The sequence below is a fragment of the Meriones unguiculatus genome, chromosome 6, assembly GCF_030254825.1.
Source record: "Meriones unguiculatus strain TT.TT164.6M chromosome 6, Bangor_MerUng_6.1, whole genome shotgun sequence".
Taxonomy (NCBI): Eukaryota; Metazoa; Chordata; class Mammalia; order Rodentia; family Muridae; genus Meriones; species Meriones unguiculatus.
Genome location: NC_083354.1, coordinates 51081072 through 51151472, shown reverse-complemented (window position 1 = coordinate 51151472; position 70401 = coordinate 51081072). Strand labels below are relative to the sequence as shown.

The 70401-nt window shown below is 45.8% G+C and overlaps 2 protein-coding genes and 1 long non-coding RNA gene across 6 annotated transcripts; 2 read left to right on the top strand and 1 right to left on the bottom strand.

Annotated features, from left to right (window-relative positions):
• The first annotated feature begins 16865 nt into the window (after nt 1–16865).
• Nucleotides 16866–23945, top strand: A4gnt (alpha-1,4-N-acetylglucosaminyltransferase). Its single transcript, XM_021660133.2, has 2 exons — nt 16866–17322; nt 23292–23945. Exons 1-2 carry the CDS (start codon nt 16912–16914, stop codon nt 23904–23906), a joined length of 1026 nt encoding a protein of 341 aa, XP_021515808.1. The 5' UTR covers nt 16866–16911; the 3' UTR covers nt 23907–23945.
• Nucleotides 23946–24457: 512 nt separating this feature from the next.
• Nucleotides 24458–28209, bottom strand: LOC132654676 (uncharacterized). Its single transcript, XR_009592348.1, has 3 exons — nt 28098–28209; nt 27036–27148; nt 24458–25072 (listed from the first exon to the last, which is right to left on the bottom strand). It is a non-coding gene; the product is annotated as an uncharacterized LOC132654676 (long non-coding RNA).
• A 49-nt stretch (nt 28210–28258) lies between these two features.
• On the top strand, nt 28259–63244 carry Dzip1l (DAZ interacting zinc finger protein 1 like). Of its 4 annotated transcripts, none has more exons than XM_021660137.2 (17): nt 28259–28349; nt 31934–32045; nt 38262–38837; nt 40267–40351; nt 41444–41562; nt 42269–42430; nt 45103–45231; nt 47754–47816; nt 49427–49567; nt 50981–51011; nt 51692–51745; nt 54082–54215; nt 55346–55538; nt 57684–57900; nt 58199–58389; nt 60289–60428; nt 61995–63244. In XM_021660137.2, the coding sequence occupies exons 3-17, from the start codon at nt 38337–38339 to the stop codon at nt 62157–62159; spliced, it is 2325 nt and encodes a 774-aa protein (XP_021515812.1). In that variant the 5' UTR covers nt 28259–28349; nt 31934–32045; nt 38262–38336; the 3' UTR covers nt 62160–63244. The 4 variants fall into 4 exon arrangements, with proteins under 4 accessions (XP_021515812.1, XP_021515810.1, XP_021515811.1 ...); XM_021660135.2 differs by lacking the exon at nt 28259–28349 and adding an exon at nt 28720–28851; XM_021660136.2 differs by lacking the exon at nt 28259–28349 and adding an exon at nt 29046–29138.
• The last annotated feature ends 7157 nt before the right edge of the window (nt 63245–70401 follow it).

Here is a 70401-nt window from a genome sequence, read left to right as displayed (position 1 = left end):
CATACCACGGAGGATCTTTCTCTTCCTGCTCCTCTTCCTCCCTCTCTTTTTCCTGTTTTCTTCATCCAGTTCTATTTTTTAACATCTTGAGGAACATCTACACTGTTTTCCACAATAACTGTACTAATTTACATCCCAACCAACAGAAAGAGGGCCTGTCTGTTCTCTCCACCTCTACCTAAGGTTGTTGTCTTTGTTTATATGTTTTTTTTTAAAAACAGGATCTCACTTTGTTTCCTAGGCTGGCCTTGAGCTCATGGCAATCCTTCTGTCTCAGTCTCTGGAGAGTTGGGATTACAGGCATAAACCTTAGGCCTGGCATTTTATGAATATCTTTTTTTAAAATAATTGCTGTTGTTACAGGAGTTCTGATTACAATTACAAGGATTTACATATCTTTTAGCCATTTGTCCTCTCAGAAAATCATATCGCTGTCCAAGAGAAAAGCAGCATATGCATTTCCCCAGTGTAGCCATCCTTCTGGCCCCTCGGGCACTTTTAATGAGCCCTCCTGTGACACTGGTTGCGTTCATATATTTAAAACTATTTGGAGTGACTTCTTTATCTTGGGATACCTATTGATAACTTTTACCTGAAATCCTACTAGGTTACACTTTAATTTCTTTTTTTGTTTTGTTTTGTTTTTTTGAGACAGTTTCTGTGTGTAGCCTTGGCTCTTCTGGACTCACTTTGTAGACCAGGCTGGCCTCCAACTCAAAGAGCTCCTCCTGCCTCTACCTCCTCAAGTGCTGGGATACAGGCTTGTGCCTTCATGCCAGGCTCACTTCTTATTGATTTGTGGGAAGTTTTCTATAATAAGAGATTTATAATTTTGCCTTTTGATCATCTTACGTTTTTTTTAATTGATACAATGTTGGGATATTTCATTAAAATTAAATCTATTTTTTAAACAATATAAAGAAATACTTTATAGAACACATGAAACTGAAAAAAAGTAAAAAACATTGTTTTTTGATAGCTCGGTAGAGTTCCTTTCGTGTGTGAATTATTATTGTAAGGAACTTGTAATCACTGGGACTTTGGGCTGTTTTGTAAAAGAAAAATTGTATGATGAAATAATAATGCACAATTAAATTATCTCCAAGACTGACTACATGGCTTAATGAACTATTGTCATTAATACTCAGGCCACCCCGAACATCTGGAAGCCTATCATTCATTCATGCCATGCGCCAGCTCCTCATCTCAACATCTTCCTTTCCTCCTAAACGATCCTCCACCCCTCCTGAGCAACAACCACTTCCTTGTGTTTCTTTCTTGTTTCTCTCCCTTGTGCAACCCTAGATACAATAGACTCATCAGCTGAACTATTGTCATGCCTTTCAAATAGCTTTCAACCTTCAGGATTCCCTTCTTGTTACTGTTGATTTGTTTTTGTTTGTGTAAAAGCAATTTTTTTTTTTTTTTTCAGATAAAGATTCTAGGACCTCTTTATTTCCTACAAACTGCCCTTGGGATCCAAAGCTTCCTTAGATTTGAAAGGTAGATTCCCTTTGAAAAGACCAATAGTGGTACCACGGTACCACGCCCCTCCACCAGGAGGCACAAAGCACCTGGTTTCTGTTTTGTGTGTGGGTGATGATAGCAGCTGTTATACCCCGGTGTTCAAATTTACTGCTTTGTTGGAAGTTCCAAAGCAGTGATATTCTAATTCAACCATTTGTTTTTTTCCATTTGTTATTTGGAATACACTGCAATATTTTATATCAATATTACTTTATATCAATAACCAATGCTATAATTTTATATTGGAGATTAATATTTGGTTTCGACTGTTTTTAAGGCGGTTATTTCTCTCCCTGTACAACTCAAAACTAGTCAACTAATTTTAAAAAACTATCCTTGTATTGGGAGTGGTGGCACATGCCTTTAATCCCAGCACTTAGGAGGCAGAAGCAGGCAGATCTCTGTGAGTTTGAGGCCAGCCTGGTCTACATAGTGTGTTCCAGCCAACAGTCAAGGCTACATAGTGAGACCCTGTCTCAAAAGAAAACAAAACAAAAATCCTTGTTTATATTTAAAGAGCTTCATTCAATTGTGATTATTATGCCTTTTTAAACAGTGTGCCTTGCTTTGCTTAAGTGATTCCTGGGTCGTTAGATTACTCACTTTTTCTGTAACAGACTGGAAAGAACCGTTTCCTGCCAACGGCCTTTGCTTCTCTTAGACTTGATAGCTCAAGATCTGTCTGTTTCAGTATGGTGATGGCTACTTGCTTCTGGGTTGGCATTGTTTCTGTGCTCATTCAATGGACAGGGCTGTGGAAATGTGCATATATCAAAGTGCACAGTAGTATTTTCCTTTGGAAGGGGCAGGTTGTTTTGAGACAGGGTTTTGTTATGCAGCCCTGGCTGTCCTGGAGTTCAATATGTAGTCCAGGTTGGCTTTGAACTCACAATTATCTTCCTACTTTGGCCTGCTGAGTGCTAGGATCACAGGTATGCATCACGGTGCCTGGCCTGATAACTTCCTGTTTGAATTCAGGACTACAGTGGTTTTCTTACCTCAAAATCTTAGTCTTCCAAACTACCAATCCTGATTTTCACGGTCCTGGGGGATGACAAAAGTAGAACATCCCACGAACACTCATGTACTTTAGCCCACATTACTCACAGAGAAATCTCAGGATAATATAACTACCGATAGCACAAACTTTCCTTTACTCTCTATTTTGGAATTTTGCTTATTGATACAAATGCTTTTTTTTTTTTTGAACATTCTTCATATGTGTGTTTGCTATGTGTGGAGGGTGTGAGTATGTAATATAACCCCCTAATTTCTTTCATAACTGTCATTTTCCTTTTCTTTCTTTTCTAGTGATTTTTTTTTTGAATAAGGAAAAATTTATTATTCATTCTCCTCAACCTTTTCTGGCTATGAGCTCTTTGCATGATTTTAGTGGATTCTTTGGGGATTACAGTGTACCTTGTCAAATTATAATCATGTGGTTTCTTTTCAGGTAATAATACCTCTCACACAGTGCAAAAATGCTTACAGTAGTGTATCTCCAATGTTACCCCGTGGGACCTTATTTAGCTTAATTATACTTTTTTTTTTCTTTGACTCAGCGTCTTGCTGTGTAACCCAGGTTGGCCTCAGATTCCCAATGTGTGTGCTTCTGGCTCCCCAGTGCTGAGATTACAGGCATGCACCATTTCACCGAGCATGCTTTACTTTCATATGTGTTATAAACGCTACATTATACTGTCTTTATTATATTTAAGTAGCAAATTATATAGTAGCATGTAGAGGCTTTAAACACTATATGTATTTGCTCAAGCAGTTAATGATTCTGCTGTTTGCATTCCTCTGTCCACTTCCATATTTCCTGAGTCAATTATTCCTTGGCTCAAAGACCATAACCTATAACATTTCTTATAGTCAAGGTATATTGGTGATAAACTTAGCATTTGTAGATCTAAAGATACCTTTTATTTGTTTTTTTATTTTAAAAGGTTTGTTTTTTAAACAAGTGATACAGTTTTATGTTGATTATAGTTGGCATCTAATACCTTAAAATGTTATTTTATTAATATTCTCTTTTTTGTATCAAGTTTTTTGAGGTAAGAAATTTCCTGCTCTTTGTATCTTTGTTCCTTTGTATGTGATACACATTTTCACCTCTGGCTGCAGTTTAAAAAAATTCATGCTATTTATTTATTTTAGGATTTTGCATAGCCTCGCTGTCTTGGAACTCACTCTATAGACCAGGCTGACCTCAAACTCAGAGGGATCCACCTGTCTCTGCCTACCAAGTGCTGGGATTAAAGGTGTATGCCACCACACCTGGCCAATTACTTTTTTTTTCTTTCTTTTTTAAATAAAAGAAACTTTGATAATGTTAGGATCACAGTAAAATTGAGAGGAAAGCACAAAGATTTTCCATGTGCGCATGCATAGCTTTCCTCATATCACACTCCTCCAAGACTCAAGGAAACATCGGGGAAGATAGAATAAGAAGATTATAAAACAGAAACAGACTGGGGTAAAACAGTGGTTTCTGGACATGACAGGATTCAGCAACTCATCGCAGCTGTGGTTTCCTGCACAAGACCTGTAGGAGATTAAGCCAGTCAAACATTCCAGAGTGACTTGGAGAGGGACTCATAAGGGTCCCACCTCTACCTGAGGAGAGCATTGACAGTTTATAGCTGTTGGGAGAGGGAGAGCAAGTTTTCTTTAAGGGTGTGGTCCCCGGCAAGTTCACCATGCTCCAGACGATGCCCCCTACATCCACAGGCAACACTAATTGAACTCAGTATTGAAAAACGAACCAAAACAAGATCGGCAGCGCCGTTCATTGCATGGCTGAAGAGACTGTATGACAAGGCTCCAGGTCTTGGCATGGGTGGATACAGCTCCAGTTTTTGCTCTAGCTTATGCTACTTGAAGGATAAAATCATCTAGACAGTGGTCTTTAGTTCTATTGACTTGTCTTTGTTTGCCTTCAAAGCACTGGTGGTCCAGGGTGGTCTAGGGAAAGAAAATGGGATGAAAGACTTAATTCAAAGAAAGTTTGGTACATTTGAAAGTTAAAAGATTACCATTAATAATAATGAAACCACTGAGCAGGATGTCCTGATTTGCTCTCTGGAGGTTGGGACAGAGGCCAAGACTGTGTATGTTAAAAAAAAAAAAACAAAAACCAAAAAACAAAACAAAACAAAACAAAAAAACCAAACCAAAACAAAACAAAAAAACCTGCAAATAAACCTGGGAACATTCCCTGCCTATCCTGTACTGATATCATCAGTCAGAGCAAATCAAAAGAAAGAAATAAAATGAGATTTTAGAAAACAAAAAATCAAGGAGGCAGGATACAATCCTACTTAAGACATTGAGTTAATCATTACAAGTCTTGCTGCTGGAAAATATTATAATAAAGACAGGGGTATTGTAGAAGCTAGAATTTGATATAGAATAAAGAGACAGTCTTTACAGACTGTCTGGCTAACCTCACAGAGATTAGCCAGATAAGGTCCTTTATAAAACTGTAGAACAGCTAGAGAGAAATTGATTCTAGGAAAATACATGCAGAGGGGACTCTTAGAAGACATAAGGTGTTTTTCTTAGACACAGTATTGGCGTTGCTATGAAGAGCATATGGACAGACAAATTTAAGAGTTAGAAGAGAAAAATAGAAAATAATAAAAAGGAGTTTTAGGTAAGTTGTGATTCAGCCTGTTAAGTTTTTTTCTTTGCTTATTAAAATTATGTAAAGGTTAAACTTTTCTCAGATTTTAAAACTTTCTGCTCCTGTAACCACAAGGCTCTGTCTGGGGTGGAGGAGGGGGGGAGATCACAGCCTCTCCTTCCGGGCTTAACTAAACTTTGTCTGGTTGGTACAGGATTTGTGGCCACTGAACTTTATAACCATTCAAGGATGTCCTGTTTCGTTGTTCTTGAACAGGTATCAGAAGTTCTTTGAAATGCAAATAATGTAATAATGTAATCACTGCTTGTAAGAAACACAAATAGACCCTGTGGCCCTGAAAGCAATCAGTCTCTTCTGCAACCTGCCTCCCCAGTGCACGTGTAGATAATATATTCTCAGAGGCTCAGAGAAGTGTTCAAATTCTGTCCGGTGTAACTTTGTCACATCACTTGCTACAGGCACTCTTCTCAGGCTCTGTCCTCTGCTGAGGCTGGTCTCCAGCACAGGAAGTTGGGAAGTGGATGTATGTGGAAAGAAAGTTGGAGGGAGCAGCAGAGGGTTAATAGGATCAAAATCTGTGCATTTTGTGCAAGTGTGAAAATCTCTATTAATGAAAAAAACGGATACAGAAAAATGATCCCTTCCCAGAGTGGTACATGTATGCCCCATGATCACCTGTCTGTATTAGGGTTTACACCTTACTGTATGTGCTGGGGATTCAGATGAATGTATGGTGATCCGTATCCAACAGTATAGAAGCTACTGACCTCTTCACTCCCTCTGTAGCCGGCTTTCCCGAACGCCATGTCATTAAAACTATACAGTGTGCAAAAACCCACATTCAAGTTTTTATGTTGACATAAACATTCAGCTCCCAAGGGTGTACATCAAGGGCCATGCTCGCCAGATGATGAGTAACTGCCAGCTGCCTTCCAAAATGGCTGTTCCATTGCAGACCCAGCAACATGCTCAGTCGCCTTCCATGTCGTCAGTGTTCTGGGATTTGGCTATTGTAATTGGCATGCAGTGGCTCAGATTATTGTTCTTTAGATTTTATTTATTTGTGTGGAGACGGTATCGACACTGACTTCCCGAGACTCCTCCACACTTTCTCATGGTCTGAAGCTTTGCGCCTCTCCCTCTTCAGGGTCTGCTCTCATGTCTCTGCTTTCCCGAGATGGGCTGAGAGCTGGGAGTTCTTGGGGGCTGTTGGTAGTTTGTCATCCTCCGCTGGTATTGAAAGAATCAGACTAACTTTGTAACCTATGTTTCTTTTAATTGCCTTATAACTTATATTTGCAAGTTTTAGGTCCATGTTAATTAAAGCCTCTTAGTGCTTCTCCAGAGAACCGAGGAATGTAAAAGTTCCTGACATTAGCCATCTGTGAGGGCAGAGATAAGAAAGAAAACAAGCAGAGATCTCTACTAAATGGAGAAAAAAATCACCGGCTGGCGCCGGTGAGATGGGCTTTGTTTGGAAACTGGGGCAAATGGCCCCAATCCTTCTCCTGACCTTTGATCCAAAGCCTGTAACCCCCACTCCTCAGAACAGACATTGGATGAGTTAATCACCCCCCCCCCACATTTAACTGTGGATGGCAGGAAATTCCAAACTGACTTAAAGATCAGATATTTACGACAGGGTTGACTAGACCTAAGGGTGACCAGAACTAACCAATTATTTTAAAAGTTAGACATTTCATCCAATCCTAACTTGCCAAGAAGTCAACCCCAGGAGATTCCCGCCTTGTGTCTTTTAAAAACCTAAGGTCTTTGTCTCCCGGTGCCACTCCTAGCTGACCAGCAGGGGTGACCCCATTGTACAATGGTTAAAAAGAGTCTCTTGCGTTTTTGCATCGATGGATGATTAGTTTCCTGAGTTCTCTCCATACCTTCTTATATTTAGGCTCTTGCTGGGCCTAACAGTATCTGGGATCTAGAGACCACTAGTCACCTTAAGTTTTTTTTTTTTTTTTTTTTTCAAATATTGCTAGTGGCAGTTTGGTTTTGCATTCTAGTTGTTCTTAGATGTTGATTTAGACAGACTAAAAATATCCTTTTGGGATCTTTCAAGTGAAATATGAAGGTGTGTTGTATCCTGTACTTATTTTGGACCAATCCCTTTCTACTAACAGTGTGTGGGCTTTGCTCCCGTACTTTTTCATCCTTTCCTTTCTGAAATCTTCTGCTTCTGCTGATTATTTCCCTTTCTCATTCTCTCCTTTCTCCCTCACCGCTTTGTTGTTGAATATTCATGTGTACTATTGATTTATCTTTTAGTTAAGCAGTGGTTATTCCTAAACCAGCTGTATACCCAAACAGAGACTAGGATTATTTAATTAACCTGGAGCACAATGCTGGGCAACAGTCTCCCTGTCCTAAACCTCCAGGCCCGCATAGTCTCCTACCATTCAGATTTCACACATTATACTTGCTTTTAGTCCTATCTTATGTCCGGTTCATGTCTCCTCATGGTTCAAACTCCCCTCATGCTGATCTCTCTCTCCTACTACTTCCACTGATTTCCTTCTCCTCACCTCTGTTCCAGGATGTCCCACCCTATACTCTCCATTGCACAACACTGGCTGGTTGTTTAATTGACAATTACAGAGAACAAATAGTGGCATGTTTACACAAACCTGAAACAGGTGATGCTTAGAATAAGCATCACAATGCAATGTCCAGATTGAGACCAGATAGTGGGGTAGAGAAATCAGCATTTGAATGAACAGGGTAAATTGTATACATTCCATAAGAACATTATACCAATACCACTTTTCTTCTTTTTCCTTTCTTTAAATTTCTGCCAAGAATATGATCCATCTAGACACAGTTTTTAAAACCAGTTTCCTAACTCTTATTCATTTCTCTTTATTCTAAGGATACTTCAGTATTGCTTCTGCCTTCGTAGCCATCACCACCAGGAACTGTTGTGATAAACAAAATGAACGGAATAGCTATCGTGGCAAATACTGAGACCAGGTATGAATTCAACAGCCTAAAAGCTAACTCCGACTAAGTGCAGTCTCACTTCTTCTGCTTCTGACTGTCCAACTTGTCAGAGACAGAGACCAACACTAAGTCCTTGAAATGAAAATAGTTATTGAGGAAACTAAATGCTTACTTAAGAGTCAAGGTTGGTTAAGTACTTTAGGTGTCTTTTCTTAGTTATTTGTTCTCCAGAGAAATAGGTCCAATGGTTGATAGACATGTGGGTAGATAGGTAATGGAAGGTTGGTAGATAGATAGATAGATAGATAGATAGATAGATAGATAGATGAATAGAAAGATAGACAGATGAATAGATAGACAGACAGACAGACAGACAGACAGACAGACAGATAGATAGATAGATAGATAGACAGATAGAGAGATAGAGAGATAGATAGATAGGCAGATAGATAGAGAGATAGATAGGCAGATAGAGGAGAGAACATTTTCTAGACACACAAAGAAATTAAGAAGTCCCACAAAACTGCTGTCTGCAAGCTAGAAAGCAAAGAATGCCTGTATGAAATTCAGTATAAGTAAAAGGACCCAAGAATTATGGGTGGGGGAGACTACCCATAAGCTGGAATTTCTGAGTCTGAGAGTCCAAGAACCAGAAGTTTTGATGTCCAGTGGCAGAAGAGTATGGATGTCTTACATCAAGGAGGAAGGGAGGTCAGGTTTACTCTTCAGCCTGTTGTTTCTCTCAGGCTTTCAGCAAATCGGATGGTGCCTTCACACTGGTAAGGGCAGATCTTCACTCAGTCTACGGATTCAAATGCTAATTTCTTGGAACCCCCCCCCCCCCCCAGGAGCACGCATAAATGATGCTTACCAGTTCTCCAAGCACCTCTTAGCCTACGTACATAAGATAAACCATCATGCACTAGAAAAGCAAATGGCTTGTCCTCAGAAGAATGAAAACGTTCAGGTCTGTGTTTGCTCCCCCCGCCTGCAAAGCCTCAAAAGGATCATTGTATGGAGCTTGTGGAATGCTTGGTTCATAAAAGCATGGAATCTCACTGGGAGCAACATTTCCTTATGTTGCAACATTTTACCTTATGGTGAAGGAATTACAGGAGTGGACCTGGGACAATGGGATCCATTGGTTTTTATAGCAAATTACACCCAACAGAGGCAACTTCAGGAAACAGTCCAACAGCTGCCATGCTGGCTTGGAGAAAAACACTGGAAGACTGGGATGTCATGATTCAGGAAGCAGTACATTAATGCCAATGCCGAGATCTGTATATGACACGCTGTTATTATTATAATAGGAAGGATCCGGCAAGTACAGAGTTCTAAGTAGAACTGCCCTGCAGACTGTCACTCCTAAGGACCTAGTGGGAACTTTGTGCCTGTTGTCACTGAAACTCTGAGTTCATTTGTGTTAGGGATGCTAGTCCCAAACAGAGAGGCGTTCTGCCAAGTGACCCTGCAAGGGTCCCACTGATTCACAGATACCTGCAGGACATATTGGACATCTTGGGTTCAGGGACCAGAGTGTGAAAAGAGCTGTTACACCGGTGGGGGTTACCAATCTCCATCAGTGGGTGGAAGTGAGGCTGTTTTACATAGTAGTGGCACCAAGGGATGTGAATATAATCCAGGAAATCAAATTTAGTGCCTCCTGGGGTAGACAGACAGGTGGTAAACCTAAACCGAGAAAGGCATGGCTTTCAAGCATTCAGCCACCTCAGAAAGACAAGCTACCCATCAGGTAAGCTCCCAGAACACATGCATGGCAGAAAAGAGATAATGGGTTTCAGGCTTGCAATGCCTACATGATGAGGGTGGGCTACAATCCATCTTGCTAAACCCTATCCTGATTGTTTCCCCTCAGGAAGAAACAGAATCACAGAAACAGTGTTCCATGAACCCAGGGAAGGAAGCGGATGTGCACAGCTCCAGGGGTGTCACGTGGTGGTCACAAGAATGCCTTCTCACAGACCTCTCACTGTAGAGTGTAACTTAGGCAGGGTGGGGTGGGGTGGGAGGTAGGGATGGGCGTGGACGATGGGAGCGGGGTACTGGGGGAAGAATGGTGGGAGACCCTGCAGTTTGTTTGCTGTGAGGCTCCTCCTGCAGACTACGCCCAGACAACAACTGTGACAAAGATCTTGAAGTCTACCTATTCCACCTATTCCCTGGAGACACAAGATTCTTCTTCTTCGTCGTCTTCTTCTTCTTCTTCTTCTTCTTCTTCTTCTTCTTCTTCTTCTTCTTCTTCTTCTTTTTCCTCCTCCTCCTCCTCCACTTCCTCCTCCTCTTCTTCCTCTTTTGTTTGTTTGTTTTGCTTTGTTGAGACAGGGTTCTCTGTGTAGCCTGGGCTATCCTGGACTCACTTTGTAGACCAGCCTTGCCTGTCTCTGCCTCCCTGAGTGCCGGGAGTACAGATGTGCACCACCACGCCCAGCTGACACAAGATTATTCTAATGTCAGACGTCGGCTTGAGGACTCCCTTGTGACTTTGCTGAGGCTGCCTTAGTTGAGGACAGCCTCAGCTGTCTGCCCTATTTCCCACCAGGGTTCTCCCGGGTCCTCACTGTGAGTCGATGGCTGTCTCAGCCATACAAAGTAAAGTGAAAACCCACATAGTTAGTGTCATAGTAAAGTGTGCGCACAGTCAACATTGTCTTAGCATCAGCTTTGAGGAGAACTTGTGTTTTGCACACACAGCCTATACTCCAGGAAGAAGGGGAGTTGACAATGGCTCTGTGGCTTCCAACTTGGGGGTTTGTGTGTATACTGACTGTGAAAAAGGAGAAGGGAACTCCATCTAGGAAAAAAAAAAAAAAAAGACATGACCATAAACCAGAAAGAGTGGAGACAGGTGGGATAGAAGACCTCGTGCTGTGGGGACCGGTTGTGAATGCAGATCACTCCTTGCCCACCGAGGCCTGGTCCTAATTCTTTGAGGTGTCCATTTTCTGTTTCTGCCCTGTGGATTGCCAGGACTGAACTCAGATCGTCAGGGTTGAAGCCAGCGCCCTACCCCTGAGCTACCTCACTGGTCCCTGGTTCTAATTCTTAGGGGCAGTTTTATCATTCTTTATAACTAAAAAACAAACAAACAAACAAACAAACAAAAAACAGATTTTTATGAAACATGGGGAAGCTTACCATGCGTTTCTGCTACAACAAAATACCCCACACTGGGTGGTTTAAACAGAAGATGTTTGTTTCTTACCATTTTGGAAGCTGAGACGAGAGCGGGGGCAGGTGGAGACACAGACAGAGACAGAGAGAAAGACAGAGAGAGACACACACAGAAGATACACACACACACACACACACAGATAGACAGAGAGATTGGTCTCCTTCTAAAGGTATTAATCTGGCCCATACCCTGCACTCCTGTGCCTGCTCTTATCATCAACAGTGTATGGCTCCTTTAATCCGTGTAATTATTTTACTCCAAATAAAGTTATTTTGCTACCTTTGCCAAAAAAAAAAGAGGTGTATTTTATCTGAATCGAATTACCTCCCCCAAATTTGACCTCCAAACACATCACATTGAGGTAGGTTTGTGGTAGGGGTGTGTGACATACAGTAGCCTATAACAGTTTCTGTCAGCTGTATTGAGAGGCACTTGGTCCCTCAGATAGCCCTGTGCCAGGTGGGCAGTGTGGGTAGGTCTAAGATGATCCCACTTCCCTTGTGGAAGATGGAATCCAACTCTGAATCAGATAACTTGGGCCGCAAAGCCTTCCAAAGTGGTGTGAGTGTGAGTGAGTGGCTCACAGAGAAGACTTGTTTTACCCTATCTCCCGGCAGCTGTCTTATCAGCAAATAAATGTTAACTGTAGGGGGCATTATTAGACTAACTTCTAAAACAAACCAAGAAACACTCTTGATAGCTGTGAAAGGTTTTGTGCACAGGGGAATGTTTGATTTAGGTATAAAGAATAAAGAAGAATGAAATCAGAAGCACAAGGCTAGGGCCATTTGACTGGGAGTCTAAGATGGTTTAAAATACAATGTGAGTGAGGTATGGTGATATGAAGTCATTGAGGATTTCCCTCAGGGCTTAATGATGTCATAACTCTTAAGCTTATATCATTTCTTTCATTATTTCTTCATGGGTTCCCAAGCACCACATTATCTGGTTGTTTCCCACTCTGTTTAGCTATCTCCCCATCTATTCCTATCCAGCCAGACAGAACCCTCACTGGATTTTGTTTTCGAAAGGAAAGTAATTGGCCTTGTGGACAAGCTATCGTCTCGGATAATTTGTTTTGCGCTGTCAGTAGTTAAATGTTTTAACAAGTTTATCGGTCCTGCTTGCTTAACAAATGTTAAAAACCGGAACCGTGGTTCTAAAGGCCAAAGCAAATAGGATGAGTGCCGCTGACTTAAACATTTCCTTCTCACAATAAACCCGAGTTCAAAGAAGCTACAGAAAGGCAAGGCGTACTTTTTAGGTGTAATTCAAGTCAATAAACATTGGCTGTTAACACTCCTTTTAACACCCCTGGCCTAATACAGTAGGTTCTTTATTCAAGAGGGCATTTAGCTCCAAATTCTGAATTATTTATAATTGATGTTATCAAAGAGTATGCGTAGAGATAACAAATTGAAAAAGTTTTCTTCTGGTTCCATGGTTTCCTTCTCTGCTTTGCCCCTTCCCCTCAAAACAGGAAAAAAAAAAACAAAAAACAAAACAAAACAAAAAAAAACAAAACTAGACCCAGTAGCCAATAAACAGCTTCATAAGTGAAAAATAGAAATAACACTGGATTCAGAGATTTTTTTTTGTATCTGTTTCATTTATTTGGGGGCATACCAGTCAATATTTCCTGAGACCTTGCCCACCAAGGCTGTTACCCAGGCTGCACAGTCTGTGATTGACTGGATCTGGCTTGCACTCTAACGGAGAGAGAATTCTTTTGCATTAAGCAGAAGCTTTTAGGAAAGCAGGTAGCACCTAAACAGATATGCACCCCTCACTGGGGTATTCCAGCGTATCTGCTGCTAAAAGTGCATTAGCTCTCTGGACAGATGCTCATACTGAGGTTTCTAGGGATTGCTTGTGGAGCCTGAGAAAGCCCAAGCTCTTGTAATGAAACAAGCAAGCAAGCAAACAAACAAACAACAACAACAACAAAAAAAAACAGAAGACATTTTGAAAACAGTGTCTGGGGTCAGAGAGCTTGGGGTCAAGAACAACAACTTTTTTTTTTTTTTTTTTTCTTTTGAAAGTGGTTAAGTAGGAAAGTCTTTGTCAATGACATCAGGTTTGATGCAAATATAGCTCCATGAGTGGTTTCTTGAAACCCATCTCTGCGGATGCTAGCGGTCCATGAGGGAATCCATGAATTCTGAGTTAAGAGCCTCTGTTCTGGCCTCGGCCTGAATAGACAGAAGCCGGGTGTGTATTGGCTAGATGTGGCAGAAAGGAGGGCAAGCAGGAAGGGAGGGAGTCTTGTTGGTCCCTTCAGAAAGCATGTCCATACACCTTTTATGTGGAGTGACTAAAATGGCAGGAGGCCTTCTCAGGAAGGTCCGGAAGGACATCAACCTGTGATCAAAATATCACCCGGGTGCCTGGGACTTACATTTTGGACATATGGCACCAGCTCACAGAGGCAAGGATTTTCTCCTTATAGGCTCACTGGGATATAAATTTCATTCATAAATGTAAAAAAATTTACACAGTGAGGAAGCAGTTGTGTGTTTTCAATGAAGGAGTCTAAATCCCATCTACATTAACTTTTGTTTTGTTTTTGGGGCAGGGTCTCGTGTGTTTCAGGCTGGCCTCAAACTTGCTGTATGGCTGAGGCTGACTCTGAACTCCCGATCCTCCTGCCTCTACCTCTTCATTGCTGGGATCACAGGTGTGCACCACTCTTCATTAAGACTGTCTTTTCTCTTCTTCCTGGTAGAAAGTTAGAGTTGCTTCTTTAGCTATCTCACCCTCACAGTGAGCCTGAAGTAGGTTATTTTCATCACTTCTCAAGGGTCCGGCCTAGTGATTGTCCTAGTGTCAGCCTGTGACAGTTGGAGGCGTCAGTCTACCTGGTTCTTGGTCAGCAAGTCTTACTTGTGAGGCTTGGGAATTCACTGCATCATTCAAACTCATACCCATCCCCCCCTGAAAAGACCATCAACTACATTGCTTTCTGCTTTCACCACCAGCTCTTTTGTTTAGGCCATTGTACAAGCAGCTAGGCCTACCTAGAAACAAGGAATAGATCACTTCCATAAACCCAACCCTCTAGTTAGCCTCAAACATGAAGTAGAGCACTCATCTTCCATCCTGTTTATAGTCAAGAACACACACATCTATTCAACTCCAAGAACTTTTGAAAGATGCCAGAGTACCTTGAGCCCAGAGCTGATCAGGTCCACAGAAGTCCAATGCCCAAATGAGGAACATGTGGAGATCCAAGAGCTAGTTCTGAGCATGCTCAGACAAAGAAACTCAGAGATGAGGCGGCCTCAACTCCCTTACTATAGGACTGGATCCACACTCTGTCCAGTAGGGTTCCTCCCTGATCACACCAAAGCATCCAAAGGAACCTGTTTTTGCATGAGCGAAAGCTCTGGACTGGCGGCAGGTGATTCTCTGAGGGGAGAATAATTTCAAAGAGATTTGTTGAATGCTCATATCAGGGACCATGGGGCTAGACCAGAGATGGGGTGTGGCTCTCCTCCTGCCTGTGGGCTGTCTCCCAGCAGCTCATGAAGTCAGAAGGGGCAGGAGATGAGGAGCGTGCTTGGATCACAATCCCCAGGAAACACTACAGAGAGTTGGTTCAACTTTAATTCCAGAGAACAAAGGCTATATCCCCCCAGAGGAGTGGGTGGGGGCTCCAAGGATAGTTGTACATAACTGGTTGAAACTAGGCACTTCAAGGATGCTTGATTTGCCTTAAAAAGCACGTTCTTATCATACGAACGAGAACACAATACCTAATAATCCTATAGGAGCAGGGAGGGTAGAGCTAGCAGGAAGCTGTATCAAAGGCCATATATCCAATGTGGCTAGGGGCATCTGTGTCTAAAGACACTCTCAGATAAAGTCAAGCAAAGGGCAAGAAGCCCTCCTAGAAAGAGGGAGTCCTGAACTTAGATGCTGAGCTCAAAATGGTTATCTGGACTAGAACTTCAACCTCAAACAGCAGGGTTCCTCCATTAAGGAGAAAAATAACTCGGCCATGTTATCTGAAGGTGATCAAGTTAACTTGGTGAGAATAAGAGGACAATCCTACCCCACAGTGGTACATCAAGGCAAAAATACCCTACCTGCAGCCCTGACATCCGGGGATGTGTTCTCATTGTCTATCCCAGGGCCTTTAAGCTACTAGAGTTTGTCCACAGCTTTGATGGTGCAAACAGTCTTTCTTTTCTTTAAATCAAACCTTTTAAATCATGATTGCAAAGGAGAAATCTGGGTCAGCTTACAGACTGTCTGGTGAAGAACTTTCACACCTCTGTCCATGAGTTTGATTCAAACTAAGCTGAGCAGGTGCAGGGTGAATTGGCGCCAGCATTGTGCTCTCACAGAGTTTCCTCCTCCTCAGAGGAGTCTCTTAGAGCGTCCATGATAGATTCCCCAAACAGGATTTGCCAAGTGTGTGAAAAATCTGAAAAATCTTGTGGACTCTTATTGTCCCCACATATCTAGGTTCACGGTGTGGAAGGAGGAGCTTAGGGAAGGGAGGAGTTTCTTGGGGAGTTCTTAATGTTTAGTCTTAATCTGCCAATGATTTACTTTCCTGTGTGTGTGGCTGAATGGAAAGACTGGGCAGTGAGTTGTGAGAATATCTATATAGAGTCTATCACTTCTAAGACCTCAACTACTGGCAAACTGCAAGTTTCTGGCTGGAAAGTAAGTTCTGGGCTTCTGGATTTAAGTTTTCTGCGTTATGTAGAAGGAAAAAAAAAAGGACCTTTTAGTAATTGAGATTCCTGAGATTCCCGCTGTCTTGGAGTCAGCTTGCAAAGATATATGGAGCCTGGATTTTGGTGATGATACAGGTTTGAATCACAGCTCCATTGCTTGCAAACTAGGTTCACAATGCAACCCTCTAACCTTCAGTTTGGACCCTTGATTAACTTTTTTCTGAAATCTTTTAATTTTGGAACATATTATATTCCATTTTCTCCATCTCATGGTTTAGAAAGTTGGTGATAGTTTGGCCTCTTCTAAAATTTATAGTAGTGATTTTTGTTTGTTTGTTTGTTTCCTTGACTGGTTTAAAATGGTTAGAATAGTATTGACTAGCAAGAATGATGATTGGCAATTTATCAGAGTTAAGCTGTTTTGGAATGTTTTGTGTGAAGAAGGTGGATTCCTCTATGTTGTTATCTGTATAAAATCATCTATTTATTTCCATCTATACACTATCTGTATATTATCATCTATGTATTGTTCTCACAGGTATCATTTACCAGATTAAGAAAGTTTCTTGTAACTTCTTTTTTAAAAAAAATCATGTACGTGTATCAAAAATTCCCACATTCTTGACATTTATTGAGTCCGAATAGCCCGGTAATTGATTTTCTTTTCTTTTCTTCCGTTAAGACAATTAGTGTATTAATAGTATGTATATTAAAGTCTAAGATGAACTTTTTAAATATTGCTAGGTTTGCTTTGATTATATTTCATTCAGGAGTTCTCTCATCTAAATCGATAAGTGACATTCTTACTCATTTTCTTGCGTACTGTCTCCCTCAGGATCACCAGGGTGAATTCTAATGAACGCTGTTGTTTGAAGGAGAGGCTGGGAGGGCTGGAGGACATGCTGAAGGAACTTCACCTCTCCGTGTCCCTGGTCCTGGTGTTTGCCTGTGGCCTGCTATACAAGCTCACCCTGAGGTCTCACTGCTTCTTTGCCTGCCTGCCTCCCTTCTCGTCTCTAGGGGGGCTGGAAGACCTCCTGAGCAATGGACGGAGCATTGTGTTCATAGAGACCTCTGAGAGAGTGGAGCCGCCTCCTCTGGTCTCCTGTGCTGTGGAGTCCGCTGCCAAGATCTACCCTGCGCGGCCCGTCATCTTCTTCATGAAAGGGCTCAGCAACACCACACAGCTGGCTTCAAATACCAGCTCCCCAGCCTTCTCCCTCCTCTCAGCCATTGAGAATGTTTTCTTTGTGCCTTTGAACATGAAAAAACTATTTGAAGACACGCCCTTGTTTTCTTGGTACACCAAAGTAAGTGTTCAAAGCATCGAGATGGTCTGCGTTGGGAGGGAGAAACAGAACCTGCAGAAAATGAGTCCCATACCTTCCCCGTAGACAGACAAACTGAGGGCAAGGGCTCAGGAAAGAGAGTCTAGTTCTCAGACAGGTGGGTTCCTGCCCTATGTCCACTCTGTGGAGCTCTGGTTCAGGTAAATGGGAGACGTGTCAATTCCGCTGGTACCTGGACAGGTTTCCTTTGCATCAAGGCGTATTTCCTTGAGGATGTTTGCTATACTGGAGGTTCTTTCATTCCTTTCTTCCCTTCTTCCATCTTCCCTTCCTCCCATCTTTCCTTCCTTTCTTCTTTCCTTCTTTTTCCTTTCTTCCTTCCTTCCTTCTTTCTTTCCTCTTTCCCTCCTTTCCTTTCTTCTTTCCTTTTGGTTTTTGAGACAGGGTTTCTCTGTGTAGCCTTGGCTGTCCTGGACTCACTCTGTAGACCAGGCTGGCCTTCAGTTCGTAGAGATCCACCTGTCCCTGCCTCTCAGAGCGCTGGGATTACAGGTGTGCACCATTGTGCCCAGCTGGAGGCTTTTCTTAACTGAATGAATTTTTAATCTCTTTTAGGTATTTGGAGGCTTTACTTTCCATATAACTTAGGACCCATCTGTGCTAAACCCTTTCAACACCAGAGGCGGAAATGAAGTGATATTTAAAATGAAAGTGATGTAGGTTGAAAATTCAGGAAGGATTGGTGGTATGCTGCTCGGTGAGATTGGGTTGTAGCAAGAGCTGATTAAGAAGGCCCTGGAACTCCGAGGAATCCGATGATCCTCTTAGCAGTATGTCGTAATAAAGAAAATAATATTTCAGTGTAATGCTGGTCTCACAGAGTACACACAGTAGGTTAGAGTGCTGCTCTTCGAAGATTCCATTAGATAATGTTTAACTGAGCTTCTAAATGAGACATCTTATGAAAAGTATAAGACAATACTGAATGAATGACTCCTTCCCATTATAATGTAATCATAATGATTTCAGTTATGTAACCATCTCCAGCATTAAAACAAAAACAAAAACAAAAACAAAAACTGAGAAAGCTTTCATGGGGCACACACCAGCAATTTCACTACTTGAGAGATGGAGGTAGGGAGATCAGGAATTTAAAGTCATCTTTGGCTTCATAGCAAGTTGTAGGCCAGCCTGGGTTACTTGAGATTCTGTCTCAAATAAAAAAAAAAAAAATTTAAAAACCAAAGACAAATCAAGCCCAATCCCCACAATAAACAAAGAAACAAACAAAAACACTAAAGAAACTATACACTTACAATAGATGTTTGAATAGGATTGAAATAGAAGAAACTTTCATTAATGTTGATTTTTTTTCTGAAAAATTAATTTCTTTCTTTTTTTTATTCACTTAACATCCTGCTTGTAGCTTTATCCCCCCTCCCCTCCCAGCTCCACCCTCCCTCCTTCTCCCTCTTGCTGATTCCTCAGAAAAGGGGAGCTTCCTTTCCCATCCACCCCAGCTCATCAAGCTGCATCATGACCTCTTTCCCTGTGGCCTGTTAAGGCAGTCCCACAAAGGGAAAGTGATAAAGAAGCTGGCAAGTGAGTTCATGTCCAATGCAGTCCCCCCTTTCCTTACTAGAGGACTCACATGAAGCCTAAGCTGTCCATCTGATACATCTTTGCTGGGGGCTTAGGTCCAGCCATGTATCGTCCTTGGTTGATGCTTCAGTCTCAGCAAGCCCCTTTGGGTCCTGGCTAGTTGGCTCTGTTGGTCTTCTTGTGAACTCCTGTCACTTCCAGGTCCTTTCCTCTTTCCTCCCACTTTTCCACAAGACTCCATACACATTACTGGATGTTTGGCTGTGAGTCTCAGCATTTGTTTTGAGGTGCTGCTGGGTAGAATTTTTCAGAGGACAACTGGGTCAGGCTCCTTTTGGCTGAGATTAAGTGTGGTATCTGTCCTTATTAGCCGATTAAAAAAAAGATTTATTTATTATTTATACAGTAGTCTGCCTGCATGTGTGCCTGCAGGCCAGAAGAGGACACTAGATTTCATGATCTCATTATAGTTTGTTTTGAGCCACTGTGGTTGGTGGGAATTGAACTCAGGACTTTTGGAAGACCAGCCAGTGCTCTTAACCTCTTAGCCATCTCTCCAGGCCCCAAAATGTCGATCTTATAAAGAAAATTATTATTTTTATTATTATTAACCTCTGAGCCATCTCTCCAGCCCTATTATTATTATTATTATTATATATTTTTGAGACAGGGTTTCTCTGTGTAGCCTTGGCTGTCCTGGACTCACTTTGTAGACCAGACTGGCCTTGAACTCATAGAGATCCGCCTGCCCCTGCCTCTCAGAGTGCTGGGATTATAGGCATGTGCTACCACACCTGGCTAAGAAGATTATTCTTAAAAACAGAAATAATTTAAAAGTCAGTGTCATAACGTCTGCCCACCATATGAAGTTCTCTCTAAATTCTAAATCACCCTAGACCAAATGTCAGCAAATATTTAAGCTTTGTGAGCCACGTAGCAAAAGAGAGATTATTGTACCTGTTGCTGTAGTAGTTTAAAGGACCTCCTTTAACACATGATCTCAGACTTGTTGGACTGACAGCAACCCACATTCAACCCTTTCAGCTCTGGAAGCCACAGTCACAGCAGGGGCTGCAGGGCAGGCCAGTTTCTTACCAGCCTCTGGTGGCCAAACTGTTTTTTGATCTCTAGCCCATCAGTCCACTAGCCACCTCCTTCTTCAAACCCCCTTTACCTCTGTGTGTGTAACGTCTCCATCCACCTGAATCTTTAAGTGGCATCAGTGAGATTCTTAAGGACTCATCAGCGTAGTCAAGGATCATCACCACATCTCAGTGTCCCTAACTTAACCACATCTGCCAAGATCCTCTCCTCACATTTACAGGTTCTAGGAATCAGGACCTGATATCTTCCAGTGGTCATTTGTCAGCCTACTATAGTATAATCATTAAAGGAGAGAGAACCCTTCCCCTGCCCTGCCTCTTTATCTGGGTGGTAAGTGGATGGACTGTGGCTGGCGGGCTTGAGTCTAGTCCCTGCCATTTGGAAACATTTGTCAGACTAAGCTGCAAGTCTGAGGGGGCTGTTCTAGTAGATTAGGCTGCCAGGGGCTGCGGTTGAGGACAGCTTCTGGAGTCAGTTTCTCTTTGGGCTCTCATGGCTGTTAGAGGCCAAAATTCCACCTGTTACAAGAGCTTGAAAATGTCAAACTGGGATTAGCCAGGAAGAAGGGAATCAGTTCAAATGTATTAACTGTCCACCTGCTGCTGGTCTTGGCAGTTGCCAGCAGCAGGGTTCCTGGAAAGTGGGTGTCATTGTCCCAGGAGCAGCAGTGTGGGACAGGCCAGGAAGGCAGGTGCCAAAAATAGAGGAGACAAATAGCTTGGTCCCCGAGGCTCTAAGCTGCTGGAGGATGCCCCAGGCCTGCACAACTTTCCTCATATCTGAGCCAGATTGTTCTTATCTAAACAATCTGCTTGGAAAAGAAATCTCAAAGCATGTTATTTTGGGAGATGCTGCATACTACGTCTCTTTCTCGTGGATAAGTTACTCAACAAGAATAGTAAAGCCAGACAGTAGTGGCACAAGGCTTTAACCCCAGCATTTGGAAGGCAGAGGCAGACAGATCTCCAAAAGTCTGAGACCAGCTTGGTCTACAGAGCGAGTTTCAGGACAGCCAGAGTTATGTGGTGAGACCCTGTCTCAAAACAAAACAAAACAAAACAAAAACAAAAAGCAAACAAACAAAAACAAAAAAGTTATTAAAATCTCATTATGGTTCTGCACTAAGGAAACTTGAGCTCTATTTAGAACCCTCTTTACAGTATGATACATAAGTAACCTCTTGGAACTAGAATCCTTTGGAGCAAAGCGTGTGATGTACTAAGATGTACCTAGATTTTACATGCTGGGTTTTAGGAGCAAAGTGGGCCCTGAGATGCAGAGTCCCCAAGTGCCTGCTTCATATGAGTTTGTAGGGTTCTGGGTTGAGATGCGTAACTAGCATTCATACTATGATACCCTGGGGGGAACTGGGCCATGGTGTGTCCTTTCCCAGTTGGGGCCTCTATGGGAGATAGATGGAGGCACATGTTAGAGAGGATCCATTGTGCCATCCACTTCCTAAGGACTGCTGGGTTTGCTACATGAGCCCTACAGGCAGTTGTAGCTCTAGATGTCCAGAATCAGCATGGCCATTGTTTTCAGTCCTCTTGCCACTCACCCTACATCAGGTGGATGGAGGTCTAATGATCGCATCCAGGAAGGGTTCCTCTTCTGATTCTCTTCTGATGTTCTATGTCTCTCAGCTCAGCCACAACCCTTACGTTCCCAAGTTACACTCGTATTAACCAAAGCATAGTTTCTTGTGAATGAGTGAATATCTGAAGACAGGTTGCTCAGGTTCAATTCACCCCCTTGCCTGAGGACAAATGACAGGGCATCCTGATGCTTCACTTTCTCATTTGGAAGGTAGAATGGCCATGCATCCCATCTTCGAGGATTTGTGTAGATGACAAAGTGCTCTAACCATCACTGATACGTGCTAGCTGTTGTTTCTGAGGTCTCAGGAACTGTAGATGACCGGATGATCTTCAGCAACTGTGAGGTTCTCTACAAAGATTTTCTTAGCTTGCTTTCATTCACAGTAGAATCTTAACGACTTAGTTTTTGATCAAGACCGAAGGTCCTTGCTTAATCTTTTATAAGATATATTTAAACTCAGAAAAAAATATACTTGGTTTTTGTGTGTGTGTGTGTGTGTGTGTGTGTGTGAGTGTTCAAAATCTTATCATTCTAAAGGGAAACACTGTGACTTATACTGATTCATGTTTATTCCTCTGGATTCTTCATCGTTTTGCTTGTGTTTTAGCACTACAGTCATTCTTTCCTCCTTGCCTGCAAAGGCGGACATGTTGTTTTTATCTGGAATACAGGCCCCGACCACTTCTCTCATACCCTTAGATAATCAACCCTGACCCAAGTCTGGATTAGCTCAACAAGCTCCTAGCCTTTCTTTGTGTCTGTCCTCATCAATTCCCACCATTGCTCCAGATCCTTGTCCACACAGCAGCCGAAGTGACCCTTGGAGAACCTGTTCCGATTACATCATTCCTTTCTCCTCAACCTTCCAAAGAGCTTTGGGTCTTGATTCCAGTCTGCATGATCTTGACCCCCTTTCCCGTACCCTGCTCTGTTTTCATTGGCTACCCCCTCCCTCCCCAGCTCTGCTTCTGCCTTAGGGCCCTTGCGCTTGCTGACTGTTCCGCTTAGAGCTTTCTCCTGGATGAGTCACACACCAATTACAATCAAGTTTCTGTGGAACCCTAATGGGACATTGTGTACTCTCTCACTCCTTCATAGTGCCCTTGCCTAATCCTTTTTATTCCCTCATAGTCCTTATCAACACCAATGAAGTGTATATCTGTTTATTATCGATCTCCTTCCAGTGGGGATTTTTGCCTGTTTGTTCACTACTGTGCTTTTAGCAAATCCACAGTGCTTGCTGCACAGTGATAAGGTCCTCACTGAGCTTTACTGAAGGACCTTCCAAGCAAACAAAGGCACGAATGCGTGCTTTTCTTTTTCCCCCAGTTTTGAGAAAGTAGGGGAAATTTGAGGAAAAAGTACTTTCTTTTTAAAAGTTTCCTAGCTTTGTTTTTTTTTACTACCAATTGTCAATATTTTGAGGACCTTAAAAAAAAAATCCAACCTTCACAGTCACATATTTTTTGACACCTTTAATAGCTGCTGAAAATCTTTGCACTGGTACCAAGTGCTACACATTCTTAATGTCAAGAAAAATCAGGAGGTGAAGGTAAAATTGAGAAAAAAAAATTTTTTTTCAGAGTTTGGCTTGCTCTCAAATAGATTTTGAGGTTATCTGCCCTGTTGCACTCCTTCCTAGCCTCCCTTCCTGCTTGCGGGCTCATTTGTACCTATTCCCATAGATCAACAGCAGTGCAGAAAAATACTGGCTCCATGTCAGCTCCGACGCCTCCCGCCTGGCTATCATCTGGAAATACGGTGGCATCTACATGGACACTGATGTCATCTCCATCAGGCCCATCCCCGAGAAGAACTTCTTGGCAGCGCAGGGTTCCCGGTACTCCAGTAACGGGGTGTTCGGCTTCCTCCCCCACCACCCCTTTCTGTGGGGCTGCATGGAGAACTTCGTGGAGCGCTATAACTCGCACATTTGGGGCAACCAGGGACCCAACCTGATGACACGGATGTTAAGATTGTGGTGCAGACTTGAAGACTTCCAAGAGCTGGATGACCTGAAGTGTCTGAATATTTCATTCCTTCACCCTCAGAGATTTTACCCTATCCCCTACCCGGAGTGGAGGCGCTACTACCAGGTGTGGGGCACGGAGCCCAGCTTCAATGCCTCCTACGCGCTGCATTTGTGGAACTTCATGAACAAGGAGGGCAGGACCCCGGTTAGCGGAAGCAACACTCTGGCGGAGAATCTCTATCGAAAGCACTGTCCTAAGACGTACAGGGTTCTGATTCAACGCGCGGAAGGGACGGCGTCTAGGGAGCCAGGAACAGGCAACAGATAGAAGGCCGCCGCCGCCATGGGAAACTGGACCCTTCCTGAGCTGCCTGCCACGCTTTGACTTGGTCTCCGTTGTCTCTAGGGCTAGGAGCTAACCCACGTCTTCAGAGTTAACTTTCTCTGGCTGTAACAGCACCCTTCCAAAGAAAAGTGCCTGTAAACACAGACGTTATCCTTCATGGAATAGCAAGCCTGACGGCGGGTGACTTAGCACAGGTCTATAAGCACAGTCACCATTGGAGGCCCATGCTCGAATCTTCCTGTTTGTTGTCCTAGTGTGTGTTGTAGCCCGTGCTCCATGTGGTTGCTGGAACTCCAGCCCATCATCTGGTTTTTCCAGACTACTAGGGTGGCAGAAGGAAGAAAGAATGCTTTTCATAAGCCTTTATGCAAGTACTATATAAGTGCAAATACCACGTATCTTTGTGGCTCCCTGGCTAGACGTAGCTGCAAGAGAGGCTGGTAGGTAGCTAATAGGTCTGTTTCTGTTCTAATTTATTGACTATTTTAAGATTAATTTTAACACCTGTCAGAATGAAAGGGACCTGGTTGTTTTGATTTTCGAGAAGGGGGTGGGGTCTCTAAGCAGTCTGGGCTGTCCTGGAGCTCATTATGTAGTCCAGGATAGCATCCAACTCACAGAGATCCACCTGCCTCTGCTTCCCTTTTGCTGGGATTAAAGGCATGTGGCACCATTCCCAGCCCTTGATTTTGGCTTCTGTATTAATCCATTTTCTGTCATTATAACAAAACACTAGAACTGGGAAATTTGTTACGGAAAGAGATTTATTTATCTCATACAATTGGAGTCTGAAACCATGCCTTAGATGACTGTTTGGCCTCTAGTGAAGTCATCATGGAGGATGACATGACAGGAAACATGAGTCAGGAAGCCAGAGAAGCTCAGGAGCAGGTTGTAGCCCCTGCCATCCCCAGAGGGGTGGTGTCAGAGGGAAGGTCCCGAGGTGTATCTCAGGCAGGCCTCAATCTTTTTTCCTAAGCCTCAGAAGGCTGGCATTGAAGGTGTGCACCACCACGACCAGCTCAGGCTTCCCCTTCTTGTAGGAAGTAACTGGAATCCCATCAAAAGCACACGGAGTCCTTCTGGTGATGGAACCTTCCCACAACCCAATTCCATTCCGCCTCTCCACATTGTCACCGGAAACTGGGCTTAAAAACACGCAGAACCACATGTAAACTACAGCAATGTTCATTAACTCGTTAACTTCATAGATAGTGATTGATCTTCCTGTGGACCAGGCACTCATTTAGGGGCCAAAGACCCAGGTGAACCAAGCATTCTTGGTCCAAGCACATGTATGCTAATTACTGGCCACTTGTCCTCAGGACGGTCTTTGCCCATCCACGGCCTGCCTTCCCCACACTGCCCTTTTCCAAAGCACACATTTGCCCTATTGTCCAAGATGGTTGTTTACGAGCAAATTATCAGCTCAGCCTGCTTACAGCTGCTGTCCTCCATAGACTCAAAAGAAGATTGACTTCCTCCAAGCATTACGTTGTACGTCATAAACAAATGTATTTTTTATTTTCTCAATTAAAACAGAAATAAATTCACTCCCAATATTCAGAAGGCATGAAAATTAATAATAATATATATTTTTTTCCTGTAAGCGGTTATCAGCCGAGATTTTCTAGAACTTTTCTCTTGGTTGGTTGCTTTACGGAAAATGTTTACTTTTTTTTTCAAGCACAAAACTATGATGTCCTATGGAAATACATCCATCTGTGGCCTTTAATGCTTTAATCTCCCTCAAGAATCATGGCTCTGATAGTCTTATTAAAACAAAACAAAACAAAAAAACAAACTGCTGAGATGGCTCATTAGACAAAGGTGCTTGCTGTCATACCTGACCACCTTGGAACCCACATGGTAGAAGGAGACAACCAACGTCTGCAAGTTGACCTCTGACCTCCACAGGTGTGCTGTGGTGTACATGTGCACACATACACAATAATAATAATAATAATAATAATAATAATAATAATAATAAATGTAAAAGAAACCAAACAACCCAAAACACAAGTCCTATGTCCTGCCTTGGGTTTATTTATTCCATTACTTGCTGGATTCTCTGATATTTGACTCTGTAGTCAGGCTGTGTGTCCCTCTCTCTCATGATGATCCCCTCTGTTGGTGTCCCTGAGACAGTGAACCCTGCCATTCAGTGCTTCACAGATGAGAATTCCTCAGGTAACCCTGTTGGTAAGAATCAGGGTCATATATATTGGCTCTTATTGCTCTATCTGAAGAATGCTCCCCATCTAACATCCCTGGACACAAAAGTTTGAAGGACTTGAGTGAAAACACTTCTTTTTTTTTTTTTTTTTTTTTGCTTTTTACATTTTTAAATTTTTAAAATAATTTATTCACTTTATATTCTGATTGTAGCCCTTTTCCTCATCTCCTCTCAGTCCCACTCTCCTTCCCCCCCCCACCCCATGTCCCTCCACTAGTCCACTGAAAGGGGGAGCACTCCTCCCCTACCATCTGACCCTAGCTTATCAAGTCTCACATCAGGACTGCCTGGATCCTCTTCCTCCGGAGCAAAAGCACTTCCAACTTCTCAAACATGTATACTGTTTCCAGTAAGACCAAATAGGTCAACAGCAATGTCATACAGATTGATTCATGCTGGGTTGCACTTGTATGGAGTTTTTGAGGTGGTAGTAATAATTTGATGTTTAGGGAGTCCTTTGTTTTGCAGCAAAACGAGTTTTTGATTAATAAGTGTGGAAAATAAATTACTAACTTATGAAACGAGCACCATTTGTATGGTAGAAAGGAGTGAATTTAAAATACTGTAGTGGTGGTTCTGGGGAAAGCTGAGCAATGCAGTTTCTCTGTTCATTTTGGAAAGGTTGCTTGTTACCTGTGTTTAACTGGATATACATTTAAAAAAAATTCTCTATAGTATGCAATAGCCTGTAATAGCTTTTGAATAATGTTGCAGTATTTTTCTACTTTTCTTCATTTGTAAACACTCTGTACGTTAAGAACAGTAATACTTTAATGCAATGTTTTTTCTGGTCTGTTCTTTTTTGATTTTACTATTTAAAAAAATAGTCTTTGGTAATTTTACATATGAAGACAATGTATTTAGATTATATCTACCTTCTGTTGTTCCCCTCTAACTCATGTCTTCCTCCTCCTCTTCCTCCTTTGCCCAATTAGTGCTGCTTGTATGTGCGTGGCTTTAGGGAACCATCCGCTGAAACATGAGCAACCTGCCACAGACCATATACAGTTAAAGAAAAGCGATTCTCTCCATTCCAGAATCCCCCATCTGAAAATAGCTCCTCAGGTAAAGCAGGGGCCTCATGAGTCTGTCCCTTCTTCTGCTGGAATGTTGACTGGGTTGATCTTGGCCCAGCAACTACAGCTCCTGTAAACTTTTGAGTGCTTTGACCCTGTCATGTGTAGAAGACATTAGTTCACGGCAATTTTCCCTGGCCTTTGGCTCTTAAAATCGTTCTATCTCCTCTTCTGTGATATGTATGCCACAATTAGGAACGAGCATCCAGCAGTCACTGATTCTCTGTATTTTGACCAGTGCTGAGTCTCTCTATTAACTGCCATCTTCATAAGAAATTTATCTGATGAGGTTCCGCGGACATAAGAATGAGTATTTAAGTTGGGTCATGGTAGTGCCTGCCTTTAATCCTAGCACCCAGGAGGTAGATGTAGGGGGATCTCTGTGGGATTGGGGAAAAGCCTGCCTAGTCTACATAGTGAGTTTTGGGCCATCCAGGGTTACATAAAAATTTAGATGTCTTCAAAAAAAAAAAAAAGAATATTAAATATTTTCTTAAAAGACAGTTTGAGTCTATGACCCTTTAGCAAAATAATATTAGTAGGTCATTACTTCTTAGCTAAGTTTGCGGTGCCCGGCATGAATGCGCTCCTCTGGAGTGTACCTAAAGCAGCCTAAGTTCAACTGAAAAGTTGTTGGCTACTTCTGTAACATTTATGCCAGTGTTGCACCAATGGGCATATCTTGCCAGGCTGGTCCTTATTGTAGCTCATAGGGCTGGGTAAGTCTGTTGATGGCTTCCCCCCGCCCCCAGCAGTCTTCTGGCACTATGACGAAGGGAAGGCAGGGTACTTCCAGGTCAGTACCACTTGATTTCCTATGCCCTATGAGCATCTGTGGTGTTTTCAGCAACTGAGTCTTACCATCAAGTTCTGGTGGGTCACCAAGGAGCGCTCTCAAGCTGTTCCACTACTTTCGTTCTTGCTGATCCAAGATGATGAGCTTGGCATATTGACGCGGTGGTGAGGGGAAGGCCCTAAGATACAACACCTCCCAGAACTCATTTGAGACCCAATGAGAATGGAGCAGGGACCCATAACCAGGAGAGGAAAAATAATTCCACCAACACCCGTCCCAGCTTTCTGGACAACGTTAATGGATAAGGGATCTAGAAGGTGATTGCCATTTGATCAAACCACAGCACACCTGAGGGGTCTCCTAAAGTGGGCCCAGGTCATACCGTTTTAGTTTTGTGGGCTTGCAGGGGTGGCTGCGGAGGGTGAGGGGCAGCCGCAGCTGTCCTAGTTTACCTCAGGACAGTGGCTGCATCGTGGGCGAGATGTGGGAGCGAAGGGATGGCGACAAGGGAGTCTGTCCGGCTGATCACCATCAAGGCCTGAAAACTTGGATGCTGGATTTTTTTTTTAAACGGATTCAAAGCGGCATCCCCTCCTTCCCCCATCCCTTAAGCGCTAAAAATAGCTGTTCCCGGGCGCTGGGTTGAGGCTCCGCCTCTGCTGTGGGTTGGGGGTGGGGGTTAGGGGTGGGAGTCTGAGGCGCTGCAGACCCCGGGCCTTGAGCGTGCTGGGTGCCCGGGCTCGGTTGTAGTGTCCGCGTGGCTGGTAGCATCCTCGGCTGCGCCGCAGGAGGTGGAGTGAGTCTGGATCGGAGAATGGGGTGAGTGGGGACGCGCCGTTCTCCCCGAGACCTTCAGTCACCACCCCGTGCTTCGGGTGACCCCCAGGGTGATCCAGGCCTCCCAGGAAAACTATGCCTGGAATCCAGCCGGGAGCCGCGGGAGGGAGCGCGGTTCCAGGCGGAGCTACTCGGCCGCTGCGCGCGCAGGTTAAACATTAGCGGCTGCGGTCACCCGGCCAGGAGCCGAGCTGCATGGCCGAGGGCGCCTCAGGAGGTGCCGGTCCCTGCGCCTCCATCCCAGCGGCCTGGGGCTGTTCTGGACTGAGGTACCCCGCGGGGGAAGAACTCGCATGCTCGGACGCGCATAACGGGGGATGTGACACCCAGCCCGCGGCTTCTCCAGGAGGGTGGTCTTGGGAATGCAGTTCTTGCAAACAGTAAAGCGATCTAAGGGACTGAAGGTCTGAGTTCTGTAGGGAGGTAGAGATCGGTTACTAACAAGATGAATTTTAAACTAACATTGGCTTTACTAGTTCCTCCGCTTCCGGTCCCGGGCTGAAGTTTAACCGGAGCACAGCATTAGGGGTGGATGCGGTTACAAGTCCACGGGAGACTGGGTACGTACAGGCGAGAGTCAGGAGCAGAGGAGCAGAGGACGGGGCCCGGGTAGGACTGGCTTCACAAAAGATCCTGAAGGGCCCAGGGCCAGTCTTCAGGAATTGACTTCTAACAGGATTGGGAGAGGCCTAGTGAGTGTGAGGTGTTCTAACCCTGCTCCACCATCCCCTGTGGGTTGAGTGTTCAGCAAGGATGGCCAGTACCTCCTGCTTCCTCCCGCAAGATGTGATCTACAAACGAGAACAGCCCTGCTCAGAGAAGGTTGTCTGACTGTGAGCCAGCACCAACGGTCTGGAGACATCTTCCGTTTGTGGAAATGGATTTAGAGCAATGGTTCTCGAACTTTTTCATGCTGAGACCCCCAACCATAAAATGATCTCGCTGCTCCTTCATAACTGTAATTTTGCTACTGTTATGAACCATGATGTAAAGGTGTGATACACAGGATATAGGACATGTGACCCCCCCAAGAGGGTCGCGACCCAAAGGTTGAGAACCACTGCTTTGGATGCAGGCCTCAGGTTGGGAGCAGAACTTTCTAGTGCAGCTGGGCTTCCGGTTCTGCCCCGGGGGCCGAACTTTTGTCAGAGGGTCAGTTGTGCTGCTCCAAACAGCACGTGGAGAAGGGGGTGCGCTTGGTAGGCAGTTCTGAATGCCCACTGACCACTCTGCAGCAAGGCTGACCAACAACCTGCCTCTCACCGGGCCTGGTGACTCTAGCGAGGGGTCTGGCCCAGGATGAAGATGGAGAAGCTCCTGTTAGGAAGTCAGGAAACACTGGTGCAGTCTGTCAGCTCTCTCTCCTGCATGAAGCAGCTCTGGTTCGTTTTTGACGCTCCTGAGCCTGGGATAGTAGCTCATGCTAGGCCTTATTCTCCGAGGTACTCCCAAGAGCCATCAGTCAAAGCGCCACCTGCATTGTTGTTCTAAAGAAAATCTTTCTGTGACAAACATTCGCAATAAGCTTTTATAATCTTTTTAAAAAATTATTTGAGAGTTTCTTACACGTATTCTGATCATACTCCCCCACACCCACTTCCCTACCTCCCAGTTTTGAGGATTCCCCCGCCCCGTGTCCATTTTGTGTTGTCCCACTATTCTTTTTTTCCTTGTTTGTTTGTTTCTCCAGGACAGGCCTTCTCTGTGGAGCCCTGGCTGTCCTGGAATTCACACTGTATGTAGACTTGGCTGGCCTTGAACTCAGAGAGCTCCTCCTGCTTCTGCTGGGATTAAAGGCTAGTGCCCCCACCTCCCGGCTGTCCTACTCCTGTGTGCAGGGCCTGCTCTGGAGTATGGTTGACCTGCTGGGGTTGCTTAAATGCTCTTCTAGTACAGTCTTTTTAAAAATACCGCCTCGGATCTGGAGTTGGAGCTCAGTGGTAGGGCTCAAACGTAGCACGTGTGAGGCCCTGCATTAGGTCTCCACCAGCACACTCACACCCACAAAGCAGTGAAGAGGGAACCAGTTTAAGGTTGCTGGGCAGAGGGGTCCAGCAACAAGGGAGAGCTTTGTGCCTCTGGGAGTGAATCTCTCTCTCGCTGCTTGGAAGTTCGGAGAGTAGATGCAGGTCCTAGACTGGACAGTGAAGGGTAGAAATGGGGCCTCCTTTTTAATTTTTAGAAAACACCTATTTACCAAAATAAGAAGGTCTAAGATGGAGAGCAGGGTCTGTAAAAGTGGCGTTCTGGGAAGTTCCTGGACTCTCTCGTTTCCATTAGGGGTTCCAGCAGCGCTCCCTGGCCTCTGCCATGCAGTGAGTGTGTTTGCAAACTGTGGGAAGGTTTCCTTGGCAGCCATGACAATTAGCTCTAATGACAAGCCCAGAGTTCCCCAGGGCAGGCACTGTCAAGTTAGCTTGGAAGCCAGGGCAAGCTTGTAAATGATTGCCCACAGCCCCTTACAAGCCTGGCATCTTCTGAACGTTCCTCTTGGTTTCGTTTCTGAGGAAGCAAAAGAGACAGTAAGATGTAGAGATGCAATTTAAATGACAAAACAAAGCAAAACAAGATGTTCAGACAGTTTTGTGAATATTACCTTTGGCAGAATCCAGGTAGGCAGAGGAGCCATACAGCTTCAAGGATATGTTTCCCCAATGGAACCAGTGACTTTGGAGGTAGTAAACACTGTCACACTTTTTTTTTTTTTTTTTTTAAATGTTGAGTGTGGAATTGCTACAGGGGCAAATGAACATTCTCCCAGTGGAAGCCAGCCTGAAATACTAGCACAAAGCTGCATTTGAATCACTTAACTCATGAGAGTCAAGCAGGCCTGGGGAATTTCCGGGGACCCTATGAAAACCTGTAGAGGCAGGTAAGGCAGCCTCGGCTTTCCTAATGACAGTGAGTCATCTCTGCCTTGTGTCTCTATTCCCACATGTGGGAAAACAGTCTGCCGATAACTCAGTCTGGAGAAGGCCCACGTCCCTGCCCCTTGGGTGTGTGGTGTCTTGGTAACCAGGAACACGCTCATGTGGCTTTGTCTTCTGCCTCCCATCCTTACCAGGAAGCAAACTTTGTAGTGGCGACACAGTGAGGATTTAAGGTCTCCAGCTCCGACCCTGTCATGATTTGCTGTGAACCCTGGCAGCCCTTCCGTTCTGCTCAAGAAATCTCAGGTACTGTATTTCCACGATGAAGAACAATCTGCCGTGTCATTCCAATGTCACCAATGCCGTCGTCCCTGGGAGGTTGGTGGGTGTGATTCAGATTTGTGACGTCAGCAGAAATAGCACCTTTAAGGTCTAGTACTGTGCAGGGCATGTAGGTGCTTGATAGATAATCGCTGCTATCATCGGATCACCATCTACATGAATTCCCACACTGCTAGTCTACCTTTTGAAGACAGAACCCCCACACTTCTAGGAACGAGACCTCTAAAGTCATAGAGGGTGGGAGTGATACTTTTGGGGGGTGCAGTAAAACTCGTGAACTGAGAACTGTACTTCAGAGTTCTGTGTGAGGAGAGTGGGGACTCCCTTCACAGTGTTGATGAAGTCTGCTGAGGGAGTGAAAAAGAAAGGTGTGCCGATACTAGGAGAGCAAGCTTGACAGCCACGAAGGGCTCTCTGATGTGTAGGAGCCCACTCCCAAGAGCTTTCATTAGGAGCCACTGGGGTTAATGTGTGGCTGCTGATGGTCGTCACATCAGGCATTTTCTGTGACCGCATGAGTCCCCATGAAAGGCGACCAACTCCTGTTGATTCTAACCCTTGGTGGTCCTAGCCTCGTTGCTCCAGAACTCCAAGAACACAAAATTTTGAGGCAAATGGTCTAAGATTTTGGCCATTGTGTTCAGTCTAATAGCCACCAGGAAACAGGTCAGGGAGTGAGATGTGATAGACTGGAATAAGGCAATGTGCAGACCCTGAGAACCTCAGACAGGGGGAGCAGAGGGGAAAGAAGGGCACAGCAATGTCTTGGTGTGGGCTCCTCCTTGGATTCTACCCTGGTGCTTACCGCTCTCGAGGGTAAGTTCTGCATATTTTTCTGTCTTTTCGGAGAGTGAACTCTGGAGTCAGACACTGTGAGTAGGTGCTTGGGCGACAATCGTTCCTTTCCTGATTCACTCTCCCAGTTTCTTCATCTGTGCAATGGGTTGCTGTGAGAATTAAATGGGACAGCGCATGTACAATCTTAGAGCTGTGTATGGAGTTCAGAGATGTTAGCTTTATTCCTTTCATTTTTTTTTTTTCTTCCTCCTTTTCCACTTCGCAGTCCTTCATAGAAGCAGGAACCATTGCATGGGGTCCTGTCTATACTATATGCTGGCTGTGGTGCCTAGCTCTTTGCAAAGACTTAGGAGCAGTTTGCTGACATGGACCAGAGTACTCAGTGCTCTGGGGTCCCAGAGAGGAGCCGTGAAATAAGGACTCTGGACCTAGAAGTGATTTCTGGTGACAGTGAAGAGCAGAGCCTTGAAGCATGTGCACATCCTGAGCAGAAGGAGGTGGCAGAGGGTCATCTATACTGGGGGCCAGTGGAGACTGTGGCTGGAGCCCAGACCCACACTGAGCTGCCTGGGTCTGAATCCAGCTTCTGGACCTTGGGCAAACATCCTTACTTCTCTGTGACTCAGAATGTGATGGCAACTCTTTAGGAATGGTTTTAGGAAACAGTCTCCACATTGCCATAGTCTTCAGCATTCTACTGCAAGGGGTGTTTTTCTCTACCGGTCTCTACCTTGGTGTGTGTGTGTGTGTGTGTGTGTGTGTGTGTATGATGTAGAAGAGGGGGTATGGCATGCATGTGGAGGTCAGAGGAAAACTTTGTCAAGTCAGTTCTCTCCTCCCACCTGTATTTAGGTCTCAGGGATCTAACTCAGGTCATCAGAATTATGTGGTAATTATCATTTACCCGATGAATGCTCTTGTGGCCTCTCAACCTTGGCTATTTGGGATAGGGGTTCTTACAGACCCCAGAGCTCACTGATTGGCTAGATTGGCTGGCCACTGAACTCCAGGGATCTGCCTGTGTTTGTTCCTTACCTATTGCTAGGGTTCCATGCACATGCCATTGTACTTGGGTTTTCTACGGATTCTGGGGAATGCGAGTGCAGGCCTTTGAGCTTCCGGGGGCAGGCACCTTCCCAACTGTGCCGTCTTCCAGCTCCAGTTACGGATTCTAACATGTTTTCAATGATGCTGCTGTTGCTGGCCCAGGGAGCTGAGGACACCAAGGCAGAGAATCAGTTTGTTATCAAGAACATGCTGAGGTTTCTGTTCCACCTGGCATTCTGTGTAATTCATGCTACTTTCCTGGCATGGTTGGAACTTGAATTTGAAATATAAGCAATTTTGGAGAGTTGGATCCAGAAGTCTCAAGAGGCAGAAAGGACCTGAGCAAAGAAATTTGGGGGTAGCGAAGGCTTAGCAAGGAGCAGGCCCAGAGTAGCTAAAGCAGTGGGTGTCTGAACTCATCCTCAGGAGAATGCAGTGAGAAATGGGCCATAAGTGAATAGCAAATAAAGGGTAGGGGCACCCGCACCTCTACCTTAAAGAAAAGGTGAAAGAATAGTCATTGCTGAACAAGGAGGCTGGCAGAAGTGTGCAGAGGGAGAGTGGGAAGTGGAGCGAGCTGGTGATGGAGAGCTGTGTCCTTATTGTTAGAGAGGGCTGTTAGCAAACACTGGAGGCCGAAGCTTAAATAGTTAAAGAGTGAGGTTCTCAGGCTGTGAGGCCAGGAAGTGGGTGTCCTGTTACCCTTGTCCACAGCATGCCTGGTTACCTGCTGTTGCTCAGAGGCAAGGCTTGTTGTAGGCGATTGTCTCTGAGGCCCCAGTGGTGAGGCTGCAGCTTGGAGCTCAGCATGGTGAGTACCATGTCAGCCAACTTTCGTTTGTTACTTGACACGTTGTTGAACGGGGTAGAAATATACTAGTTGTCTCGTGACCATGCAGATGCTTATGCTGGATGGTGCTGTTTTGGGAAGAGTATCTGAGAAAGGAAGGGGAGGGGCTGACTCTGAAAAAGCTAGGCTCAGGGCGTCCTGTGGCCATTCTGAGGAGCATCCAAAGAGGTCTGCTGTCGCCACCGTGGCAGCAAGGAGCCACACTCAGCCCCAAGGTGGGGAGCATGGGTGTAGTTAATACAACACATAGTCCTCACAATACCAACAGCGGGGTTAAGCTTAAACAGATAAATAGCAAGCAAGGGGAGACTTCATGAATGAATGAATTAGAGGCTTAAGGGAAAAGGGGTGAGCATCTCTCAAAGTAAAACTCAGGAGGAGAGCCGTCCCACAGTTGAATAGTTCAGGTCCACAGACTTTGGAAGCAGGTGGATGCGTAGCTACAGCTTAGCCCGGGTACACTCCACCAAGACTCCAGTTTGGCTTGTTATGCAATTGGCATAACGGTACAGCATCTGTTTGTAAATTCATACCTAGAGATTGCACGAGGCATGCTGGTGTTACCTCTGAGCCCTTCCCCTGCCCACCACTGCTTCTCATAGTCCTAGGGAGCAGGTAGGGCTGGCCTGGCCATTGCCACTGTCTTTTCCTGGGGAAGGCAGTTCAGAGGGGACAGAATCTTTCCTTTTTCCCTTCTCTGCCCATCTAGTCCCACTGTTTCTTCAAGGCTTTTTTCTTTCTTGGGTTTTGTGACCTTTTTATGTTGTTGCTTTTCTCATTTTTGTAACGAATACCTGATAAAGAAATTGAATAAAGCAAGGGTGTCTTGTGGATTATGATTGAAAGGAATACAGTCCAGTATTGGGTGGGGGATGGGTGGGGGGGAGGATCATGGTAGGAAGGGCTGTGAGGTGGCTAACCACTGCTTCCTCAGCCTGGGACTTCAGGCCGTAGGGTGGACCCACATCTGGGTGGGGATTCCCTTCTTGGATAATCCCCTCTGGAAACACCTCATAGACAAGCTGAGAGGTGTGTCTCCTAGGTGACTCCAAACCCGGTCAAGTTGACAAGGAAGATCAACGAAGACGCTTTCCTTCACTGCCTCTGGATTGCATTTAAATGGCAGGATTACACAGGCTGCAAAGAACTGGATAAATGGGGACGTGTGTACTTTTTCTCATCTCAGGTTCTCAGTCTGCAAGGGAAAAAAAAACTATTTTTTTTTAATTAAAAAAATAGTAAAAGTAATAGGTGATGATGGGAAGAACTTTGAATAGCATAGAGAGGTGGAAACTAAAAAGTAAAAATCTAATAGCCACGTTCATTTCCTACAGATAGTCAGTGCCAATAGCTTTTGGCTGTTTTAGAAAGTCTGTTCTTATGAAATCAGGTATGTAAGTGAGTCATGTGAATAACAAGTGTGCATATTTTCCATAATCAGAACAGGTATGAATCACTCAAATGAACACTGGAGGGCTCATCTATCGAACCACCTGATTAATAAACCTGTTTGTAATCTATCTATCCATTTATTTATCCTCATTTCGTGGTCTCATTTCTGTCTCTCACAGACAGACACCCCAATAAGATCTATATCTACATAATTTTTTGAGTTGTTACTAAATGTGATTATATTAATATTGAATGAGAAATAATGGTATATACATATATGTCTATATGTGTGTTCATTTGAAGTCATTATTCTCCATCAGTACATAAAAACTGTCCTGCCTTTATGAGTAGCCACAGAGCATATCATTGTATAGAAATACCATTTGTATCCCATATTGTACTTTGCTTTCATGTATATATGTATATATATGTCTTCATGCACCAGGCCTGTCTTTAAGAAGCTCTTTTTTTTCCAAAAAATTCAAATTTTCTCTTCAGTGCTGGAGATATACAGTGTCTTATGAATGCTAGGTAATCACTACTGAACTGCATTCCAGCCACAGTTATAATTTGTAGTAGTAGTAGTATATTCATTTTAAATTCCCTTTGATATTTTCAAATTTCTGCTCATAGACAAAAATTTATGTGCCTACTGTCTTAGTCTGGGTTATTGCCAGTAGTTACACACCATGATCAAAAACAGCTTGGGGAGAGAAGGGTTTATTTCTGCTTACATCTCTCAGGTCTCATGCCATCATGATGAGACCTGAGAGTCACTAAATGAAGTCAGGACGGGAACTCAAGGCAGGAACCGCAGAGCAGGAATTGGAGCAGGCGCTGTGGAGGAGCGCTGCTTACTGGCTTGTTCCTCTGGCTTGCTCAGTTTGTTTTCTTACACACTCCAGAACCACACCCCCAGAAATAGTACCACCCACAGTCATCAATCATGGATTAAGAAAGTGCCCTGCAGTCTGAATTGATGGAGACATTTTCTCAATCACGGTTCCTTACTCTCAGATGATTCTAGTTGGTGGCCGTTTGACAAAAAGCTAGCAAGCGTATCCACCAAGACTACGTAAAACAGAATCTGAGTCCTTTGGCAAAACAAACCAAAGTTTTTTTTCTCTAGCCCAGTGGTTCTCAACCTTCCTAATGCTGTGACCATTTAATCCAGTTCCTCATGTCGTAGTGACGCCCCAACCATAAGTAATTTTGCTGTTATGATTTGTAATGTAAATATCTGATATGCAGGATATCTGATAGGTGACCCCTCAGGGGGATCGTGACCCACAAGTTGAGAACTGCGGCTCTAACCTGTTAATGGCCTTGGAGTGGGGCTCCGAATTAGAGTGTTTGCTTAGCATTCCTAAGGCCCTGTATGTAATCCACAATGCAGGAAACAGACAAAACAAAACAAACAAAACAACAGATAAACAAACAGGCCCGTTATTGACTGAGTACAATTTGTGCAGAGACACAGCAGCTTTCTTAAGCCCCGTTGGCTGGGCTGGACATGATTTCAGTTACAACCCACCAGAAATAACTTAGTCACATGGTCACACTTTGGTGCAGGGAGAAGCTGGGAAATGTAGTCCACACATGTTCTGTTAGAATGGGGTCTAACTGAAAGCGCTCTGGTGGTCGCCGGTGGCTCTGCTGTTCCTGGAGAGTTGTAGGATTTTATCCCAGGTAACTGTAGGGCTGAAAAAAAAAAACCAAAAAACAACAAAACCCACTTGTACATTTAACAAAATTTTTGCCAGGCACTACCACAGTGGTTCTCTTGGGGGTTCCTGAGGACCCACCCTGTGCCAGGCACTAGGCTGTGTGCAACACGGGCCTCTTCATCACCACAGTCCTTCCAGGTAGGTTTCCTGTTCCCCCACAGACACAGAAGGTTTAAGAGTACAGACTTGCCCAAGGCAGAGGCCTCAGATACATTTCTGTGCGATGGAAGGCAACCAGGTCGACAGAGCCAGGGCATCATGCCAAGCGGCTGCTATACAAGCGCCTCGCTGTACCTCACTTTAAGCAGGTACGCGGAAGGTCCAAACATTTGAATTCTGTCTAACTTACGTTATTCCATTTCCTAGGTCCTCTTCCAGCTCCTTGGTCAGTGGCCTTGGCGGCAGTCTACCCCTGTGGTCAGCCCAGAACTTCTCCTGCCCATGCAGTACCCAGCAGCCACGGTTGAGGGCCTTAGTGGCCCTCTTTCCGGGGCCTACTCGCTCCCCACCTTCAAGTTCCAGCCTCGCCGTGAGAGCATAGACTGGAGACGCATCAGCGCCGTGGACGTGGACCGCGTGGCTCGGGAGCTGGACGTGGCCACCCTGCAGGAGAACATTGCTGGGGTCACCTTCTGTAATTTGGACGGAGAGGTGTGCCACCACTGTAGGCAGCCTGTGGACCCGGTGCTCCTCAAGGTGCTGCGCCTGGCACAGCTCATCATTGAGTACCTGCTGCACTGCCAGGACTGCCTGAGCGCCAGCGTGGCGCAGCTGGAGACACGGCTGCAGGCCAGCCTGGGCCAGCAGCAGCGTGGCGAGCAGGAGCTGGGTCGCCAGGCCGATGAGCTCAAGGGCGTTCGGGAGGAGAGCCGGCGCCGGCGGAAGATGATCAGCACCCTGCAGCAGCTGCTCCTGCAGACGGGCGCCCACAGCTACCACACGGTGGGGATTCTTTGCTGAGGGGGGCCTGGGCTGGACGCCTTAGGTACCAGGCTAGCCGAGTGGTGCTGCCTTGGACCACGAGACTACTGGAGGCCATTCTCAGCGCTTGCGAGCAGGTGTTAAGAGACGACATTCTGAGAGTCTGAGGATTCTTGTTGGGTTCTAGGCTCTGCGAGTGTAGAATGGGTGTGTGCGAGGGTGAATGTACAGGGTATGTGTACAAGTGCTCCTGTGCATGGAGGGGCTGCATGTGTAGCGTGTGAAGGTGGGGCTCTATGGGGTTTGTATCTGTGCATGTGGGTGTGGTAAACGTGCATACACAGACACTGGAAGCGTTTCTGGTATCTGTGCCTGTAGAGTATGTGCTGTATGATGTGTGCCAGCCCTGGCTTACCACACTGGGCACAGCTGAGAAGTGAAATGTAAATGTATATTTATGGTGTCTGTCTTTGGAGGCGTGAGGGATGGGAACGTCTGTACATACAGAGACTGTGTGTAATGATGTACATGTGAATGGATGAAGGATATGGAGTATGTGTGTCTAAGGATGTGAGCATGTATGGAAGGTATACGTGTTTGTACATGTATGAGGATGGAGAATTCGTATGTATGTGCGGTGTGCTGCGTAAGGGCATAGATGTGCATGGGTGTGTGTGGGTGCTGCCTCAGTGTGTGCTAAGGCATGATGCAGCGAGGCTCATCTTAGAAAAAGGACTTCATAATTCAGACAGGCGACCACGGCAGCACTGGAGCGTTTGAGCCCACTGCAGCAGAAAAGTAGCCGGCTTCGGACCGCGCTCTGGAATGCAGCTACAGCTCATGCTAGTTTAGGTTTGCAGGAGAGTCGTAGTTTGTTGCAAGGCCGTTAGTGTGGGGCAGGACGGTAAGGTGACTTGAAGAGTATCCCCCGCTCCCCCCAGCGTACATTCCTCTTAGCAGCTAGAGGTTTATTTCTGTCATGTTAAGTCTCCAGAGGGCAGGCCCTGTCAGTGCAGGCGCTGCACAGTGATTGTGCTGCAGCTGATGGGAAAGTTCATGTAGAAGCTGGCCGTAAGCCACCCGGGGCTGGTACGGAATGCTTATTGTGTGTGTCCAGGTCTAAGATGGCTGCCTGGTTCCATCCTTTGAGCCCATCACTCTATTTAGTAGGAACTGGCAGTAAGGCTTTTTAAACCTTACTTTGTGTTCTGTAGCGCTGAGGAGCAAGCCCAGGGCTTTGTGCATCCTAATCAAGTTGTTCTGACACTGAGCTACATCTTCTGACAGCACTTTGCTGTTGTTGTTAAGACAGGGTCTCACACACTCCCAAAGTCTTTTTATTTCTGAAGCAGCCCATGGGCCCTGTGGAGGCAGAGTTTCGATACAGGACATTTCCATGCTGTCTGAGGAAATCTAATCCGGCCCTTCTCACTGCTTCCCCTCTGTGTAGTGCCATTTGTGTGACAAGACGTTCATGAATGCCACCTTTCTCCGGGGCCACATCCAGCGCAGGCACGCAGGCATGGCCGAAGTCGGTGAGTCCGGGCAGCATCTGGGAACTGCTGGGCTAGGATTTGGTGAGTGGGGCACACGCACATGAACCTGCTCTTAGAGCCTCTCAGACATCCCAGCTGGAGCCCTATGTAGAGGAAGCAGACAGGAAGGTTTAGTTGTACTCGTTCCTTCCCGTGATATGACAGTAGTCGGCCTCTGACGTTTTGTAGCCTTCACTGTGCGTGGAACAGGCAGAGGCTCTGATGGGCCTTTAGCCTCCCTGCCTTATCTGCAGCTCTCCAAGGCCAGCTGTGAGCATAAATGGGGCAAAGGAGCAGTCAGACCAGTTCTTGGGCTGTGCTGTGTACTATAGCTTATCATGACTTAATCACTTTATTTAATTTTACCATTCTAAATTCCAAAATGAGTAGCAAGGCTTTGCCCTGTCCTTATAAAGTTATATGTACTTTTTGAGTTTGACAGAAATATCTGTACAATAAGATAGCCACATGATAGAAATGCAAACATTTTATTAAGGAAAACATGATTTTCCATCATTGCAGTTTCTTAAAAAATAAGATTTTTAGAGTTGAAAATGTAGCTCAGTAATATAGGACTTGCTTGTATGCAATAAAATTCTATATTCAGTCCTTAGACAGGCAGACAAACACACAGACAGACGCACGCATGCACGCACGCACACATGCATGCACACAGAGCTTGAAGTAGTATCATTTAGCTATGCACTGATTATGTATCTCTTTCTTTAGAGCTCTATGTTGGGGATTATTAAGGAAAAAACAGTCTATGTCTTAAATGCTGGTCTCTTATTTTCTTGTTAAAGTATGTCCTTGATATGGAAACTTAATGGAGCTGTCATGCCAGGCACTGTGCTAAGTGCTTGGTGTTGTCATGTTTCTTTCTCACACCACATCTTCCCTAGCTCAGTGCTAGTCTGTCCCTGGTTTGTTTGTTTTTTCCAGTTTGGGGAACCAGAGGGAGAGGGAGGTGGGAGATACGCTCTTCGTCGCCAGCCAGTGAGCTCTGTGGGAAAGCTTCTCAGACTGAGATATGGTTGCAGAGGGGGCATTGCCCCACTGTTGCCTTTCCATCTATCCTTGTGTGCACCCCAGGCAAGCAGAAGCAGGAGCAGCCATTGAAGGAGGCGCTGGAAGAGCTTCGGGCCAAGCTCAAGTGGACCCAAGGAGAGCTGGAAGCCCAGAGGGAGGCGGAGCGGCAGCGGCAGCTCCAGGTAAGTGTGCAGGAGAATGGCTGGGGAGATGCGGGGGTGTTGTGCCCAGCCGTGCGCAAGACTCCCACAGGGCCCAGATTCTCACTGCTTTCCCCGAGCTGGAAGTCAGAGAGAGGCCACCTTCTCCGATGTGGAACATGATTATTCTTTGTCTAGAAAGGACGGTTAATTTATTTTGCCAGACTTGTGTGGCCGGAAGTGCAGCAGACAGTCGTGGTCTCGTGCATAGCGATGCCGAAGGTGTCTGAACTTGAACGTCATGTTTTGTGCCACACTGTCGGTTGGCTCTCTGAGGACAAAGACGGGGTCTGCTTTTGAAAGCTCCAGAATTCTAGGCTGGGAGGGATTGTGCTATAAATAATGACAGAATAAAAACACTAGACTTCCCCGTGCCTCCACGTGTTCACGCATCATTTACTGGGTTAGCAGGCATTTACTGAGTACCAGCCAGGTGTTGCGAGGAATGTAAAGAAAGAGAAAGGAGAGTCTTAACCTCAAGGAGTCTACAGCTTAGATAAGTCATGTCTAGCAGTGGACCACTCCAGGTCTAAACCACAGGGCCAGAGGGTGGGGTGTTCTTTGGATCCTCAGAGTGATAAATGTGTAGAAGGGCTTGGCAGGGCCTCAGCAAATGTTTGCTACAAACGGCAGTAATGAATGTGTTGCCTTTTATTTATTTTATTTATTTATTTATTTTTTTTGGTAGGAATTAGAGATGACTCGTCAGAGGGAAATAGAAGCCAAAAAAAAGTTTGATGAATGGAAAGAAAAAGAACGGAGCAAGCTTTATGGGGAAATAGACAAGCTGAAACAATTATTTTGGGATGAGTTTAAAACCGTTGCCAACCAGAACTCTACACTGGAAGAGGTACCCAACACAGAAAGCTTTTCAAAGTAATTTTGTGGAAAACCTGTTTATTTGTTCTTAAAAATTAATTTTGTGTGTGTGCGTGCATGTGCAAATGAGCTTGCCCGTGTACACGTATGTAGGGACCAGAGGTGGACATAAGATGTCTTCTACCACTCTTTCTGTATCTTAGTTGTGTGTTAGACTTATTTTTATTTGAGAAAGGGAGTGGAGGTTAATCTCTGAGGACAGCCTGGTCTGCATACTGAGTTCTGGGACAGCCAGGGCTATGTAGAGAGACCCTGTATCAAACAAACAAACAAACAAACAAACAAAACAAATAACAACCTAAGGTGGGAGGTCTGGAAAGATGGCTCAGCCAGTAAGAGCACTTGCTGCTATTATTACAGAGGATCCAAGTTCAGTTCCCAACACCCACAGGAAGCAGCTCACAGTAGCCTCTAATTCCAGTTCCAGGGACACTGATGCCCTCTTGACTTCCACAGGCACCCACACATAGGTATGAATACACACACACACACACACACACACACACACACACACACACACACTCACTCTCTCTCCCTCTGTGTATGATTTATCTGTAATCATTCAAGCCCTCCCAGCCCAGTCTGCCCTGCTGGATTAGGGAAGTTCTGTGGAAGCAAGCTGCACCTCCATGGTGTGGTCCTCTGTGCTCATCACAACTTCATATCCATTGCTCCTGGCTTTTTTTCTTTTTTCTTTTCTTTTCTTTTCTTTTCTTTTCTTTTCTTTTCTTTCCTTTCCTTTCCTTTTCTTTTCTTTTCCTTTCCTTTTCTTTTCTTTTCTCTTCTTTATTTTCTTTTCTCTTCTCTTCTCTTTTCTTTTCTTTTCTTTCCTTTCCTTTTCTTTTCTTTTCTTTTCTTTTCTTTTCTTTTCTTTTCTTTTCCTTTCCTTTTCTTTTCTCTTCTTTATTTTCTTTTCTCTTCTCTTCTCTTTTCTTTTCTGTTGTATTCTTTTCTGTTTCCTTCCTTCCTTCCCCCCTCTCGTTCTTGCTTGTTTTCTTTCCCTTCCTTCCTTCCTTCCTTCCTTCCTTCCTTCCTTCCTTCCTTCCTTCCTTTCTTTCTTTTTCGAGACAGGGTTTCTCTGTGTAGCCTTAGCTGTCCTGGACTCACTTAGACTAGGCTGGCCTCAAACTCACATAGATCCATCTGCCTCTGCCTTCCAGAGTGCTGGGATTACAGGCATGCACCCCCAGGCCCGGCTACTGTTCCTGATTTTAAATGTCCCAACATGTTGCTTGCTGAGTAGGCATGGGTAATAACTGTTGATTCGACTCAGAAGCCATTGCTTAGGAACCACCTCATCAAGGATGAAAGCATTACTTTTGGTTAGAAAATCTGAGTTTCAGAAAACAAGGGCACGATCCTTCACCAGCCATGGATCCCGTCCCTACTCAGGAATAGTCTGTGATTGTTTTTATTCATTGTTTGTCTGTTGTGTTTTTATGTCTCCTAAGTCCTTTCAATGTTTTATTAAAGTATGGGGACCAAATTAGATACAAGATCCTCTGTAACATTCAGTAACTGTTTTGTCAACTTGTTCTTTTTTAAATTCTCAGGGGTGGGGGAAAGGTAAGGGTCTATTCAGAATGGAAAGTACTATGAGGCAGTCTTCAAAACTAGAGACAACATCCAGATGTGAGGAGGGCCACTGAGACCTACGTATGCTTTGAAAGCATCTCTCCTTCGGGCTTGCCTGGTTTAGAGGTCTGAGCACTTGCTTTGGCCCTGCTGCCTGACTTCAGAGTGCATATTAGGATACATGGATAGATGAAGCCGCTAGTGGGTTTGCCGGGGAAAACAGGCCATGGAGGCCTGGAGCACAAAGAGGCAGCTATGTGATGTGCTACAGCAGTGACAGAGGTGACTCGTCGGAAGTCCCCGGTTGTTCAGGCCTCTGCTAAAGCATTTGCCAGCAAAAGTACTCTAGCTGGGACATGATTAACATTTGGTCCCGCTATTGCTCAAGCAGTGGATGAGAAAACTTATCAAGAAGAGCACCAAGTTAAAGTCAGCCTTGAAAATCCTGAAAGCTGTAATAAGGTTTATCTGTTATGTGCAGGAAGAGGCACGGGCTTTGTTAGCATCACATGGGTAGGTAGAGAGGGAGTCAATCTTTGATACATTTCTGCCTTCTTCTCTTCTCTGCACACAGTAGTTTAAGAATCACTAGGTATAAGCGATACAGCTTTGAACACTGCAAAAACAGCTGTTCTGGTGACAGCCAGTTTGTGTGTGTATAAGAGGCAAGAATTCTCAGGGCATGGCTTAGGGAGCCAGAGTTTATCACATGGGCCCTACATGTGCCTCTCTTCAGTTTATTCCAGACCTGGGAAGAAACTGGCCAGGAGCTGGGCAAGCTCGGGGTTTGGGATAGCAGAATTTCGCTGGAAGTGAAGTAACACTCGAGTTTGTTTTTCTTCCATGGGTGCTTGTGTTTGCTGTATGGGGCCGAACGTCTGGACAGCCCAAGGGAGGGGACTGCTGGTTTGTGTGGGTGTTTTCAGGCACATAGTGGTAGTGAGGGCAAATCGGGGAGGCTCTTGATTGGGGTGAGTTTCACTCTTCTGCTTCTGTATTTGGGGTAAGGTCGAAAGCTAGTGTCATGCGCCGGACATCATCCAATGAAACGGTTCTTGGCTCTTCCAGAAGCTGAAGGCACTGCAGTCCTGCAGTGTGACGGAGTCCCACCTTGGGACTCTGCGGGATGAGGAGTCAGAGGAGCGACTCAAGCACGCCCAGGAGCTCCAGGCCCTGCGAGAGAAGATGGAAGTTCAGGTGAGCTGATGCTCGCTCCTTGCCCGTCTCTCCAGGTCAAGCCAAGAATCCAGCCGTCCCCACTGAGGCTTCTGTTTTGCCTTGTGGATTCTGTGAAGTTGAGAGACAGCAGAGCTCTGTATTTTCATGCCTTGTTCAGTATGAAGGCACAGAGTAAGGTTCTCAGGCAAGGCTGGCGATGTGTCTAATCCTAATATTCACTTGCTATGTACAAATAGAGGCAAACACCGGTGGGTCCTTTCATATCTTAATCCCAACTGTTATTCTAACACAGTTGAAAACAATTCAGAAAGTGTGACAGTGTCCTGGGATTTGAAGGTATTTGTGACATGCGTGGTGTGGTAGTAAATGCTTAGCTATCAGCTCGGAGCTAAAAGAAAATCAAAATAAAAAACACCTGCTAGTTTCTGTGGTGTGAAGGCTCTCAGGCCATCACTATGAGGTCACTGAGTATAGCTGGGGAGATTTGTACCCAGTCTACTGTGGCTACCACTGGGAGAATCTTACTCAAGTCCAGGCAGAGGAGGTGATCACTTAGCAGGGCCACAGCAGGGACCGTCAGCCATGAGCTTCTGTGCCTGCTCTTCAAGGTGGCCGAGAAAGAGCCGAAAGTCTCTCTGCAGAAAGGTGGTGATGCTGGCTGCATGGTGTCTCAGTTTGCTTTTTATTGCTGTTTTAAACACCATGGCCAAGAGCATCCTGGGGAGGAAAGTGTATTTGGCTTACGCTTTTGTGTTAGAGTTCATCTTCAACGGAAGCTGAGGCAGGATCCTGGAGGCAGGAACCGCAGTGGCGGCCATGGAAGAACACTGCCTACTAGCTTGCTTTCCTCAAGGCTTGCTCTAGACCAGCCCAGGGATGACACTGCCCACAGACGCCCTTCCCCATCAATCGGCAATTAAGAAAATGCCCCCCAGGCTTGCCTACAGTAGGCCAGTCTGGTAGGAACATTTTCTTACTGAGGTTCCCTCTTCTCAAATGACTCCAGCTTGTGTTAAGTAGAGAAACAAACAGACAAAACCAAGACCAAAACCAAAAATCAAAACAAAACAAAACAAAACTCTCCAAAACCTAATCAACACAGATGGTTCGTAGATTTTTACATCATAAAAACATCATTGTCCTGGGGAGATAGCTTGGTCAGTAATGTACTTGCAAGTAAATTAATCTAAAGATCCCCAGTGCCCACATAAAAGCCAAGAGCAGCATACAGCTAGAGCCTCAGAGCCAGGGGGACAGAGACAGGCAGGTTCCCAGGGCTCATTGCTCAGTCAGTCTAGCTAATTGGTTTATCGAGAGACCCTGTCTCTGAAATAAAATGGAGAATGGCCCCTGGCCTCGACACACATGCAAGCATGTACACACACACACACACACACACACACACACACACACAGAGCCTTTCTTTTTTCTATAAACTTGCATGCTGTTCATATTCTGTACTTTCTTTTTTCTTTTTGGCCCTCCCTCCCCCTTTATTCACTTTTTGAGACAGGGTCTCATGTAGCCTAGGCTGGCTTCTACTTGCTGTGTGTCTGAGAAGGATCTTAACTGTGACCTCCTGACCTTCCTGCATCCAGCTTTTGATTGCTGGAGTTACAGCCGTGAGCCACTTGGCTTTTTGCTTTTACTTCTATTATTGATGTTTTCTTTACCCAGTTTTAATTTGTATTGCATGTGGAAGTTAATCTAGCCTTGTGTTATTCTAGTTGTTTGTGGCTATTTTTTTCTTCAGTCTTCTACTTTATTGTTGTCTGGCCATACAAAAAGTAAAGCTTCTGTGGTAAAAGTTGTTTAACAGTCAGCCTTTTAAAAGAGTCAGGTTTTATTTATGTGGTTTGTATCTCTGTGTTATGTGAACACGTGTGAGGGTTTCTGCAGAAGCTAGACCTGGAGCTAAGGCAGTTTTGAACCACCTGATATAGGTGCTGGGAATTGAGTCAGATCCTCTGCAAGACTAACAAGCTATCTTGACTGCCGGACATCTCTCAAGCTGTTCTTTGTTGTTGTATCCACTCTGAGGTTTAAAGAGAAAACATTCCTTTGTTTTCTTTGGGTGATTCTATGGCCATCATCATCGTGATCATACTGTCTTGTTTTTATGTGTAATTATCTGACCTGTCTATAGTTGGTTTTGGTTTAAAACAGGCATCCAAGTTTTTTGTTTTTGTTTTTAACAAAAACAAGTTTTTTGTTTTTGTTTTTGTTTCTTAAATGTGTCTGGAGATTCTTGCAACGTCCCTCAGCGCAGTTCAAAAGTGTTACTGTGAGCTGGGTGCGATGGTGTAAACCTGTGATCCTGGTCAGTTAGCCATTTGTTCAAACACCAGTAGTCAATAATCCACATCCTCCTTTTTCACACTAAGTTTCTATTTTCTCCCAAATTGGTTCAGGTTCTCTGTTCTGTTCCACTTGTCTTTCTGTCTAACCAGGAGCTGGTACTTTTTACTCTTCATAGTTTTATAGTTTATACTTATGGCTACCTAGAGGGCTCCATTTGATAAGCTTTTATTCTTTTTCAGAAAACAGAGTGGAAGAGGAAAATGAAGGCGCTGCACGAAGAGCGGGCAGCTGAGAGGAGAGAGGTAGTTCTTGTTTGGCAGTGAGAGAGTTTGGTTTTGGGCGACCTCTCCCTATCCAGCTTCCCCCCTTCCCCTCCCATTCTCTACCTAGAACCGGTTATCAGGTGTTTTGTCGCTGATACTCTTCCTGGTTGCCAGTCCCCTTTAATTTGCGAATGGGGTCATCTGCCTATCCCGAGGATTCCGTAGCCAGGAGCAGGGGCCCTTAGCCATGTTCTGAACCCCATGCACCCTTCACTAAGTGGTACCTGCTTTAGGCCCCCTTGCCCTAGAAGCCTCAGGCGAGTTACCGGTCACATCATGTTGGACTCTTTGGAAACCTCCACCTCCAGGGGGAACCAGGTAGCTCAGACCTCACTGATAGTTCCGAGGGTGTCAGTGAAGGGCTCACGGAACTGAGTAACTGAGTCCCGAGCACAGAGAGCAGAAGTCCTCAGGACAAAGACTACACTTCTGTGTACATGCCCCCGAGAAAGATGCCAGTTAAGGAGGAAGTTGGTTAACTTTCTCAGGTTCTGCTGGCCCATGGCCAAGAAGATGCCATGACCCATGGCAGAGCTTACCCACTTGCTGTCTTTGCATTGGGGGGGGAGGTGACCCAGTCCTTGTGGGCTGGTTTTATCTCATTTATATCCTCTAGAGATATATATCCTCTGCTCTTACATCAGAGTTGGCATGGGAACACCTTTTCTTCACTTGTTTTTAATCTGAATAGGAATTTGATGATTTTTGGGTGTTGTTGTTTTTGACCTGAATGTCCTCAGATGGTTGAGGATGGGGAACCTTCGTTATTTATTTTTTCAGGGTGTATCCGAATTTATTGATGGTAATGTAGCTGCAGAGTCTTCAGATAAGCGTCATGATCCAGCTCTGAGTTCTGAATTCACGGCTGATCCCACGTGATAAAGGCTCAGTTCTGAGTCACATACAACAAACCTATCAACCTGGTGTGGTGCCCACAAAATTATCGTGCTTATTAATGAGCTCAAAAAGTCCAGTCAGGTCCATTCACTAGATTCTCACAAATATGGGAAGCTTCTTAAACATGTCTCGAGATTCTTGCAACGTCCCTCAGTGCAGTTCAAAAGTGTTACTGTGAGCTGGGTGCGATGGTGTAAACCTGTGATCCTGGCATTTGGGAGGTGGAGGTCAGTAGATCAAGAGTTCAGAGTCAACCTCAGACACATGAAATCCTGAGGAGGTGGGGCTTCCGCTGCCCCGCCACACAGCCCTTTCTGGCCTGCAAGCCGCCCCTCAGGGGCCTGGTGCTGGCAAGATGGCTGCCGAAGCGGGGGTGGGTGGGTGGGGGTGAGTGTGGGGGGGCGCTGACGGGGGGGAGGAGGGGGATGACCATGGACAGGGAACCTTCCTGATGATCCTAGAGGCCTGCATTCCATTTTCTCTTTTCATTTTTTTCCCTGGCACAGCTCCAAAATGTACCCAAACCGAAAGGCAGGTAGAATTGTCAGGAAGCCACCTGCACCGGTTAAAATTCTGGTCTTGCCTCAGGTGAGGCCCTCCAGGAGCATCTGGCTGTAGGGACCGTCCTGCTCTCTTGGGATTCTTGGGTCCCTGAGGGACATCTCACTGACCAACCTTCCTGTGCCCACCAGCTTCAGGAGGAGAATGAGCGGCTCCATGCCACCCTGTCGCAGGATCAGAAGAAGGCAGCTGCGCAGTCTCAACGTCACATCAACGCCCTCCGTGCCCAGCTTGAAGAACAAGCCAGGCTTATCGCATCCCAGGAGGAGACGGTAGGTCCGTCCTTTCCCTCGTCAGGGCTCGTGGCTTCCAGACCAGTTTTCTGGGAGGATGGCCTTGGATCCTTCTGGGATCATGGCGATGGTGGATGGTGTCATAAGGCTCCTGAAGGGGAGAGAAGAGGCTTATGAAGTGAAAAGGCTTCATCCACCGGACTCTTGGCTGGAGCAGTATGTTCTCCGAGGGGGCGGTGGCAAATAGCGCATTCTACTACCAGAGACCACACGAGATGCCGGGTTCCAGGCTGGCACGTTACCCATTACCTCATTTAAACCCCAAACTGCCCTTCAAGACAGGCATCGCTTTCTCCCCACCTATATTTAATGCAGTGGTTCCCTCCCTTCCTAACTTTAATATAGTTCCTCATGCTGTGGTGACCCCCCCGAACCATAAAATTCTCATTGCTACTTAATAACTGTAACTTTGCTACTGTTCTGGATCGTAATGTACCTGGCATATGTAGGATATGGGCTATGTGACCCACATACCGGTTGGGACCCACAGGTTGAGAACTGTTGAATTAAGGCACGATGAAGCAAGCTTGTTCAAATCTGCACAGGGTTTTCTATAAGGGACGGTGACATTGGACTCTTGCTAGCGGAACACGGAGCTGTGCTCCTTACAGTGTGTTCAGATGTAATTATTAACCATCCCAGGAATAGCTTCTGATGACGTTTTCTAACAAGCCAGTGAGAAAGAAGTTGCTGGCTCTCTGAGTGCCCGTAAAACTTAGTGCTGTGGCTCCTCATCTGTTCTTCTTAATTCTTCCCGACTCCCTGCTTATACTCAGCTTCCCTTTGGAAGCCCAGGGATGTTGGCATAAGGTTATTGTGTGATTCAAATGCTAATTTCTGTAATCCCCCTTGTTCTGAGAACCTTCTGTCTCAAAGCTGTGGGAGAGGAAGGGCTCTTGTTGGGAAAGGTGTGCTGAGCAGATTAGCCAGTGCTGGGTCAGGCCTCCAGGCAGGGATGTTGTCTGACCTCAGTGCTCCCATGAGCACATTAGCTCAGGTGTCTTTCACCACTGGCTAGACTTTCTGCCCCTTCCTGCCTGTCTTACATCAATTTTATCTCCATACCAACTATACCCCTGTCCCACTCTGCTTCCATGGGCTCCTGTCCTGAAGAAATAGTCCCCAGAAGATAGTTGTTCTGGTCTCCCGTCCCCGAGAAGGCTGAGCAGGCTGTCATCCAGACTGCTAGCTGCGATCCTTTCTCGGTTCAGTGTCTTTCCTTATGTGCACTGTGGGAGATGAGGCGTGCATGGGGCCGGGTAGCAAGCCCTTAGTGGGTGGCATGACAACAATGACTGTCCTTTCTTTCCTGGTCTGGGCAGATGTGCTCAGAGCAGAGTCCCTACAGTGTCCTCTGCCGCCTGTAACCCGCTCTGTCTTATCCTTCTGCAGATCCAGACCTTGTCCCTCAGGAAGGTGGAGGGTAAGTCTGTAGTGGTTTGTTAGTATCAGTCTTGGGGTTTTTTCTGGGTTCTTTCCCTTCCATCACCCAGGTGATTTATGGGTAGAAGACTGGTGACAGCTGTCCATGAGACATGCAGTGTGGTGTCAGCTGTTGAACTGGGCAAAGAAGAGGGTTTATGGGAGAGAGGGTATTTCTGCTGCAGGTTTTCCGCCAGTAGATTTCACACTGGTTTGGATTTTCTCTAGTGGGAGGTAAGGGGTCAGGGTCTTGGGCATTGCATTGATGAAGCTGGGCCTGTAAGCAGGCTTTCTGACTCACTGCATTTGTGACATGCCATTAATAACAACTGTGTGCCATGCCAGGTTCTTCAGGTTCATCATTTCATTACGTTGTGATTTAATGGGGGGGGGTGGATATTATTATTCTGCTTTCCACATTAAGAAAACTGACACCGACTCAGGTTCAGGGGCTTGTCAGCTCATGCACAGCTATTGGGGACAGAGCTGGGATGCGACCCTGACCTTCTTGCCTCCAATGCCTGTGTTTGTGACCTTTTTCCATCCTGCCCCTCTGGTAAAGATGAGTGTGGAGGGCTGTTCCTTACGGGCCAGCACTCACCTGGGGTCCTCAACCACACCTTTCTTTGTCAGGGGTGGGCTGCAGGGTTCTGGTGCCACTAATTGTCCCTGTCTTCTCAGAAGTCCAAGAGGTGCCAAAGACTGTGGACACAGAGGAGGACTCTTCTGAGGAAGGTGGGTCTGTCTGTCTGTCTCTCTCTCTCTTTAACTCTTTCAGGGCAGAAAGCAGATTGGCAGCTGTGCTCATTTTTTTAGTTTCTCTTTAACTATAACCTAGACCTCTGAAGCTGTGGTGGAAGGAATGAAGGACACAAGTTAAATATTTCTCAAATTCCTTGTATGTACCAGGTATCCTGGTTAAAGGTACTCACGTTTCATCTTCACGGTCACCGAATCACAAGGCTGCAGGGCTTCGGACTCAGGTCCTGTCCCTTGTGCCCAACCTATTACTGAGCAGTGGAGGAGAACTCGTTGCACTGGCTTTCAAATGGTCTCCGCTGCCATGATCTCCATGTGAATGAGCTGTAGGTAGATCATGGAAGACCTGAAGTAACAAGAGTGTCACGCGGCCTGAACCAAATTCTCCACATTCTAGACAGGAAGAGGTTGAGAGGACTGAGTGAGTCCCGACAGCTATGGTGGACCTGTCGCTTGCTACGCTGTGCTGTGTCTCTTCATGTCCCAGGCCAGCAGGTCGCAACATGGCTTGGAAACCCATTAGAAACGCGATTTCGCAAATTCTCTGACCACATCTCAGACAAATGCAAGTAGAATTTTCGGGGCCTGAACCCAGCCGCTTCTTTTCATGCACTCTTCCGTGCATTCTGATTCTTGTCCAAACCGGCTGTGGAACTTTCTGTGCTTTAAGACCCACCTAGGGAGCTTGCAGCTGTGTGGCGGAACATGCTACGCCCACATCCTGCCTGGAGATGGGTCTAGACCTTAGTGGCATTTCACCCTTCTCGGGCAGTTTCAGTATGGTAGCCATGGTTGAGGTGCGGGCCTCAGCGTATATTTCTTGAGAGTTACCCGAGGAGGGTGTCTTGGTCAGCTTGTCCGAACACAGATTACAGGGCCTCACCTGCAGAATTGCTGACACGGTAGGTTTGGAGAGGAAACTCAGAGTTGCAGTACCTTATGGATTATGGGGTGATGAGGTTTGGAAGCACAGCTGTGGGGGGGGGGATTTAAAATAAAAGCTAAGCTCTCTGACTCCTTCTCGCTAATTTTGACATAATTAGCTTGGGTGGCTTTAGTGTGTAGCTGGCTTTGGAGTCACCGTGATGGCCTGTAAGTTCCTTGGAGGAGACGGGATGAGTTTCTCCATGTCCTCTGCATTCAGCGCTGTTCTGCCCACACTTAACTGTGGAGCGCTGTCCTCTAGGCACAACATGGCCTCCTGCACACCCAGTGGCTGCGGTTATCCACATGAGACCTCCACAGAGAGCTCATTAACTCTTAGAGACCCTGCCCCTCGCTGGAGATCTCTAAGTGGTTAGCAGTAGCTGGGAGGAGGAAGTCTGTCTTCGGTGGTGTAGCTGCTGTCCGTTGCCCATCCTCCTGTAGGTTTTGCCTTAATTAAACCATTAGCTCAGTGGTTCTCGATCTGTGGGTCTTGACCCATGGGGGTGGGGCTGAATGATCCTTCCACAGGGCCACATATCAGATATCCTGCCTATCAGATACTTACATTGCAGTTTATAACAGTAGTAAAATCACAGTTACGAAGTAGCAATGGAATAATTTTGTGGTTGGGGCTCACCACAACACGAGGAAATAACTGTATTAAAGCATGACAGTATTAGGAAGCTTGGGAAGCACTGCCCTTCAGGTCATGAGGAACGCTCCTGGGACAGCTTCTTTTGCCTTGGACTGGCCCTCTGTAGCAGTTAGCACATTTTATTACAACTACTTGTTTTCCTATTCCTTAGAGTGCAGTATAGGACTCCCCTCTGTCAGAATCATCAGTGCACAGGAAAAAATAGATTCCAGGACCCCTCCGAGACATATGGGTGGGATTGACTTGGGTGGGGTCAGGTCCTTGCATTTGTAGCTCAAGTAATTCCAATATACTACGCAGTAGGAGGGAAGACTGACTTAGGAAACTTGAAGGGTTGATCGTGGCTGCCCTTTAATCCGGCTCAGAGTGGAACCAGATTGAGTGGTAGGAGAGTTCAGTGGTAGAAGAGGCTATGGGTGGAGGTTGGGCTGAGGTAATCAGAGACCAGAGTAGAGTCCAGGGGACAAGTTAATTCCAGTTGACCTGTCTCAAGACTGACTGAACCCCATCCTGGGAGGTCCAGACTGGCAGGAGATGGGAATGTAGAAGGTGGTCGTGACTCTGAGATGGTGACATCCACGCCTCATCTTCTGGCTCAGGGGTGGACATGAAGGAGTGGTCTGCTCTGAACTCACTCTGGGGACTGGGGGTCACTGGCGGGTAAAGCAGGGCTCCCGGGATGGTAGTCTCAGGAGGGGGTACTGACCTTGCTCACTGTCTCCTGCTGCAGAGCTGGAGGGCTCCCGTGATGAGCAGCGGAAGGTGCTAGAAGCTCTGAGGAACAACCCTACTTGGCTGAAGCAGTTCCGGCCCATCCTGGAGGACACCCTGGAAGAGAAGCTGGAAGGCATGGGGATAAGGAGGGTCAGTTCCTGGGCCACTGTTGAGATAGCTATTTGATTATATGCTTAAAGATGGGGGTCTTGGTGTGCATCTCAGGCTGGCCTTGAACTCACTAAAGCCTCCCTATCTCAGCTCTCAGGGTGCTGGAATCAATGATACTACAGTAGGTACTGTTTTAAGGGCTGAGACTTACAATGAAGACAGGAAGTGTTCTCACCTAGAGGTGATGTATTGTTCTTGCAGAGTCAGCTGTTTCTTCCTGTGCTCATTGCTGTCAGGGGACAGCTTTTGTCACCTCTTAGCAGCGGAGACTTCTCACCTCTCTCCTCCAAGTCCTCATCCCTACCATGTTCTCTGCTAATTGGTTACTTTCCTCCTTGTCTCTAGCCACATCTGTGATAGAGGGCATGCAGTTGGCCCAGTCCGGTTTATGGCAGTCCCGTTCGCATAAGTGTCTATTTCTGAGTCCACTGTTTATGTATGGATCACGTGGCTATTCCCATACATGCGTGGGTAGAGCCTGGCTGTTGCGGTTATGGGCATCAGAGATGTCTGTTAGTAAATAGAGACCCACCATGTTAGCAGAGTTGCTAACCCTTCGCAGCGTTGAACATACAATTGGCATCTCAGTGAGGAAGATTAGAAAAGCAAGCAAAACAAACCCAGACAGCTAGGTTTAGTTTTGTAAAGATGCTGTCTGAGACTGGCCTGCTTAATCTACTCGCTCTCTCTTGGACTCTGGATGGGTGGCAAAAACCCACCAAACCTCTAGTAGTGCGCACTGGTCTTAGCATTCTGGTTTTCCAAACGCTGTTAAGCAGGTAGAACATGGCTGTGCCAGGAGGTGCAAAATGAAGCAGGCCACGCTCTCACCCTGGGATTCAATTGAATGCTGGAAAAGAATGCCCCATCTGTGTCCCTTGTGGTGTGATGTGGCTTGAATTGGGATGCGGCCCTTTGCCTAAGCCTGTGTTGTGCCTTGTGATAGAGCTTCCAAACCCAGGATTCTCTCTCACACTCTTTGCAGTGGGTGAGGCTCACCTTTTCTGTGCCCACCTCACCCCTCCAACATGCTGGGCACCTGTGTCAGCAGCTCTAGGGAGAGGAGGTGGGAGCCTGTGTATGCAAGGGTGAACTTTTGTCTCCTCCAGGACACGAAGGGAATTTCAGCTCAGACTCTCCGACACCTGGAGTCCCTGCTAAGAACCCAACGGGAGCAGACAGCCCGAAGCTTCCGGGAATTTCTGAGGCTGAGGGAGAAACTCAATACGGAAGTGAGCAGCCGGGTGAAGAAGAGATGGGAGAGTACAGCGGTGGTGTCCCAGCCAGATGGCCAGCCTCCAGGTGAGCCGAGGGCAGGCCTTGCTTTGGGACCATGACCTGACCCTAGGTGAGGACTCAACTCAGGCCGAGGCGGAGGGAGCTGCCTCTCCTTCCACTGGGATACTTTTCTGATGAACTGAGCTTGTGAATCCTCAAGGGTGAATGAGTCTGAGGTCCTCTATGGGGGAAACAGAGTCAGAGGTGTGGTTGGGTTGAGATTTTGGTGGAGAAGTAAAGAATGCCCAGGTTCTTTCCTGTCATTTCCTCTGTCATGGACACACATGACCAGGAGGGTGCCAATCCTGCCTCGGGCACAAAGCTGAGCCTTTTGGGCAAATAAAGTTTGCCAAGTGCAGCCTTTGTCGCTCTAGGGACATTAGAGATGGTTTTAGTTGGCACACAGACCAACTGTTTGACATCTTTTTTTTCTTCACATGGATTGGGAAAAAATTCCTAGCCTAGCAATCATATGAGGTAATAGAATTATTTCCTATGTATGTATAAAGCAGGTATTTTATGTTAAAAACTGTTAACATAACATGTTAAAGAGATAGCAGGAAGGTAGTATAAGAATATGGTAAAAAAAATTATGTGATTCTCTGAGAAGCTCCGTCCTCACTCAGCTTTCTGACTTTGAAGTTTCCAAAGAAAGGACATATCTTGCAGACATCTCTGACAGACAGGTGGCTTTCCCCGATTGGATCTGACATTGGATTCCTTTGCTAATTTGCCCAAATGTCTGTACGCTTAACTCAGTATCTGCTTTGCCTCACTTTCTACCTGCCCTGTCCCTTGAGAAAGCAGCGAGCACTGGGAGGTGTGAGTCAGCCAGACACAGGGATGCTAGACACTCAGGAGAGGGAGGGTAGAAAGAATGGAAGCGTCCCCTGAGCTGTGGTTTTCAGGAGAAAGGAAGCCTGTCTGTCTTTCTTCTTTCCCCAGTTGCTGTCCTCAGAAAGCCAGGAGAGGGCCTCCCCTTTCCCAGCTGCCCCTTCCCTAGCTTTGGGGTTCAAGTAAGATGAGAGGTGTATTTTTACGACACTTTGAAGACCTTTCCTTCCTGCGCCGAGTCCACTTACCCTCACGTTCCTTACAAGCCCTGTGCCAGTGCTCTCCTCTGTCTACATAGAGTCTAGGAGGTTCTCAACATGTGGGTCGTGACGCCTTTGGTGGGGGAGTCGAACGACCCTTCCGCAGGGGCCTCGTGTCACATATCCTGAATATCGGACATTTACATCATGATTCCTGACAGTTGCAAAATTACAATGAAGTAGCAATGAAATAATTTCATGGTTGAGGGTCACCACATCATGAAAGAACTGTGTTAAAGGGTTTCAGCATTAGGAAGGTTGAGAACCGCTGGCTTAGACCACGCCTCTTGCTTGGGAGATTGTAGTGGAGGCAGCGTCGGATGGACGACCGGGTTTGCGCCTGTCTCTTCATTCTGTGGAGATGAGGGCCGGTTCCTTCATAGCTCAAAGTCTCTGTAAAGCCTGAAGATGTGCAGGTGTCACACAGGTGTGCCAAGAGCTTCGCTTAGTGTCTGAGACACAGTAGCTGTTGAGCCGTTAGTTCCTCTCCGCAGACATTTTTGCTACTGAGCTACAGCAGTAAAAAACACTTCTCTGTGAACTCAGTGCATACACGTAAGTTTCACGGAAAGCACTTACTCTGGCTCCCTGGGATGCGCTTTCTCTCCAATTTGCTCTCCGTGAATAAGCATCCCTGGGCCCCCTGTCTCCTAATGGGTTGCGATGCCATGTGGAAAACACGGGTGGTATCTTGGCCTGTGAGTCGAAAGGGCCTGGCAGCTGTTGGTAGTCTTGTAGTCCTGCAGCGACCTCTGGTGGCAGCAGAGTCTTCCTGCAGAGCCTCTTGCAATTAAGGCTTTGAGTAGTGCAGGTTGTAAGCGAAGTCGGCCTGGATCCTCAGTCTGGCTGACCGCTCTGGTCTTCTGTAAAGTGTGACTCTGAGACACTGAATACTTTCCCATTCTCTGAGAAGACTGGAGCCTGGTCCTGGCAGAGGGACTCACAGTGTAGGGCAATTGTCAGTGTCTTGTGACTCGATCCTCTCTGGTGTTAGACCTTCTTCTACAGTATTTCACGGCCACAGGCCCAGCCAGCACTGGCATGTTCTGCAAATCATTCCTTTCTGTGTCTCTAGGCAAAAGCCTGAGGATCACACTGGCTGCAAGGGAAGCCCGGCCAAAGACCAGGAGCCTGAATGTGGCACTGCCGTCCAAGCCAGCAGAACCTTCTGCGCCAGCCCTTCAGAGCCAGAGCAGCCCTGGCCCTGGCCTCACCCAGGTGTCCACCCCCATTCCACGCCCCAGAGCGCATGGACCTTCCACTACCCCTATTTCCCCTGGGCCCGGGCTAAGGTGAGCTCTAGATTTTGGCCTCTTGTAGGGTCTGATTGTGTCCTCTGGCCTCTGTGTTACCGGGGAGGGATGGAGACAGACACAGTAGCGTTCAACATGAGCTTCTGAGAAGAGCCTGGGAATCCTTCAGTCCCGGTCAAGGCGGACCCCCCCATATGGGAGGGACTCCCTCCCTCCCATAGCTACAGTGGAAGGTGGGACCTCAGGCCTCCTGAGCTTTACGCTTTGCCTGAGAGAGGAGCGGGTGGCTCTGGGCAAAGTGGCTTTTAAAATGTTTCTTTCTCATTTCGTCTTGCAGCAGCACCCCCCCTTTCAGTTCTGAGGAGGAGCCAGAGGGAGACATTGTGCAGCGCGTGTCTCTTCAGCCCCCGAAAGTTCCTTCCAGGTCGACACCCAAGCCGGAGGACAACTGGGGCTGGTCTGATTCTGAGAGCTCGGAGGAGAGTGCCCAGCCCTCTGGCAAGGGCTCAGGTGGGCTGGCTTCCTCAGGTGAGTCCTTCTCCAGCCCGAGATTCTCTGTGCCCCGGAATGGGGTTTCTGATCGGTACTTCTTCATTGTCTCAGAAATGCCAGGAGGAAGTTAGACTTGGGTGAGGGTTATTTGGGTGAGGGTTTTGTCACTGAGTTTTCTAAATGTTGGAGGTTTCGGGGAGCTCCCTCGCCCCTTTTGTCTTCCATGTTCTTGTCAGTAGAGAGGGTCATCTAAGGTATAGCTGCCTTTTGGGGCTATTTGGGAGAATCAGCCAGCCTTTAGGTGTTGCTTTGGCCACAGCGGCATTTTATCTGTGGGAAAGAACCTGTCCTTTGACGTTCTCTTTAGAGATAGGCAGGGATGCAACTTGCTGTTGAAAAGGACTTTACAGAGACCTAAGCTAAGGGTGCTGGTAGTTAGAGTGAATTATTCTCTGAACTTACTGTGCTCTACGTAGTACGTCATTTCAGTGAGGCGTTGAGCATTTCTCTTCCCAGAGTAACGGCATCTGCTCCCAGCCTTTCGAAGTCCCTTTATAAAGCTACCAACACAAGCGAGGCCTCTGGCTTAGGTTGTATTTCTCAGCCCAGGCTGAGCAGGAGAATGTGGAACTTATAGGTTTGATTTTGCAAAGGAGAAGCAGAAGGAGAGAGCTCGGGAGTTTGCAGCCTTGTGAGCGCTTGTCTTAACAGACTCTGCGATGCTTCTTCATGCCTGCAGCCCAGTCCAAGCCCGCCAATCCGTCAGAAGCCACCAGGACTAGCTGGAGGCTTGAGGCCTCCGCAGGTGGGATAGGCTGTGGAGATGATGGGGCTGGGAGTTAAAAGTCTTCTGATACAGTTCTGACCCTGTTACTCCCTGCCTGTCCTTGTGGAACTGGTTTCTTTGTTGCAAGATGACCTGTTTTAACAAGACAATTAATAAGAGGTCAAAGAGCACAGTGTTTGGCACATAGTAGGAATGTAATAAACATTTCTATCTTTTAAGGACTCATTTTAATTTTAATTACGTGTTAAGTGTGTGTGTGGGTATGTGCAAGTGAGTGCAGATAACCTGTGGAGGCCACAAGAAGGGGTTGGAGCCCTTGAAGCTGGAGTTACAGGTGCGTGTGAGCCAACTGATGGTAACCAAACTCAGGTCCTGTGAAGATGAGACACTTTCAACCACTGAGCCCAGTAACCACAAAGATCCATAATCCAACGGCTATTATCGCTCTAAAAATCTGCAGAGACTCTGAGCATTTGAATCCAGAGAGCTGTGTGACCTTCATGCTTTGTTTCTCGCTTGTCTTGGTTTACCATGAATTGGGGCCCATTGGTGATCTGAGTTACTGGCTAACTCCTGTTTCCTGCATGGAATTAACAGGAAATCGTTCCTGTGATGATAATAATATTTGATCTCTGTTTGTCTGTGGGTAGGGGTGTTGAAGGGAAGACACAGGAGTCACTTTTACATTACTGTGACTAAAATACTCAAGAAAAACTTGAAAAGAGGAATTCTTTATTTTGGCGCATGGTTTCTCAGATGCCAGGCCATCCATCTTTGTAGGGGATCTCTGGAGCCTAACACATCCTGCCAGACAGGAACTAGAGAAAGGAGCACAGGGAAAGGCCAGGACATGCCCACAGAAACCTACTTCTTCCAGTGAGGTCCCTCCTTCTGCCTTTCACCACACCTGCAAAATGTCACCCCGGAATGAATCTATCAAGGCATTCTTGAAACCAGGCTATAGTATTAATCTGGACCTTCTCTGCCTCCTTTTCCCTCTTTGGAGGAGGGGTGATGCTAATCCTCTCTTTCTTCTGGCTCTCTCTCTACTCCATTTGTCCACACTGGAGCCTAGGTATGGTCCAAAGGGACAAAGCAGTCATTCTCCAGGCTTGTTCCACTGACATGGCTACTTGTCCCCTTTCCAGGAACACTGGTGCAGTCGATGGTCAAAAACCTCGAGAAGCAGCTTGAAACTCCAGTGAAGAAGCCCTCTGGAGGGGTCAGTGTGTTCTTAAGGCCCAACGCGGCCCTTCAGCGGTCTTCCACACCAGCAAGGAAGTCTCAGGTAGGATGCTTGAAGATGGGCCGCCATTCCGTAGAGAGCCAGCTCCAAATCTGAGGGCCCTGGGGGTGAAAAGGTTGGGGAAAGGCTGTGGAGGAATCAGCTTTGACGTGTCCCGACAAGGACATTGCTTGTAATGTTGTTTCCTTCATTCCTGTATGTGCAGAAAGATGACCACTGGGGAATTTTTTCTGTGCCCATGTTAGTGTTTAAAAAGCCTTTGGGTTCATGATATAAGCATTTTCTGAGGAGGTGTAGTTCCTAGGCTCCCGCCATCAAGAGCCTCCTGTGGTGGCTGCTGTCTTCTTGTGCTGGGTCTTCCATAGTGGGCCTCTCTCCAGCCTTTACTTCCCCGAAGAACCCAACAGAGGGCTGGGTGTAAGCACTGTCCACCTAAGCTGGGCATCAGAGCGGTGCCACACAGCACGGGGAAATGTACACCTACGTTCCAAGTACTCAAGGCAGCGGGTGCCTAATCCCTACATATCTTGATGGCCTGGCCTCCCTCAGGCTGTAGCTGCCATGGGATTTGTAGACTCAGCGCTCACGTGAGCACCTCTCACCTGCTAAGCAGGCCCTGTCATTAAGCTACTTGACCCATAGTCCCTCACTTTTTTATAGTTAGACCATCCGCCTACTTTTTTTTTTTTTTTAAATCACACAATGTGCTTGGCTTATCTTAGAATTTATGTAAAGAGCCCCAAATTCTCCTGTTCTCCATTGAGAAAGAGCACCAACAGTCCAAAACAGACAGTCTAGGCCCTGGATGGTATCTTCTTACATGCCAGGATGAAATCCATGGAGTGTCACATGTCAAAGCCGAGGCCCAGGCAGCCAGCAGAAGCGCAGAGAACCGTGGATGGAAACTCCTGGCCTGGTCTGGGCTGTTTCTGTGGTCTGGATGTAGCCTGGTCCCCCAGCAGGCTTTAGCTTTCCCATCAGCTGCAGCCCAGATCCATTCCAGGCTGCCCTGTTACTTCCCATCTCCTCTCATGTTCAGTGTTTACCAGCCTGCTCTGAGCATTAGTCTGTGAGGAAGGGTCCTTTCGACTAAGAATTCAGAAGTTCAAGAGCTTCAGAAGTTCAAGGCTCTGGGCTTCCAGTTCTGTTGATATGAGGCGCTAAAAGCTGCTTGTAATATTACCTGCATCTACCTTTTTATTACATGCTGTGTTGGTTTCATCACAGTGCCCATGTAAGGATCTCCAGGCTCTCCCTCTTTCCCTGTTGTGAATAAACATGAATGGTCTAACGCAGGTAGTTGATGCTGTGAGCATGAATGCTGCCCGAGTTTAAATGCCAGCATGAGCAACCACAGCTACATATGAACCTCTCCAAGGTGTTTGCCTTGGGCTCATTAGTAGGATGCCAGAGCTGTTCCCATCACTGTGGCCTGAGTCTTTGGAGCAGGCTTTCACAGGCAGGGAGCTTGGAAGGCAGGATGAGGAGTCACCTCTCCCGGTTGCTTTCCTCTGAATCAACACTTTCCCCCATTTCTCTCTTGGGTGCTGCTGAGCTCTCTGCCACCCTCCTGCATTGATAAATCCATTTCGTCTTCTATCTCTGCAGCTTTCTGAGGATGAGAGTGACTTAGAGATCTCGTCTTTGGAAGATCTTTCTCAGGACCTGGACAAGAGAGGAAAGCCAAAGCCTTTGCCCTTCTCAAAGCTCCCAGAAAAGGTTGATGCTACTCCTTGGAGTTCTGGATCACGACCCAGGATTCCTGGCTGGTGATTCTGTCTATGTTTGCCAGAGGGCTTAGCCTGGTTGCCTGGCTGAGCTCACCCCAGTGGAAGAGTCTGTTAGGCCTCTTGCTTCGCCAACAGCCAAGAAGTTTTTCTCTTAAAGAGAAGCAGAGCAGGAGATGGACAGGACCTCTATTCATTTCCTGTAAGGACTGCAATGTCAGAGGACGACGGTCCTGTGGCTACCCCAAAGAAAAGGCTGGGTCCTGGTGCGATTCCTTGTGTAAATGTGAGAAGGGTTGTAACAGTACCTCCAAGTGTTTCTTCCACGATCCCCATGTCTAGCCCAGACTGAAAGGAGTTGCTGTTTCTGAGTCTTTTGTAATCTGCAGGTCACCATGGAGATGGGTCCTGAGTCAGTTCTCAGTTATCCTCCTCTGTGGTGGAGTGTCTAGCTTCTCACTACTGAGGTGGGATGCAGACAGAGGGAGGAGGTATAGAGGGCCAGGCATAGTAATTGAGTGTGTTAGTGTCGTAATAGAGTGTCATGGGAGCATGGGAGAGGCTGCCTGGCCTAGTTCATTTCTGTTGCTGTGAACAGTCAAGACAATCCCTCATAGACATCACCCTCAAAGCACTTCTTCTAGTGAGGCTCTCCTCTTGGACAGTTCTCAGTTGTGGCAAATTGATATTGAAAACCAACCAGGACACCATTCAACCCAGCCCAGGATGACCTTGGAGAAGTTCTCAGAATTGTGATCCCTGGTGGAGCCTGTTCATGGTCAAGAAGAAAGAGGAATTTGGATGAAGCCCCTTATCCTCATAGAATCAAAAATTTAATTTTTTTGAAACCATTTCTGACACTGAGTTTTTTATACGTTGACTGTAATTTTGCAGGGGTTGGAAATTTTTTTTTTTTTTTGAGACAGGGTTTCACTGTGTAGCCATGGCTATCTTTGAACTCTGTCTATAGACCAGGATGGCTCCAAACTCAAGAGATCTTCCTGCCTCTACCTCCCAAGTTCAGGGATTAAAGGTGCACATGGTGGCATATGGCTTAGATTGTATTTTTTTTTAAGTGTGAAAACATTTATTTATTATAGTAAACATTTAAATACAGACTGATGTATAAACCTCTCTGTTCTTTATTATTTTGTCAAGCTTGTGGAGATTGAAGGTGGTGAGGAGGGAGTGTAGCAGCTCCCACTCAGTGCTGGTTTCGGGCCTTTAGGATGCAGTTATCAAGCTGTAATAAGATAGCCAGTTTTACTGAGGCACTTTACCCGGGCAAGGTAAAGGTGGCAAAAAATGGGATCTAGCAGAAGAAGGTTACAGAATGCACTAGAAAGTGGAAAAAGTACAATGCATGTTTTAGTCAGTTTTCTGTTGCCGTGAAGAGACACCACGACCATGGCAACTCTTATAAAGGAAGGCATTTAACGGGGGCTGGCTTAACAGTTACAGAGGTTTAGTCCATCGTCATCATGGTGGAAAGCATGGGCATGCAGGAAGACATGGTGCAGGCAGCAGGAAGAGAGAGATTTACTGGGCCTGACTTGGGCTTCTGAAACTTCAAAGTCCATCCCTAGTGACACACTTCCTCCCACAAGGCCACACCTCCCCCAGTAAGGCCACACCTCCTAATACTTTCAAATAGTGCCACTTCCTGGTGACCAAGCCTTCAAATCTGAACCTATGGGAGCCATTCTTAATCACCACAGGCAGAAAACAGGAGGGCCCAGACAGCAATGCAGGCCCCTCACAGAGGCTCTTCAGAGCCAGGACTGCTACTGTGCGGTCCCCACCAAGCCTTTATAACTGCACTGTTTTGTCATTGGCTGGAGTATTCTGGAGCCACATGAAATCTGAGCTGAGTGTAGTTGAACTACACTCAGCCAATTTCATTCTTTGTATTTGAATAGCAATTTTATCACCCTAAGAGAAAAGCAGCCATCTTAAACACCTTTGTGTTTGCCACAAAAAGATGTTTGACACTCTTCTTTACTGACAGTTTCACACATGTACAAGTGAAGGGAACATTATGATGAGTCCGTGTTCTCATCCCTGGGCTCTGGCCATTATCAACTCAACTCATTGCCAGTATTGTTCTACTGATTGCCAACCATCATTCTATTCAGACTTCTTTTGACCTCTGAGTGGTCCTGAAACTGGGGGCTAGGTGCTGGCGTTCTTATAGGAAGAACACAGGGAGAGTGTTGGAAGGAAAGCCCTAGAGAGCAAAGGGATGTGGTGGGTGAGTGTGTGGGGGCTGAGGCCATGTTGATTTAAAGGAAACAGTTTGGTGAGGTCAGAGTGAAGGACTCTTCATGGACCCTGGGACACAGTTGTGCAGGTAGGTAACTGTCAGAGACCCTTTAAGGCTTACAATCTGCAGGGAGACTATCTGTGCAAGGCACTGGGGTCAGAACTTCCAGAGTCTGACCTCGTGGTTTATTCTTAACGAATATAAGCATAGCAAAACTTTGTGAAAAGGCTTTCCCTTCGCAGTTATCACAACAAAGCTCTAGGCATACCTTGGTAGAAACTCCCTGGCAAAGTACCAAAGCACCTGTGACCTTTACAAAGAGGAGTTCTATTGGCTGATAACAGAACTCAGGGCTAGGGCCTAGGGAGGAAGGGTCTGTGATAAGCAAAAGGGTAGATTCCATCCGTGGAGGAGTCAAAGTACATGTGGCATCTTTCATAGAGATTAATTCTGTTCACTGAGAGACAAAACCCAGGATTAGGGCCTCAAGAGCTTTCAGGATTTGGGGGAAATTCGGGTGAAGGCTGGCTTCTAATAGACTAGCAAAAGATCACCATTGTTTGAGCATGTTCATTCCAGCACTCAGGTCACCAGGTACCATTTATTTCCTTCCTTTGAAGAAAATAGGCCTGGGTGTTTGACAAGCCTGGTCCCTCCCGTGTTTTCTTTAAGCTGAGCCTCTTACAGGTTAATTCCTTTTGGGTATCTCATACCATTGACAGTTGATGGCTATCCCAGTAGCTGTGTGATGAGGCAGAAAGATAGGCATGTCAGTAATGGTGGACGCTCTCTTAGATTCTGCCAACATTTACTCGGTTTTAGTAAAGTGATGCTCACGGCATCGCATCCCAGTCTCCATCATACCCTGACCTCACAGAACCCGACCGGAGCAGCCCACTTCCGTTGCCATCCTCCCTGGCGCGTGCACCCTGGGATCTGCTCTTTGCCTCTGGATTTTGTCCGCTCCGGTGGACTGCTGCTTAGTCTGTAGGAGCAACTAGAAGTGCATGAGAACTGATGCCTGCAGGGAAAAACCTGTTAGATGGAGAGAGATAGAGAGGAGATTTCTGAGGGGAGTTGACTCACATGATGGTGGGGGCTGAGAAATCCTGGGACGGAGACACGTGAAAGCTGCAGAATCCTGGAAGATAATGGGGTGGCTCAATGCAAGAGCTCAGGCATGAGAACCAGGGGACCCCAGAGGGCAGCTGCCAGTCTAAGGCCAAGGGCCTGTGAACCTGGTAGGTGCATCTCTCAGAGGCCAATGGCAAGAGAGTTCCCATTGCTTCCTTTTGCTACCATGGCTGCTGTTCATCTCGCAACGTTGTAATATTGTGATCCATTGGGAAAATGCAATTTTTTTTCTAAAGTTAGATTCTTCTTTATTTTGAAAGAATAAAACCATTTTGAAAACTTCCATTAATTTTCTCAATTCAGAAGCCTCTTGGCAAAAGTTGGTGTAGTTAACTCCTTGTTGCTGTTTTCATCTTTACTGTGGAAAATGTCCATTATACTTTATCTATAAAAATAATAGAGTAAATGGGATAATGAGCTTGATGTGCCTACTACTCAGCTTTAACAATTACCAGCACACGAAGACTCTTCTTGTATTTCTCCCATTACCTATCTAAGTGATCATATCTGCAAATATTTAATTTCTGAAAGACACGCCCTTTTCCAAAAACAAAAAAAAAACAACACTATGCTACACTCCAAATCTAGCAAAGATCTTTTAAATATCATAGAACATTTAGTATTCCGAATTCCTCTATTTTTTAAATGCAAGTCTTTTAATCTACAGATGTCTTTTTAAATTTCTCTTTCCTGGGACTGGCATGACACTAGTCTTCCCTCCCTAATTTTTATTGTCATAAAAACAATACAATCTAACACACAAAATGACCACTTTAACAATTTTTAAATGTAAAGTTGCATCCATTATTTTTCAATACTGAGGTGATCGAAATACCTGAGAGAAACCATTCATAGGAGAAAAGATTTGTCTGGCTCTCGGTTTCGGAGGGATCGTAATCCATCACTCCGGTAAGCTGTGAAGGGGTGGCTGAGTTTGTGGCTGCCGTATGTAGTGGAAATTTTTCATATGGTGACTGGACAGGTAATAGAGAGCTCAGGCCGGCAGGTATAATCTTGGAAATCTGGCCCTTAGGGACCTACTTCTGCCAGCCAGGCCCTTCCTTCTAAAGGATCTGCAGCCTTCAAAACCGGGGATCAAGCACTCAAAACATGAGCCAGCAGGGTACTTCACAGATTGAAGAGAAAGGAATGGTTCTTGGACACTAAGTACATTCACATTGCTCTCCAGTCATCATTATCATCATCACTATTGAAGGTTTTCATCATCCTTAACTGAAACTGTATTCCCCACTTTCCCTACTCTCTTCAACCATAGGCAGCCACATAGTTTCTGTCGTCATGATTTCACTACTCTCAGGAGCATCATATAAATGGAATCAAATGGTATTTGGCCTTTTGTGACTAGCATTTTTCACTTAGCATAGTGTCTTCAGCGTCGGTCTACATTGGAGCCTGTAAACGAATTTCCCCTCTTTTAGGCTGATTAGTACTCCATTTGGTGAGAGCTGGAGAGATGGCTCAGCAGTAAAGAGCACTTGCTAGTCATCCAGAGGATCTAGATTCAATTCCCAGGGGATCTGACACACTTTTCTGGCCTTCTCAGGTACCAGGTATACAAGTAGCATGCAGGTGGCATACAAACATACATGCAGGCAAAACACTCATACGCGTAAAATAAAATGAAAATAGATTAAAGGAAAGTTTCCATTTTGTCCATATACCCCACTTTATTCATTCATTGGTGACGTAACACAAAAAGAATGATAAATGTTTGTGATGCAAACACTGCTCATTTTATCATTACTTTTTTGTATATGTATTAGAGTATGCTATAGTTCATAAGTATGCAAAATCATTATTATATGTTAATGAAAAATAGAAATACACCACAAAACTAAAAATAAAATTACCATTTGATTTGTTAATTCTTCTGGTGTTATATGTCAAAAACCGGCAGATGCTTTTGTGTTCCAGGCCATCCATGTCTTGAAAAAAATCAAAACCCGTCAACCAAAACCGAAAACCCCTCAACAGCCATTTGCTTTTAACTATGACAAAGCACACACAAAACTTTGAGTACTAACCATTTCTAATTGGGGGTTCTGTTTGGTAGTATTAACCATATTTCCATGGATGGGCAGCTGAGTGTCAGAATTTTTTTCTCCTCCCCGAATAAAGCTTTATTCCAGGCTTTGGAGTCATTCCTCCCTTGGATATATGACTCCATGTCGGATTACAAAGGCAAGGGTGTGTAGGAACCAGCTTAGCAAACAGGGACCTCGCTGGACTTGAGCTGTGCACTCACACCTCTTTAAGAGCCCGTGACTCCCACCTGGAGGCAGAACAAAGGCTTATGGTCACTTGCACCCATAGCTCCCTGGTAATCTCTGGTAAATCCCTCTTGGCCCCTTTGTGGTCAGACATGCCCTGGAACATAGAAATTAGGAACAGTAGAACAATCCAGTTTGGATTAGTTTTAAGCGTATGCACATACAACAAGGGAAGCTGTGTCCTCAGAGTAAACTTTTAGGGAAAAGCCCCCATTTAGCATCCTAGGACCGTGTGTGGTTGAACAGGCACGTGATTAAAACCTGATGCCTCATTGGAAAGGACATGTGAAGGGAATAAGGGCTTGCATAACTCCAGCCTTTCAATCAAACCAGGAAACCATCCATCCCTTGCCTCTCAGCAACTCCTCCTCTTGGACCCACAAAAGAAAGCCTCAAACAGTAGCTGGCTACTCTAGAGCACTCTGTCTCAGGTAGCTCGCTGTTCTCTCTCTGCAGCATATCTAGGTTTGCACATCCACTTGGCTTTTGAATAAAACTCTTTGCAGTTTTGTTATTTGTGTGCACTTACTTCTTTAGTTCTTTGCCTGAGATTCCAAGAACCTGGAAACTATTGGCCCAGGCAGAGACAGAAGGCATGCAAGAATAAACAGTCACATTGAGAAACAAGAAGTCAGAGAAAGGCTTGGATCCTGCCATCCTTCCTTAAAGCAGGTCTTTAGTTGACCTAAGGATCTCTGACTAGACCCCAGCTCGTAAACTACCATCTCAGCACTGCCACACTGAGGACCACACTTCCATGGACCTTTGGGGAGCAAACAAGTTCAAATCACACTGCCGCGTAGTTACCCAAGTTCTCTGGGGACCCCTGTCCACTCACGAAAGCAGCTTCCACTGTAGGATGAGTGGAAAAAGCCTGGGGATGGATCTAGATTGGAATCCTGGAAACCTCAAACTTACGACCTTTGGGAAATTGTCTCTGAGGTGAAGAGGCTGGCCCAGACAGTCCCCTAGACTGACAGCATTCTGCCATCCCAGGAATGCTTCTGGCATCAGAAGGTTGTTGTTGGTTTTTTGTTTTGTTTTGTTTTGCTTTTTTGCCTTTAAAAAGGCTAATGAATTTACTAATTGCAACCTGAAAGTCCTTTTGATATTAAAAAAATTCTCTTGCTTTTTCTTTGTTCTTTGAAAAAAATTAGAGCTGCATCAGTTCATGAAGTCTCAAGACTAATATTTATAATCAGCATTTATTTCATGGTTCTGAGCCATTTTTCACAATCTTCTTTCTCTTCTTGAGAATCAGCTCTCTAGTGGTTAATGGCGTACAGCAGAAACAAAATCATTTTTGGAAAAAGTCCTTCAGGAGTGAGGGGATTAGGTTTCGTACGGCTCTTGGACAGAATTGGGTCTCAGAAGCCCTGTGCTGGGAGACAGAGAATGGTAACTGAGGGTGTAAGTGGGTGCTGCACAGCAGATTGGTTCTAGTGTAGTTGCCGGTTTGATGATTGCAAGGAAGAAGCCAGAAAATGGCAGTCAGGACTCCGGAGGAGATGGCTGAGATGTGTTCAAGGAGGCCAATGGCAAGCTGTACAGCACAGGCTCATATGCAGGCACTGGGCCTTATAACCTAGGACCAAGAGGATACATCTGGGTTAGTGTGGCTTTCACAGGTTACATCCCGAGGGGCTTGAATCCTTTGTCATGGCCCCCGTGAATACGAGATTCCAAAGACTTGAGAATACTGATGAGCACCGATAGCAATTTTATCCGGTGTGCACGGGAAAACGTGAAGGGTCATTTCTGATCTTGTGAATGAACCTCCCTGAAAAGAAGCTGTGTCTGGCTGTGAATGAGAAACTCCTTGGAAGGAGTCTGTGTCTGTGAGATTGATGGACTGATTGGAATTTCAGCACCGCACAGAGACTGGAATTCTGTAGGTTCAGAGGCTAATTACTTTATCTTGGGCTTGTCTTGGCCTTCCGGAACAGCCATTCCTTGCCCCGCTCTGTATCGGAACTGACATCTCTTGATAATAAATAAAAACCTGTTAGAAGCTATTAACTTAGCAGAACACTAGCTTCTGCCAATCCAATAGCGAAGAATGTCATCAGATAGCATCTCAGGCCTACAGAATAGCTCCACCCATCTCGTTGTACCTGCCTCTGGTGTGCCCACCAACGTTATTTTAAACTTGCCTTGATTTATGCCTCCCCCTCCCCACCCCGTAAAACTGTATACGCCTTGTGAAACTGCTCCCACGTTGGAACATGCAATTTAAAGTAATCTAAATCTATGTCCCCTGGGCTACGGCCACTCAAATGGCTCCAGAATAAACTATCTCTTGTTCCCTTTAAGGTGAGAACTGTGGTTTGTTGACACTATATTTACATCTCAGAACTAAAGACTACAACTCTAGATTGAGACGTCTGCTGATTATCTGAACCTTTTAGGCTGTGGTTCTTGCATTCCCCAAAATGTAAGAACTTCCACTGTCCCGATTCCCTAGCCTTCCACACAAAACCGCCTGGAGGGTGTTGAAATGAGAGGTGCTGGGTGTGCCCGTTGATCGGGGAATGTCCTAACACTCTCCACCAGGCCTTAAAAGAAAGCATGGGAGCGCAGTATCACCGTGACTGGAGGCA

Bases quoted from the DNA above. Each gene is read 5' to 3' on its own strand.
- A4gnt (XM_021660133.2), top strand. From the start codon at position 16,912: ATGCTGAAGGAACTTCACCTCTCCGTGTCCCTGGTCCTGGTGTTTGCC. The intron at 17,323-23,291 runs GTAAGTGTTCAA...CTATTCCCATAG, and splicing joins TGTTTTCTTGGTACACCAAA to ATCAACAGCAGTGCAGAAAA.
- Dzip1l (XM_021660137.2), top strand. From the start codon at position 38,337: ATGCAGTACCCAGCAGCCACGGTTGAGGGCCTTAGTGGCCCTCTTTCC. The intron at 42,431-45,102 runs GTACCCAACACA...TGGCTCTTCCAG, and splicing joins AGAACTCTACACTGGAAGAG to AAGCTGAAGGCACTGCAGTC. The intron at 57,901-58,198 runs GTGAGCTCTAGA...TTCGTCTTGCAG, and splicing joins TCCCCTGGGCCCGGGCTAAG to CAGCACCCCCCCTTTCAGTT.